We start from the raw sequence: 72,089 nt of genomic DNA on the forward strand, positions 1-72,089 counted from the left end.
CCAGTTCCTCTGCAGTCGTCCAACACCCGTGTAGACATAGAGAATGCATCGAGAATTGGCCCAGGGAAAGGGTCTCTTGTCACTTCTAGATGAACAAGCTGTCATTTGCTGGTAGTGCCAGGGTGATTTTGGAGAGTGATGTCCCTGGGCCCACGCAGAACTCTTAACAACTAGGGTGTGAGATCCACCTGGCTTCCATGTCTCTCATCTTGCTTCCTTATCTAAAGTCCCCTGGAATGAAACCCCAACAGTCTTTAGAATAGAACTGTACACCCCCTCCCCGTGGTATATGTGATATGGAGAATTTGAGGGATGCCTTTGAGTTTGACAGAACCATTTTCAGTTGTTGGTGAGGGTGAGCTTGTCTTAGGGACCTGGGATCCTGGAAAACTCAACAGCCTCCAAAGCCACCCTGAACCAGTGGCTTCAGGTTCTTGTCTTGCGAGTTATAGGAAATTCATAGATCATGGAAGGTGAGTTTTAGAGAAAAGTTTACTATGTATTTCATAAGAGAACAGAAGAGAGTGGAAGCATGAGCTTGTGTGTGTGTGTGTGTGTGTGTGTGTGTGTGTGAGAGAGAGAGAGAGAGAGAGAGAGAGAGCCCACAGTGTCTATACAGCAGGATTGTGTCTCTGGGGACGGAATGCCATGGAGGTGCTCAGCCAGAACTTGGACAGGGCATGGTGGTGGATAAACTCGTCAGTTCAGCTGGCCCATCAGTTCAGCTGGCCCATCAGTTCAGCTGGCCCAACTGAGGAGTGTCCAGCTAGGTGACCTGAGTTTCAGTGATGTCAACAGATACAGCTTCCAGGTAAGAGAAAGAGATGACGGGGAAGCCGAAGCCCAAATTCTTTTCCTGATGTTCCTGGTCTCCAGAAAAGACCTTCTCAGGGCCATGGTTCTAAAGCCCTGCCCTCCCGACCTGTTCCTAGCCCTTGCTCCCATCAGTATTTAAGGCACAAAGAGAACTGGCAGAAATGCAGTGAGCAAAGGCACCTGGTTCAGTACCAAAAAAGATGATGTTGGTAGCATCCAACAACCTCCCCTAAAGGCACATTTTCCTAAAACTCAGCCTAATATTGAACAAGAGCAACGCCGTTCCTCAGTAACAACCCATGTCTCAGTGCCTTCTCGGGAGACCAGGCTATTCTCTTCCTGAGCTAGCCTTTTCTTCTCTCTCCCACTGCCTAGACCCCTACACATATCTGCTCAGATGTTACCTGCCATTCAGTCAGAAAGTCAGCAAGGGAATCAACAAGGCATCAGTATGGTGGGCTTGATGCCTGGCACTGCCATTTATTTGCTGTGTAATCTGAATGGTTATTTAATCGTTCAGGCCCCAACTTGTCTCATCCATAAAATGGGAACAACAAATGTATACATTGAGTTGCTATGATATGTAAATGAGATATTGTATGTCAGGCACCTGAAGCAATGTCTGATGTAATCAAAGGGGAACCTTCCTTATAAGAGAGAACAAGGGACTAAGTAGCTAGCCTTGAAGAAGGAAGAGGGTAGAGATCTGAATGGTACCCTTGAATTGGGTATGGGGATAGTAGAGTAAGCATCATTCAGAGTACAGCAGCGATGATGAACTTGGTGAGGACACACAGACCCCAGTGGTGATGCTGGGCTGCTAATTCTTCAGTGTGACCCTACAATGGAAAGACATGCTAGTCTCAAGGTGTGGATGGGTGTGCAGTACTAACAGGTGTGTGTCTTTCTCTCTGCCTTCCCCCGCCACACTCTTCAGTCTGGACAACTGAAACAAACCATGACTCACCACGGTCCAGGCAGGATCTTCTTGTCTTTCTCCCAGGCTCTTGCCTCTACTTAGTGATTTCTCTCGTTTCTCAGGGAGGCCACGCTTATTCTCCGAGGCCCTTCTCCTCTGAGGCTTTCCAAAGCCCTCACAGCCCATCGCTGCTGCTTTGCCTGACCTTTGTATGGCCTGAAGTGTGACTAGCTTTTCAAAAACATATGAACATAGTTGTTTTCAAACTCACAGAGACCTACCTGCTTCTGTGTTCCTCTTTCTCCAAATGCCAAGGCTAAAGGTGTGTGCTGCCAGACCTGGTGTGTATCACACCCCGGTTTTCTTAGTTTCTTTACCTTAGTCCTGGCCCCACTGCACAGAGGAGTTTGCAGAATTCATTCATCTGATGTACTAGTGATTTTTCTCACTGCCATGACCAAATATGCAACAAGGCTCAGTTCAACGATGGAGGGTACATTTTGGCTCACAGTTTAAGGGAACCTGGTCCATAATGACAAGGAAGACATGATGACAGGGGCTCACAGCTGTGGTGAAGTTGGGGCCCTTCTCACCTTCAAATCTGGGCAAAACAGGAGAGGAGAGCGAATCTTACTTTCTGTTTTTCCCCCTTTGTTGATTCTGTGTCCTGAGTCTGTGGACAATGCCACCCATATTCAGGTGGGGCACACCCTCACAAATGTGCCCAGAGGTGTGTGTTTCCCAGGTTGACTCTAGATCATGTCCAGTTGATGATGAAGACTATGGCAAGAGAAAAACAGTATCAGCAAGAACATTTTTTAAATAAAAATAATAAATGTACTTTCGTGTGGAGAGACACCCCTTTAATTCTAGCCCTAAGTAGGCAGAGGGAGAGAGGTCAGGAATTCAAGGACAGCCTGAGATACACAAGGCCCTCACCAGTAAAGCTAGGCTAGGGTTCTTCCAGATGGCTCTGTTCACCTAACACGGGCCCTCAGAGCCACTTTTGGAAAGAGAGAACATCAACTGTAATCTATTTGGAATAGAGATTTTTAGAATTTTTGTCAACTGCATTTTTGCACATGTCTTCTTTTTTTTGTGCCCTTGATAAACTCTGATAAGAGTACTGGCTACACTGTGTGTCTTGTACATATTTCTGTCTTGCCCATAGGCTACAACCTATTAATGTGTTGCAGTTTCATCTTAGTGACCCTTTATCTCCAGGACCCAACGCTGATCCAGGCACAAAAAGGGTAGCTCCCCAGGAATGAGGGTGGACAAGAATATGAAGTTGGAAGCAGGAACCATCACAAGGAGGAGGTTTAATTGGAGTGTCACCTCCTCACTGGGGTGTGAAATCCTCAGAGGACATCTCTGCTCTCTGTAGGAAAAGGGCAAAGTTGGAGAGAGCAGTTGAGCGCAATGTTGAGTTAAGCGCAGGCACCGATCCCTGACAGGCCCGGCTCATCCAGGGAGAGAGGGCAGTACAGAGGGCACGGGAGGCACATTTGCAAGGTTTCTCAGCCTGAGGCTGCAGGCTAAGATCCACTCGCTCATTAAGATTCAACAGAGGCAGGGTCTCTCTGTCTTGTGGCTGCCTGTTGAGAATAGACAGTACAGGATCACGTCTGGATGCTCCAAAGGACTTGTGAGTTACTTCTCAAACCCTAGGGGAAAACGGTGTGGAACAGCTCCAGTTATTAGAAGTATATTTTATCATCCTGCTTGGGAAGACTGTTTGCAGACAAGAAGGGCTTTCTCTGGGTGCCTCCCACAGGTGGAGAAGGGAGGCTGAATCTGTAGCCCACCCCCTTCCCTATTAATCATCGTCTCATCTTGTCCTGTGCAGATGTCATGAGCCTTTTTCTGTTTGAAGTCTTTATCGGTGTTTATCTTGGAGTCTCTAATAAATCATTTTTCCGGCTGTGTGTGTGTGTGTGTGTGTGTGTGTGTGTGTGTGTGTGTGTGTGAGCCAGGGTGTTAACATGAGCAGGGTGCCACCAGACCTCCCTCGTGGCATTTCTATGGCATGTCAGTGAGACTCCTTCCTCCGCGATGGCAGCCAGAGAACTGAGGTGAGACTGGTAATTTTGAAAGGCTTGCTTAGTGGGAAGGGGGAATTTTTTCCCACTTAATCTAATTATAGTCATTATTCTATCAGAGGCTGCACAGTAAAGCAGAAAGACTGGTTAGAGTAAGTTAGGCCATCTGAGCCTGGTGGCTCAGTCTAGTAAGCTCGGGGACTTGGGGTAGGAGGTGAGGCAGGATAATTACAAATTCAAGGCCTGTCTGGGCAACAGAGTGAGTTGAAAACCAGCCGGGGCCACTTGGTGAGAAACTGACTCAAAAGAAAAAAAAAGAATTAATAAATGTCTGGGACATCCCTAGGTGGTAAAGCATTTGCCTAGCATGAGCAAGGGTCTCAGTTCAATCTACAGTACTACAGAGAAACAGATAAATGAGTGAGTGAGTGAATAAGTAAATGAATGAGTAAATGAATGAATGAATAAGTGAATGAATGAGTGAATGAGTGAATGAATGAGTGAGTGAATGAATGAGTAAATGAATAAGTAAATGAATGAATGAATGAATGAGTGAGTGAATAAATGAATGAATGAGTGAGTAAATCCAGGCTTCTGAAGAGGAGTTTACCTTCCAGTATGGAGTAACCATTAATCTGTCTCTTCTAAGTCTTCCCACCAAGTTGTAGGCAATCCCAGAGACAAATGTAAGCCCCGTCCAGGCTACAAATGTGTTGTTAGTCACGTTGCTTAGCTGTGACCAAATATCTGACTAGAAGCAACCAACATAAGGTGGGGAGAGCTTATTTTGAGGCATATTTTGGAGGGGTACAATCTATCAAGGTCAGACAGGCACAGTAACAGATACAGGAAGTGTGTGGTCACACTACACTGGCAGACAGGAAGTAGAGGTAGATGGATGTAAAGGCCCAGTTGGCTTGCTCCTTTTTATTCAGCCCAGGACCCCAGCCCATGTGGTGCTGTTAACCATTCTCAGGGTGGGTCTTTCCACTTCACTGGTCCCAAGTCTGGTAACTCACTCCCAGATGTGTCTACAGGTTTGTTTCCATGGTGATTCTAAATCTCATCAAGTTGGCAGGGTTAACCATGTTGATAAAGCTTTATGGAAACCCAGCCACTTGTTCTGTGGCTGCTTCATGCTTGGTTTCCTTGGTCCAGAAACAGAGTTCAGTAGTTTCAATAGAGACTATTGGAATTACAAGCAATGCCTGTGATATTTATAATACAACCTTTAGCAGAGCAAAGCTTGCCACCTTTGTTCAAGCAATTTCCTGGGGCTCAGCAGTGGGTGAGGGTGTCCATCTTTGCCCTAGGCTTCCTTTAAAAAGTCTTCAATAACTTTCTGAAGACAAATATGCCAGAGATATTAGTGTCTATGCCCAGATGAATGTCACTCTGTGTGTGTGTGTGTGTGTGTGTGTGTGCGCGCGCGCGCGCATGTGCACATGTGTGAAAAACAGATGTGTGAATCATGTGCAAGGGGAAAGTTTCTCAGTGCACACCTGGTACGTGGACCCTGGCCATCCAGGAAGCAGGCTGTATGTCTTCTTTTTTATGACATGCATGTGTTTCTGAGTCTTCCTGTATTTCTGTGAGCTAACAGGTAATGCCAATAACTAAGTCCTCCCTTCTCATGGGGCCTAGTTTTCCCTGTGGAGTTTATGAAAGTGAAGCCATGTTTCCATAGAGGAAATTAGCAAGGGAAATGCTACTTGTATTTGGGAATCTAGGAAGCCATAATCCTTGGTCCCTTATGCAATGAGAACGTGCAATTACAATTATCCTTTTACAATTATTTTTCACTCTTTATTCTTCCCATTTTTTTGTGTATCATTTCTCTATTTTCTTGCTTATGTTGTTTTGAAGTGCCCCATTTAGCTTTAACTGTCAACTTGACACAGGCTTAAATTGAGGACTTTTCCAAGTCAGACCAACCTGTGGGCATGTCTCTTTGGGGAATTGCCATGTTTGTTAACTAGTGTAGGAGAACCTAGCCCATTTTGAGCAATGCCCTACCCAGGCAGGTGGTCCTGGACTGCATAAGGCTAGGTAAGCATGAGATGCGGAGGGAGCCCGAAGCAGCTTTCCTTCAAGGTTTCTGCTTGGCTTTCCTGCTGAGTTCCTTCCCTGACTTTGCTCAATGATGCTCCATGACCTGGAAGATTAGCCAAGTAAAACCTCCACTACCCAACATAGCTTTTAGTCAGAGTGTTGTGCTATCAGAAAGAAGACTGGAACATCAGTCAGTATACAGGCATCAGTCAATAGCTTTGAAATAAACAAGGAAATCTTGTAGACTGTTTGGGGATGGGAGGCATGTATTCCTAAGTCATAACTCATAGAAGGTATAGGGAAGGTTTGTGTACCTATGAGAGATTTGTCCCTAAGGGACCCACAGAGAATAACCAACTTCCCCATTCAATCCTTTGCTGTATGAGTGCTGCATTGGGCACAGTAGAGAACAGAAATCTTAAGGCCTTCCCATGTTTCCATTGTGGAAACAAATGTTCAAGGAGCAGGCCATAGGGACTGGAAATGGGAGCCTGCAAACGCCAACTCAGGGTTCTCATGCATTCAGGGGTGGGTGGCAAATGGGAACCAGCATGGGCATAAGAGCTGCCCATGCATTCAGGGGTGGGTGGCTCTTCCCCTGTAGTTTTTATTTGGATCACTCTCAGACTTGGGTTGTGAGACCCAAGGGATGGAGAGACACCATGTTTTCAGTCACCCCTGAATGATGGTGGCTCTGATGAGTGGAGATCCTGGGATCTGTGGGAATGGCAAATCTGGTCAGTGGGATGCTGAAACTGAGTGAGCTTCTTAGAGGCAATGAATAGGCACTGTTTTTGAGTAGCTTTCAGATACTCAGGGCACTATCTGATACTGATTTAGTTCCCCCCACCCCCCCCCCCCAGCTTGTAGAGGTCCTTGATGAACCAAAATATACTGGGATGGCAGCCTGGACTCTCAGGATATTCCTCTCTCCCTCCCAGTCAGAATGGAAAAGGGGCAGAATGATGAGATGAAGGGTTTCAGCAAAGAGATGATACCTATTCAAACAGATTAGCTAATTTACAAGAGTCTTTATTTTTGAGCCTATTTCTAAGCAGCTCTAGTGACCCAAGGAACCATCCTCACTGGACAAACTCTGAATTCTTCCATTACCACATAAGTTTGGTATCCCAACATTTATTCTGCTTTCCTATGCTATGCTTTGTCTCCTCCATTCTAGCTGAAACCATCAAGTTCTATCATGGCTATCAGGTCTCTCAGGAGCTTGACCTTAAGCCATCTGAGATCGGAGATTGTTCAGGCTCCCGCATCCCATCATAAATGTTGCCCATAGTTTCCTTTATGAAACTCACTTTTGAACAGCAATTATCATATTCCAAAAGAACATTCTGGAAAGAGGACTGAAAGGAATGGACCAATCCCTGACAACCACACATTAAGATCTTTCCATACATTTTCATTTTTTTCTTTCTTTTTCCTATTGGATATTTTATGTATTTACATTTCAAATGTTACCACCTTTCCTGGTTTCCCCTACAGAACCCTGCTTCTATGAGGGTGTTTCCTCACCAACCCATCCACTCCCACCTCACCACCCTGGCACCCCCATACACTGGGGAATTGAGTCTTCACAGGACCTTCTATTTCACCAAGAATGAAAGTTGTCGAGATATGAAATCACATGAGGATCAAGACTATGGCCATCATTGTCTGACTCCACAGATCAAGTTCTACCTGGGATGTTCAGTTTCCATGGTGTTTAAAACAGGGAAGGAGGGAAAGAGTGAGGTATAGTGATGGATGGACAGAGTCTGGGGGAAAAGGACACATCAGTCCAGTGTCATGCTACCATGCTTGAAGGATATAGAGGAAATAGTGTTGGAGACTCACTTGGGTGCTCAGTTCTGTCTTCCTAGGCTCATAGGTAGAAGGTTGAGGGCTGTGGGTAGAGTGTTCAGAAATGGGTGGTGTCAGGAAAAACTTATGTTCTGTTGAAAATGGAAATAACAGATTTTATGGCATATATATACATATATATGTATATATATATGCATGTTATATGTTCATTTGTGTGTTCATGTATGTGTGTGCTTGTTTAGGCTAGAGGTTGACATTAGGTACTGTGCTGGTTTGGTTTTCACTGTCAACTTGACACACTCTAGAATCACCTGAGAAGCAAGTCTTTATAAGGAATTATCTAGGTCAGGTTGACTTCTAAGCATGGCCTGATTGGTGATTGATGTAGAAGACACAGTCCATTGTGGGTGGCACCGTCCCCTAGGCAGTGAGTGCTGAAACTATAAGAGAGGAGAAAGCTAGCTGGGGGCAAGGAAGCAAGGATGTATTCATTGATCACTTCTGACACGTACATCTTTACTTTGAATTTCCCAAAATAATGAATTATATTTTGTAAGTAGAAGACCCTTTCACCTCTTTGGGTTTTTGTTTGTTTGTTTTTATTTGCTTGTTTTGTTTTGTGTTTGTTATTTTCTGCTCAGGATGAAAACAGTAATAGAAATGAAACTAGGAAAAGCATCTACCTCAGTAGTTCTCTCCTTTAGTTTTTGAGACAGAGTTTCTTACCTGAATCAGCTGAGCTTGGTCTCCACCTCCCCAGAGCAGAGATTACAGGCATGTCCCACTGTGCCCAGATTTCATACAGAGGTTCTGAGGGACTTGAGCTTGCTTTGTCATGCTTCCATAGCAAACTCTTTACTGACTGAGCCATTTCCCCATATCCTGGCAGTTGTTTTTAAAACCTGGAAATTTACTGAGAAAATGGTGTCCTCCCATTCTGACTTCTGAGGCTGAGAGATGGCACAAGCTTGTGCTAGGCCTGGCAGTGGCCGCACCGCCCGACCCAGATGTGGGCGTGAACTCTCAGGCTCTAATGAAGACTTGCTTTCCTGTGTTGCTGCCAGCACCTATGTGCTTCCATTTCCCAATTGAAAACATACTTAATGGCGACAGGTTTTTGGCTCCACCAGGTTGAAGTCATTACCCTGGAAATGCAGAATCCATATCGCAATTGAGGGCTGAGCTGCACTTCCCTGGGAGTGAGCCCTGGCCTTGTCCTCCTCCCACCTCTCCCGGAGGACTGGATCTTCTCATCCGAAATAGTCATCTCTTTATCACACTAGGGCTCTTGTGAGGCCAGTATGTGGGATTTCTGGAATGAAGTCCTCATTGGAAGCAGCAGCTTCCTCCCTTCACCTCCTCCTCTGGGTGTTGTGGAATGTAATTTTCCTTTGGCAAATAGAAACTGCAGAATAATCCTTGCTTCGCTGAAGCTGATCAGGGATGCGTTCTGTCCCTTCTCCATTCAAATTTCCTTATTTTATTTTTATTTAAAAATTTTTTTCAATTTTTCAATTTGTTCTTGTACACACACACACACACACACACACACACACACACACACACACACGCTGTACATATGCACATGGGTTCCCATGAAAGCCGGAAGAGGGAGCTGACCCCAGTGGAGCTGAAGTTACGGGAGGGAGTGAGCTGCCCAATATGGATATACTGAACCAAACGGGCCCTCTGTAAGAGCAGCAGCCACTTTAAACCACAGAGCCCCTCTCTAGCCCACAGAGTCAAGTTTCTTAACTTTTATCTCTGGTTTAGGCTACATGGAGGAGACAGAGTTGTGTCTGAGGGCCTGAAAAAATACAGGTTCCCCAGATTTCAGTTTGCTATCTGGAATGTAGAGCCCAGGATGACATACATGTTGGAGCTGGGGGCTTCTGTGTCCCCGAGTCATCCAAACGCTCAGACTGTAGGTGAGGATACTGAGGGTCAGAGACTGGAGTTGTTACTCAGCATTCCCCAGAGAGCTGTCAGCAGTGTCTGCAGTAGAGTCTCGGGCTCTGTCTCTTCAAGTGTGTCCCTCCCTGGAAACAGTGAGCTCTGGTGTCATCTCTTGCAATGCTTTCCTCTCTGTCTAAGTCTGGGGAAGTGAGACTAAGGTCATATGCTTTCTTGTTTACTTCCTCTTTCTGGATGTTTTTGGTGACAAAGACTATTATGGGATGAGACAGTTCAGACCAGACTTGAGGTCCTGGGTGCAAGGTGATAAATGCAAACTAGGAAATTGGAGTCTAGGCAGATTTCGGTGACTTAGGATTCTGGAGCCAGAGCAGTGAAGATTCGCTTTTCTGACATCTCGGCTCCTCTACAGCTTCATGAGTCTGATGATGTCTTCCTCATGGGTAATTGTCAGGGATGTGTGAGAAACACACTTGGCAGCACTATGCTTGCTCTGTATATGTTAATGTCCTTCCTCCTTTTCTTACTCTCCTACCACTACCTCCTCTTCATTCTTCTTCCCTCCTTCTCTTACTCCTCTTTTTCATTTGCAGATTTGTAATCTCAACTCTATCTACATTGGAGATGCTCAAAACCTTGAGCAGCCAGCCAGGCAAGGACACAGGGGAAAGGGTGTATCTGTTGGATGTCTATTATGGGTCAGGTCACAGGCTCCTGGAACAATCCTGTAAATGACTCCTGAGACACTCTTCACAGAAGAAGGGAGTATAAATTCCTCTTCTGCTAGCTCTTATGTTTGCACAATCGTGTCTGTGCATGGAGTCTATAAGAATGTTAAAGGTAGGCCTTGGATTTAATCTAAATCATACATACATAACCCAAACCATACCCCAGAATGTAGAGATGCAAGAACAGCTGTCCAGTGGTTTCATGCTATCCCTTTGTCTTGGTTTGGATAAACTCAGGCTTCCATACATACCTGGATGCTTCTGCTTTTCCCCTTCCCCTTCCCCTTCCCCTTCCCCTTCCCCTTCCCCTTCCCCTTCCCCTTCCCCTTCCCCTTCCCCTTCCCCTTCCCCTTCCCCTTCCCCTTCCCCTTCCCCTTCCCCTTCCCCTTCCCCTTCCCCTTCTTCTTCTTCCTCTTTCTCCTCCTCTTCCTCTTCTCTTCTTCCTCTCCTCATCTCTTCTCTCCCCTCTCTCTCCCTCTTACCCTCCCCCCCCCTTCTGTGCCACCCATCCTCCAGTTCAGCTCCACACCTGTTGTGGGTCTTCTCATAGGTCCCAGAGAGACATTGGATAAGCAAGTTGGGAGAAGTGTGCAGGGGATAACTTCCGCTTGGCCAGTTTTATGTGAATGCTTATATCCAAAGAACTCTGCTCTGCCTCTCAGCCTTGGCCTGCTGTACAGCAAACAGGATGGGGAGGGAAGGGATAGGAAACAAAACTTGGGTGAACTTGGGAGACTTTTCCTGACAGGAACCAACATCTTACCTTAGATAGATCTCTGATAACAGACCCAAGTGACAGTTTCATCAAAGTCCAAATCTTCGAGCCTCCACAGGTACCTGGCATACATGTGGTACACACGTGGCACACATGTGACATACATATGACTCACTTGTGGCACACAGGTAGCACATGCACATATGTAAATAAATCTTTAAAATAGCAGTATTCATTGAATTTAAAAGGCAAGCAAATATCACTGATATTTTCATATAGAGGAGAATAATAAGTTAGAGTCATGTTGTTTTAGATGGGTTACTCATATATACCTTAGCAACTGTTTTCTTATACCTAATGGCTCATGACTACAGACTTACATGTCAAAGAATTTAGGGTTTGAAACATTCTAAGGACTGAATGTCTGGTTCAATGGTAGAGTGACTCAAGAAGGGATCCTGTCCCCTGGAGTTGGAATAACACATGATCGTGAGCCATGTAACATGGGACGCTGGGAACAGAGCTCAGGTCCTTAGCAAGAGCATCCTATACTTTTAACTCCAGACCTCTCATTGAATGGTTTGACAGCCCTGGTAGGCATGAAATAAAACGTAGTGTGGCAAGTTCAAGCAATTGTGCTTGAGAGATATGCCCTCATGGCGCTGTCCCCTCTTGCTTTGACCTTCATGAGACCTCCTCACAGCATAGCAGTTACCATGGCATCAGCATCCTCCAGAAATGGAATTGCCGATGGCTATCTCCCATTCTGCTGTGTGGAGATGTTGTGCTCTATGGAATCATTAGAGTATTTTTCAGGGATTTTGGTTTCCCTCATACTGAATCTTTCCTATAAATCTCTGTCCATGTTTATGAATTTTTCTTGGCATTTACTTCTAGAAGTAGCACTGCTGGCCAGAAACACGGGGATGTTTGAATGCTCCTGATTGACTTTATAATTTTATTTTCAAAGGCATTGTGTGGGCTCTAGTGTGCTTTGGCATTGAGTGCATGTGTCTCCATACACTCCTTGAAGTTGATATTTTGAGGGAAGACGTATTTTTTTAATTAACTTTTTATTTGACAGGTAAAATAATATATTTCATTATGCCTACACTCATGACTACTGCTTTCTGAAAAACATTGTTAAATTCTAAGTCTTTCCTATGACAGAATGTAAATACACTATTTATTTATTTATTTATTTATTTATTTATTTATATTACCAGCAGATCTTACCCATCATTCATATCAAGTTTTACTTCCACATGACTCTAGCTATTTGCACTTTACATGCTGAAAATACTCCATTCTAACTCTATGCCCTTTTACCAACAACTCAAAATAGCTTTAGAATTTTCCTGTGTCTATTTATTAAGCAGTTCTATAAGTTAGTTCTGTTTTCATTTGTTAGTGTTTTAAAATAGGTTGAAATGGCCCTGTCTGGCCATAACTTTTACCACTCACACCCACTCTTTTGCTAACCTTCTGAGCATGTTTCCTCTACTCCAACCATCTGCATTTTACCCTCTCAGCCCTGACCACTGGGGCTACCAATTTCATTTACAAACCATTATGCAGTGTGTGTGTGTGTGTGTGTGTGTGTGTGTGTGTGTGTGTGTATGTGTGTTTCACTGTTTAACCCCAACCCCATGTGTAGCTGCACCATCATTTTGGACCATCACTGCCTTGGGCTTCCATCATTTTCATCTGAGCAGCCTCACCTGTTTGATAAACTCATTCTATGCGCTAGCTACTGGGTCTATTTGGACTCCCTTCCAGAGAGAGTCTTGCAAAATGGGACCATCTGATGCACGACTTCATACCTATTCACTAAGCAACGACTATGCATTGGGAACTATTCTAATGCTCAGCATATATTCTTTATTAAAGACCATCACCCTCATATGGCCTACATGCTATAGAAGAGACAGTGATTGATGCATCAAATGAACAAATGAGTAATGACTGGTATGAAAAACGATAAGGAGATCAGAAGTGGAGTGTGGTTCAGTTTGATATAGTATACTTAACTTTTAATGAACAGGCAGGACTTGAGCTAAGACTGGCAACAGGTAGGTAAATAACCATGTGATCTCTACAGATCCAGGCAAGACATATTTTGTCATAAAGTGGGGTGTGGTTTAATGATGTAGCAAAGAGGCTGGTGGCTGGATTTGAGCAATATCAGGGAATGATAATTGGAGATAGAAATCTAAGTGGTTAAGAGAGTTCAAGCCACTTAAAGCCATTACACAGAGCATAGACTTCTCTGAGTAACATATGAGGACAGTCAGAGTTTCTCGGACAAAGCAAGGAACTTGATCGAGCTTAGGTTAGAAGGAGATCACTCAGGTTGTTGCAGTGAGCACATTCTCTGGATGTAGAAAGATAAAAGTGATGGAACAGCCACAGGTCTGGTGTGGTGATGATGGGAACTGAGTTGCAGGGGATACTGTCAGGGGCTGGATATACTTGAATTGCCAACTGGATCTGTTGCTGGCCTCTATGTGCTTGAAGCTTACAACGATAATTCTCAATCTTCCTAATGCTAAGACCCTTTAATACATTTCCTCATTTATGGTGAGTCCCAACCATAAAATGATTTCCACTGCTACTTCATAACTGTGACTTTGCTACTGTTATGAATTGTAATGTAAATATTTGATGGGCAGGATATCTCATAGGTGACCCTCGTGAAAGGGTCATTCAACCCCCAAAGGGGTTGGGACCAGCAGGTTGAGAACCACTGCCTGAGAGAAAGAAATAGTTACTCTAAGATGCTTGACACGATGACAGCCTCATTTTGCCAGTGAGGGAGCAAGCTTCAAGGCTGACCATGGATTGAGCTTCCATACCTTGTGTCAGAGATTTCCAGACAGGATTCAAGGGGGGAGATGTTGGGTAGGTGGAGTAGAACAGATTTCAGGACGAAAGACTGAGCTACAAATTGAATGGTGGGGTCCACAGAATGTAGATGGCATCAGAAGCCACCAGAATGTATGGGGCTGCAGGATAGGTAGTAGTTGTGGACAGAGGGCTTGCTTCTCGGCGGATTGCTGTGTTCTGACATCAGCTGGGCTTGGTGTGTGGTGGGCTGCTAATGTTTCTGTTTACACTGAGCCTTTTATTCTTTACATTCCTGTAGCAAGATTTATATGAAAACGTATACGATGTCATGAGGTCAGCCTTTTTCTGAATCTCATGTATGATGTGGAAAACTCGGGGGAAAAGGAGCTGTATTAGGTTATAGTTTATAGAATTGAAAATAAAGTTTGAAGTAGAGACAACATGATTCTTTCTATCTCTGTCATTTCATCACTGTGTTCCCCAGGTGTTAAAATGGGGATGCTAAGATGGAGATGGGGATGCAGGGACAAGACCTCATCTATAACCAATGTTTACAGTTGTATGTGCATACAAATGACCAGCCCTTCATATAGGAGGCCCACCAGTAAAACTCAGGAAAGCCAAGAGATGCAGGAACAGTTGGGGATGGGGTAGAGATCTCAGAGGAAAAATGTTAGAAAGTGCTCATGTATTGGGGGTAGGGCGGTCCATGTGGTCGCCATTATTTGTTTAGATTAAAAAAGAAGTTTTGAAGGCTCTGAAGGGCAGATCTATTGAGAGAAAGGCTTTTTACACATTCCTGGGACATGAGATGTACTTAAGGATTTGATAAAACAAATGGTGTGTGGAGAAGAGCAAGGCAACTTTAAACTCCATGGAACCCAAAAGTTATTCTAGCCGAGCAGTGTTATCATGGCACACTACTGAGTTCTGCTCTTCACCGTCACAGGAAGCCAGGGGTTGTTTTTAATCACAGGGCAAAGGTCCCTTAGAAGAAAATATGTCTTTAGGGTAAGCCAACATTTATTGAGTGCCTACTGTTTATCATGACTGTGTTTATACAACTCTGATTTATAAAGTTATTGAAGCTCCCACAGAGGATAACTGATTCTTTCTCCATTTTCCTATTGATGAAACTTCAAATATCATGAAGACTGGAAATGGGCACCAACCCTTCACACTTCCAAAGACCATCCAAGCTGTGGTCGCTCCCAAGCTTTAGGCAGAATAGTTGAAATGAGTACCAATCTCTTAAGTTAGGTACATTCAATTAGTCTTCTAATCGTAGACATTGATTGACAGAAAGAGAAATCCAAAGTAAAGCTAGCAAAACTTTGACCCATAGCATTTATCCTTTCCTGATGTATCTTAATAATTAGTCAGTTTTACTATGGTAATACTAAAGATGGTATTTATTAAAATCATTTAATTAGATATTCTCAATTAAGTGGGGTGCTTACACTTGTAAACATTTGGAGGCGACTAGGGAAATGATTTTTGTCAACTGTGGGGTAATGGTTTTGTTAAACACCATACATGGATGAGGGGGCCTCCCCTAATAATTTGTATGAAGATTGAATTACCCATCCCAGACTATCACTAATGCTAAGCCTGAGAAACGCTTCCCTAAATGAAGAGTATACATAGAGAAAGACAACCCTGGTAAGCTGACGAATAAGGGAGTGATTTCATCTTTTTGTGTGAGAGAGTTGAGATTTTTTTGAGTGAATATTTGTTTTTCTGTTGTTATTTGGTAGTGCTCTAATACGGGAGTGAACATGAGCCCTTGGAATCTTCTGGATGGAGCAAATGGCCAGGGATCTCCTGCCTAGTGCAGATGTGTATGTGCCTGCTGAATGAGTAGGCTTTGTATATGAAGTTGGTGTGTGTATGTGTGTGTATAAGTGTATGTGTGTATATTTGTGTATGTGCATGTGAGTGTGTGCATGTTTGTATGTGTGCATATGTGTGTGTGTATGTGTGCATGTGAGTGTGTGCATGTGTGTATGTGTGCATGTGTGTGTGCTCAAGCGTGCACACTTGCATGCATGGGCTCATGTCCGCTCTTCCTGATTGTGTTGGGAAGTACAAATTGGGTTTGGGTAAAAGGCTCTCCTGCTCCTTCCAGCCCTAAGCTTTCACTGCTTCCCATTAAGACTGCCTTTGCAACTTGGCCTCTTTTACACTCCTGTCTCGTGCATTCCCTCTTCTAATCTAATACCTCAGAGTCCATATCTAAACATGATCAGTGACAGTTTTTGCTGCGGGGTGAGGCTTTTACTGACAAGGCCAGTGAGTGCTGATTTGAGACCAGCCATTGTGAGTGACTTCAGCTGTCTCTTCAAGTGACACCCGGCTCCTTGAGAAAGGAGCGATGACGAAAGTTCTTTGGACAGAAAACTTTCTCTGACAAGAAGGTGACAGGCCTTTGCACAGCTGGTCTCTGATACGCTTCGGAAGGGTCCCACAGAGTGACTAATTTGAGCCCTGCAGTAGCTGGAAGTGTGAGGCCAGTGCTTTCTTGGAGTTAGAGGAGTCAGTAAGGCAGATTGGCAGATTTTGGCTGGAGGGGCTCATTGTTGGGGGGTGGAGAATGGGCTAGGAAACCCATCTGTTTAGAATGTTGGAAGTATTATTGGGGAATGGATATGTTGTGGGTCTAGAATTCATTCTTAGCCTGGTCTTAGCACTTCAATTTTACTTCAGAAGGCACCTCATGTCTTCTCTTGTTTGGGGGTGGTCAGTGCTGGCTTCCTGACTCCAAGAATTAGCTGATCAGCATTTTCATTCTCTTCATCACAGGCATTGGTTCAGGCATGGCCAGAGAAGCTAGGATGACCCAGTGAGACTAAACTTGGTGGGGTTTGGCACTGGGGAGAGATTGGCTTCCTCTCTGCACTCACCAAATGGCAGATGCACGCCTGCGATTTCCAGAGTCACCACCCAGAACAAGTTAGTTAGAGGAAGAACCGGCTAGGAGGATGGAATGGCTGAGAAACGGAGAGAAGAGACATTCCCAACCCAATGAGATCACCTGAGACTCTCAGCTGGATCTGAAGGACCCTCTATTCTTGACTTTTCCATTACACAAGCCAGTGAGTTCTTGTTTCTCGTGTAGCTAATTTAAATTGGCTTCTCAGCAGAGTGATTCCTCATCAATATGAATAGCTATGAGTTTTGAGGACTTTCAGACATTGCAGTTCTATTTTCTGTTGGGAAATGCCCAAACATCCATCCATCCTTCCTTCCTTCCTTCCTTCCTTCCTTCCTTCCTTCCTTCCTTCCTTCCTCCCTCCCTCCCTCCCTCCCTCCCTCCCTCCCTCCCTCTCTTCCTCTTTTCCTTCCCAGTTCTGTCTCTCTGTCTATTTGTCTGTCTAACTACATTTACAGGACTGGGCAAGTATCTTGTTTGAACACTCTTGAGACAGGGTCTTTCCTTGAACTGCAAGCTTGCTGGTTTGGCTAGGCCAGCCTGTGGGATCTGCCTGTCTCCATCTGCCTATTGCTGGCATTATATGTATGTCAGCCATGTGGCTTTTTTTTTTTTTTTGTCAATGAAGGATTTTTAATAAAGTTCAATAAGAGTGCCTGGCAAATACAGAAGTGAATGCTCACAGTCATCTATAGGATGGAACACAGGGCCCCCAATGGAGGAGCTAGAGAAAGTACCCAAGAAACTGAAGAGGTCTGCGACCCTATAGGGCGAACAACAATCTGAACTATCCAGTACCCCCAGAGCTCATGCCTCTAGCTGCATATGTAGCAGAAGATGGCCTAGTCGGCCATCATTGGGAAGAGAGGACTCTAGGTCTTGCAAACTTTATATGACCCAGGACATGGGAACACCAGGGCCAAGGAGTGGGAGTGGGTGGATAGAAGAGCAGGACGGGGGGAGGGTATAGGGAGCTTTCAGAATAGTATTTGAAGTATAAATAAACAAAATATCTAATAAAATATAATAAAAAACAAAAAGAAAAAAAAAGAAAAGAAAAACGCCATGTGGCTTTTTACAGGGCTTCAGGATATTCAAACTCAGGTCCTTGTGCTTGCAAAGCAAGCTTAATTCTCTGTTGAGCATCTCGGTGGACTTCACTGAGGAATTTAGAGCCTCACTGGATAATGAGTCTTTTCTCTGAATAGTTCTTACCCATCTGTTGCTCGTAAGAAGCTTAATACCTCTGTACCTCAGCTTTCTTGTCTATAAGATGGAGGTAGGGGGTTCTTTTCTAAACCTTGAGTTGACTATAGTGATTAAATGTCCTAATGTCACCCTTGTAATGATGTCTGGAACACAGTAGATACTCAGTGCTTGTCAGCCAACATCATTCATTGTGTCCGGAAAAGAGAAGGGCTGTCTACTTTGGGGCTATGCTCTATGTCATCTTCACTTATAAAGGGCACTTTGGGGCTGGGAAAATGGCTCAGTTAGCACGCTGCTTACCCGACACACATAAGGATCTGGAGTCAGATCCCTAGGACCCACATTTTAAAAGCCAGAACCAAAACCAAAAAAGGCTTAAGATACCAATATAGACTTGCAATTCTCATGCTGGTAAGGCAGAGATGGGAAGATCACAGAAGCTCAATGGCTGGCGAAATCAGTGAGCTTCAGGTCACTGAGAGATGCTGCATCAGCATATACAGGGAATGGGGACAGAGGAGGGAGCCCAACAGTGGCCTCTAGCCTCCATATGTGCACACACACACACACACACAAAGAGTGAGTACTATTAGACCCTAAGTGGTTTATCATATTGATATGAAAATATTGTCCTTAAAATATTAGGTATTTCAGATGTGTAATACCACCCTATTCATTTTGAATAAATGAAATGTTTATGGGGTGACTGCTCAAAGCCAGATGTTGAGTTGGGTACAGATACACGTCAGTGAGAGAAAAGTGGGAGAAGACAAATCAGGGCACAGATAATATTGATAGACTCAGGAGAGTCCAGTATGGAAGAGTGAATGCCATGGGCACTGGGAGGAGGGGGAACACTTGGAAAAGGATTACAGGACACAAAGTCTCAGGAAACAGATGTTGGAAAGATGGAATCTGGACACAGACCTCAGCTGGGAAGAAGGCAAGAGCAAAGCCAGAGAGGGATGAGTCATGCTTCCAATTCTTCCTCCAGGAGCATCTCCGAAGCTCAGTGTCCCAGTGTGGTACTCTAATGTTTTATTCATAGGGGTACACCCAGGAGTAAGGTCAAAGGGTGAGGTCATGGTAGCATTCATTGGGTTTACTGTATATTAAAGATTTATTTTATTAATTTTTAATTAGATGTGTGTGTATGTGCACATAAGGGCAGTGACTATGGAGGCCAGAAGAGGGAGCTGGCTCACCTGGCTCTGGAGTTGCAGGTAGTTATAAGCTGCCCAACTTGGGTTCTGGGAACTAAACTGGGATCCCCTACAAGAGCAGTACATGCTATGAACTGCTGAACCATCTCTCCAGCCCCTGGCTTTTTATATCTTATAATATAGTCAGCTGTTCATTAAGGCATGGGAATGAAGCCTATCAAAGCCAATTTATCCAAAAATATGGACTCAGAAACCTGGCTGCTTGTACTTCTAGCTAGGTGTTCCTTCTCCTTCTCTTGCCCAGCTAGAGTTTCATGATGCAACTTGGGTTGGGTCTAAACTCACCACGTAGTCAAGGCTGACCTTAAACTCCTGAACCTCATTACCCTCCCTGTGGGGGCTTACAGTTATGGACCATTATACACAGATATTTCTTTAATTTGTACATATTACTCTTTTTTAACCTTCTCTTTCCTGTTCTTTTTTTCTCACCTCTGCTTTCTCGTTCACCTATGTATTCTCCACCATCATTTTTTTCCCTAGGGATGTGAGACCAGCTTTATTTGAGTATCGTCTACCATTAGCAACCATCCTCCATACCCAAGAGGTCCCATTATTTTGTCTCCTTTGAATAGAGTATCCCATTAATTCCTGGTATATCTGTTATCTCTGTACATTACAAGCAAGATCTCATTAGTCATGTTAGGGAGGTAATGACAGGAGAGGCAGGAGGAAGGGTGGGGACTGCTGGAAGACCAGGGACTCCAGAGCAGTCTAGGTAGTGAAGTCCTGGAGCATGTTTGGAAATTCTGAGAAGACTAAGGGACACATAATGGCCCCACAGGGAAGACATTAAAACTGACCAGGTCAGTTTGATTCTATGTTCTCAGTGACTGAGTTGTTTGAATGGTTTGGAGCAGAGCACCATGTCTTGTTTCCTATTTAGGAGGCCAAGCAATCATCTGATTGGGTTCATCTCCACATTGAGGGGTCACTGGTAACAGAGACGGGAAAGATAGAAAAGAAGAGAGAACAGGGGATTCTGTGATGAAGAGAGACCTCACCCAAATCCCCTGTGCTGTGGGAACTCTTCCTGTCCTTTTGTCTCTCCATATGGTTGAAAGGTGCAGGATTAGAATCCTATAACGACCACTACAAACGATCCCCAAGATGATGACTGAGAACAGGAAGAATTTAGTCATGTGTGGGTCTGGAGCTCAGAAGGTTTGAATTAAGGTGTCAGCAGAGGTCACATTCTCTCTAGAGACTCTGGGGGAATATCCTTCCTCAACTCTCCTCATTTGTGACCGCATCAGACGTTCCTGGGCTTGAGGTCACATTTCTCCAGCCTCCACCTCTGTCTTCTCATGACCTTCTCCCTACATCTCTGTTCTCACATCTCACTCTGCCTTCTCTTGCCAGCAACACCCAACACCGAAGTTAGGACTCACCCCAAATCCAAGATGATCTCATCTGGAGATTCTTAAGTGGTTACATCTGCGAGGACCCTTCTCTCTCAACCTAAGTCTTAGTCACAATTTCCAAGGCTCAGGTCCCAGCCATATCTTTTAAAGATCACTGTTTAATTTATCACAGCAGACCAAGGGTTTGTAGAAGGGCAGGGAATGTGCAGCGTGTATCTTTGCACAGCATTTAGATGGCGACTGAGTCTTATACAAAAGATTATATGACACCTGAGACTTGCTGCACCAAGGTCCAAGTGTGGGAAGGAAGTGGGTGGAGAATAAATGGAGGAAGATTGCCCTGAGTCACCCTGGGCTGGCAGGGTAGGTGGGAATGAGTTTGGTACGTACTATGCTGTATTTTTGTTGGTTGGTTTGTTTGTTTGATGATTTATTTATTTATGTGTGTCCACGTGTGAAGGCATGCCATCGGGTTTCAGAGGACAACTTGCAGGTGTTGTTTCTTTCCTTCTCCCATGTGGGGTCTGGATATTGAACTCAGGTCATCAGGCTTCATGGCAGGTGGTTTTCCCCACTGAACCATCCTGCTGGCCGCCTGTGCTTTGGTGATGTGGGTAGGGATGATCCACTCTGTGCTCTCACGTGTGGGTGTGTTGCAAATTTCTGAAAATTAAAAGACGTCAAAAGAATACAACTGAGGCTACTCCACTCCCCAGGGTAAACCACTCATTCCTTCCCTTTTTTATTTCGAGTGAGTACCCACAATATGATTGGGGTTTGCCATTCTCTTCGCCCATGGAGTCCGGGGAAACCCCACAGCTCTGTTTGTTTTTGATCTGTGCCAGGTCACACTGTATATGACATGCCAAGCCAGCCTAAAGATTTACTTTGTGTGGAGACACACGTGTCCCTGACAAGATTTTTGTCTCAGGACAAATGTTCTCTCGTGCGGGGAGAGTGGGAGATTCATGTCACCGTGTCCAAACCCTAGGCGCTTGAAACCTGACTAACCAGAATCTTGTTGGAAGAAAACAGTTTGTTTTTCTTAATCATCCTAATGTCACTTCCAAGTAGGCATGGATGACAGCTATTCCCTCCCGATTCCATAAACTAACTGTCATAGGGAAAGATGGGCCTATTTAACCACAGGAAGATGTTAGAACAGCTTAATTGTGTTGCTTCCACGGCAGATGGCTGTTATCAGTGGAGGAGGGGACTGCAGAACCCAAAGAAAACACCAAATGCAGACAAAGACATATAGGCAACTGTATTTTTGTATTGTACTGTAATGTGTGTGTGTGCATACGTGTGTGTGTGTGTGTATGTGTGTGTGTGTGTGTGTGCGCGCGCGCATTCATGAGCACGCATGTGTGTCTGTGTGCATGTATACTTACTTTATTCCCCCTTATGTTTAGTTCCATCCTGAAGCATATGGTAAAAATGATGTCAGCAGGAAGGTTCGCTGCGTTATTTAAAGTCCTATGGACACCACTCCAGCTATGTTGTTGACAGTTAAAAATGACATATCTATTATTCATGTGGTCCCCTATGACATAGGAGAGGTAGCTTGAACTTGGCTGGAGATGAACAAACAGGAAAGTAATGGGGTTTGTGAAGTGAACCTGGATTTAAATGTGTCCTGGGCCACTTCAGGCATCCTTGCTACAATTTCCCTGGGGTTAAGGAGCAGCCAAGTTCACACAGAAGCCCCACTCCGTGAAGGTGCCTGGTCTGTCTGCCAATTACCTTGGCTTCTTTCCCATCATCTTTATTAGGAGTCTATATTGTCTGGGCCTCAAACCACAGTGGTGCCAATGGCTAATCTTGTACCTGAGGCCAACTGTGTCTCCATCCCCTGTAAGGGCCACTTTTCTCTTTAAGTGGATGCCATCATTTCTAACACTCAAAAGGCTGTTGAGAATTCAATGATGGAATGCCTATGATTTGTTCTATTTAAATCACTCAACAAGTCAGTTATGAGCTCTGTAGAGAGTAAAAAGATTCACTGGCCTCCAACCCCAAAGCCCTAAAACAAGTCCTACCTGACCTGGAGCAGGGGAAGGAAGATGCAGTTTTTTTTTCTGTGTTGGGACCCAATGCTTGAGGCTCAGTCACATATGTTTTCTCTAGCAGACTGAGGAGCCAAAATTTGAACACAGCTCTGATCACATCTAGGGTTGAGCCTCCTTAGGCAAAAAGTCAATGTGGGGTTTCCCCCTTTCTTGAAACTCTTTTGCAGTGAAGAACTCCTGACCTTCCTGGGCCCTCAGCCTCATGGAGATGGATGTCCTCTAGTTTAGCTATGGATAAGAACAGAGGCTGCCATCCGTAGCTATGTCCAGGCCTTGGATGTTTCTTTAGTCATTTGAAGAGTGCCACTTAGCAGTGCTTCCCCCCCCTCAGCCCCCGAGGCTTAGCTTCCACCTGGATATGAAACGATGTGAGTGAAGTGTCTATGGTCCTGAGGCATAAGTCAGCCCAGAGAAATAAACCTCAGGCATAGAGGTGCAATTCCTCATGATTTGGTGATCCTAGAGAGCTGTGAGCAGAGCATCCAGAGCGCCAGTTCATGATTCCTGTGGGAGGCCAGGGCACTGAGCCGAATTGCCAGGCTCTTGGCTAAGGTGGGCGTCTTAGTTAGGGTTTTGCTGCTGTGGAGCAGACACCAACAACATGGCTGGCACTGATGTCCTCTCTGACTCTGTGCTGCCTACCTTTAGAGGTGAGTGAGCCATATCCAAGAACGAAGCATACGATGCCAGTTCAAGACAAGCACTGGCTTTGCGTCGGGATGCCCTTCCCAACTGAGGGTTTCATTCCTCACGGTCCTCATCATCCAGCTTCATTCACCTGAACTCTTGGATTCCTCTCCAGGCAGCTTGAAGCTTAATGGCCTTTATTTGTGGAGTCCCTCAAAAAAAAAAAAAAGGCTCAGTTGTAAATTTCACATCTCAGAAACAGAGGTATAAATGCCAATCTGCATGACTGCATAATATTTATTATTTTAATTAAAGAAAATGGATAGTGACATTTATTAGGTCACAAGTTACTTAATGGCAACAAATGACCAGAAAAAAAAATTTACTGTTTTATGAGCCAACCTCAGAATGTCCCTCTGAGATTATCTTCTTTGGCTTCAGACTAGGGAGTTGCTAGTGATCCAGGCACACTTTGGGAAGGCTGGTTTTGTAAGATACTGTGTGGGGGAGCGGTAGCTTCACATAGGAAAGTGCAGAGCTCATTGCTCAGATTAGCTACTTCTCCTTTCTCTGTCCCTAGGCCCTGAGGGACAACTGCTAGAATTCTAGGTCTGTGTGTGTATGCGTGTATGTGTGTGTGTGCATATATGAATATATGTGTGTATATCTCTGTTGCAAATATGTGTATGTATATATGTATGAGAGTATGTATGTGTATGTAACATGTGCTCACAGGTGTACATGCATATGTATGGAGGTCAGAGGTCATTGTTGAGTATCTTGTGCAATGGTTTTACAACTTTTTTTTTTTTTTTTGATACAGGGTACCTTACTGAACCCAGAATTCACCAACCCAGCTAGTCTGGCTGCCCTGAAAACTCTAGGAATCCTCCTGTCTTGCCTGCCCAGTATTAGGGTTCTAGGCATATGCCAGAGTGTCTGTCACTTAATGTGTGCTCTGGAGATCTGAACTCAGACCCTCCTGTTGCGTTCAAGCACTTTTGTTACCTGAGCCATCTCCACAGCCCTTTGGTGGCTGATGTATTTGTATATTTGCATTATTAAGCTGGAAGGATTAGGGTTCCTTACTTTGGTTTGTAACTGTTCCATCTTTCTTTTGAAATGACACTAACAATAGGTTTTCCTATTAGAAATATGATTCATATCTTCACACTAGAGAAGACAGAGGAACCAAGATTTATTACCTGGGTTCTTTGTGTTAGACCCGTGTAGGTCTTATGTGCATTCTACACCCAACCCTTAAAAACATGATCTATTAATTTCTTACCCGACAGTGAGGGGACTGAATGCAGCTCAGGTCCTCTGGGCTGGAATAGTGAAGACTGTCAGATTCCTTGCACCCAGCTTGCAAACCTGGGTATCTCCTGCTTCGTGTCCTGGCTCTGGTCTGTGGTTTCTGTTTCTCCTTACAGAGAAAGACTCGTCCAAAGTGCAGGGCCAGGTAGTGTAACAGGCTCTGAGAAAGCCTGTCTTGTCTGGATACATCACTGAGACTTTCCCATCTGTGTGACATCGTTATGACCTCTATGGTTATAGAGATGTTTACAGGGCAAAAAACAAAAACAAAACAAAAACAAATTGGGGAAAAGGGCCTTTAAAATGATTTTTAATTAAGAATATCATAGTAACTGTTGAGAATAGTACAGATTTCATGCCAACCTCTGATAGGATCTCAGGCCTCATATGGGATGTGGTGAATTGGGGCAAATAGCTTCATTACACTACAAATATAAACGATAAAAATTATAACAATATAAAAATTAATACTATCAATTTCAGGCCTTTTCTCATCTTTTTGTATTTTTGTTTTACTTTTAATAGTATAATATAATTACAATATTTCTCCCTTCCTTTCCTTGCTCAAAACCTTCCCATACACCCCTCCTTACTTTTTTTTTTTAATTCATAGCCTCCTTTTCCATTAATTGTAGTTACTTAGAAAAATAAGGCTATTGCTTTTGAAAGGTTGAAGCAGATGAAGATGTGTCAGGCGCTCGACACAGCACTTGCTGCAGGTCGAACACCTCCATATGAGTTCACTTTGATGTGAACTCAGACCAGCGTCTGTCTGATGATGCCAAGTGACAGGGGATGTGAGGTACCAATGTCCAATGGGCATGTCCATGATATCACAGCGGGATTCTGTACCATCAGGATGAAGAGAGGGCTCAGTGGATGCATCTCAAATGCAGCACATTAAGCAAACAGTATTGATGAGTTTGTGTCCATAGAAAGTTTCAAGGAAAGTGCAGTGAAGGTGTACATTAGGGGCTAGGGTAGTTAGGAGAGTGTGGAGGCTGCAGAGGAAGGCCGCAGGGTAAGAGCACCTACACAAAGATCTGAGTTCAAATCCTAGGTCCTACATAAGGAGCCAGGGCATAGCTTGTGCAGCCAAAACTGCAGCACTGGGGGTTGGTGGCCACCAGACTAGCTCTAAACTCCAGGAGAGACTCTGTCTCAGAGGAATCAGGTAGAGAGTGAAGTAGCAGGATGCCAGCTGTCCTTTTCTGACTTCTCTCTGTGTGTCCATGCCCATGCACATCCTATACCCAGCGCACACATACACGACTAAATATTTTAAAAAGCAGTCAGAGGAATGATTGTCCTTAAAGAGGAAGGAGGAGAGCAACTCATAGCTAGGGGTAAGTCATAGAATAAGACATCAGAGGGCTAGGAATAAATTGTTGACCTTCTTGAATCAGGTAGGAAGACGGCAGGCCATCAGCAAACATTCCTTAAGATGGCTGGATGACTCAGCTGTGGCTCTGTGTGTTTGCTGGGCTTTAATCAAGACAGTTTACAATAGAACAGAGTGGCGGCTGCTCTCTACTCTTTGTCGTGGTCTCAGAGGGTCTCACTCTGAGTGTCTTGCCTTTGTAAACCCCTTTCCAGCAGAAGCCTCCTGCAAAGGCCACGCCCACCACGCTGAAAAAAATCCTCCTTTGTCAGCTTTCTGTCCACCCGCTGGGTAATCTCAGAGACAGGACTGTAAAATCTGACTTGACTCTCCCTTCAACAAATTCTACCCAGAGCTTGTAGGCTTGCCCCTCAGGCAGGATGCACGGGGGCCTCCAAGCCCTTGGTTGATTAAAGGTTACATCTTGCGGAGCTTGCAAAGTCCGGGTGATTGCAGTGGCTGGAGGGAAACCCAGTGGAAATGCTCACATTCTGAACCAAATAGTTGAAAGGTTCCAAACTGCGTATAGGTTGATCCAGAGATGCTGGAAGAAAGCACATTAATAGCCAGAGAGACCTTGCTCTAATGAAATTTGGCTCACTTAAAGGAAAGATTTGCGGACATTAAACGAAGTCGGTGGAAACATCTATAACCTTGGTCTCCCAGTTTCTTAGAGTTTGAGCACCTAGTATGTACTTGACATGACTCTTGTACAGGTATTATCCCATGTTCCAGCCTCCGGCTAATTCAGTTATAAAGATACTATCATTCCATCTTCTGGAGGAGGAAACTGGTGAGCCTTAGGGAATTGAAATGTTGTTCAAGGACTTGTAACTATTAGGTAACCCAGGACAGTAGAGTTTTAGATATACCGATTTAATGGCTATCCAGGTTTTCTTTCTTTCCTGTTGCAGCGACCAAAAGCTAACTGGGGAGGAAAGCCTGTTTGGCTTACAGGTTACAATCTAAGCTCAGGGGGATGGAGGCAGGAATCTGGAGGCAGAAACTGAGATCATGAAAGACTGCTGCTTACTGCCTTGCTTCCAGGTCCAAAGCAGAAAACTTTCTTAAACAGCCCCAGTCTACCCCGCTTAGGAATGGTACCACCTGCAGTGGGCTGGGCCCTCCCACATCAATTAGCAATCAAGAAAACGTGTGCAGACACACAGAAGCACCAGTTTGACACAGGTGGTTCCTCAATTGAGATTTCCTCCATCCAAGTGTGTCAACGTAACAACTGAAGCTAACCATGACAGTGGCCATGGTCCAGCTACTAAGGTATAAGATACAGAGAAGATCATATTTGAGGAACTGATAAAATGGGTCCTGGTATTATCTCAGCAGAGTATCAGGGAGAAGACTCACAGGTGAGCTGAGATCAGTGAGAATCGAAGGACTGAGAGAAGGCAGTACCAACATGTCTACTGTCAGGTCTCTTAGACTCTTTGAAGGGATCTTATTCACTTGTATTGTGAGTTCATAGTTTAGAGGCCCGTTCTGGCTTCTTAGATGGACTGTGAGTTTCCCGGAGTGACTCACAGTTTAGGCTCGACTGTCAGACGCAGCCATTACCACAGTTCAGTGATCACCGAAAAGTGTCATGCACTTGCACTGAGGTCATCTCGGTGACCCCTGATCTGCCCATCAGTGGAAGCCTTTGAGACATGGGAGGACAGGTTTTTTTTTGTTTCGTTTGTTTTTTTCTCAACTGATGGACAGTTGACAATGTCACTCTGTCCACCCGTGGCTTTCATCCCGGCTCATCGGTTCACACATGCCCTGCAGACCCATTGAGTAATGACCATCCATCTTAGTGGTTCCGGGGAAAGATCGTGCAGTGCCATACTAGGGCTCCCTGCCTGGTCTTTGGGCTGTTCTGCTTGCCCAATTAAACACCTGTCCTTCCCCTGACTGCACCGTCAGTGGCTCCTTGTTCTTCCATCACCTGTTAGGGAGCATTAGAGGCAGCTCAGTTTTATGCAGATAAATAAGAGTTTAGTGGTAATGTGCCTTGTGACCTTTGAAGTGACAAGATCACATTAATTTTTAGGGATCCCACCTTCGTGGCTGTCGCTGTGAGCGTGTACCTGGCTGAGAGCGAAGACCCTGCTTTTGAGAGGACCATGGCAGTTTAACGTGCTGTTTGGAAATGTAAGAAGCTTCCCTCTTTGATTTTTTTTTCTCCACCAGCCTGACGGTTTTTCAAACATATTCACTGTCAGCCCTAACAACCTGTCAACAAATGCCATTACGTGGAAATTGCCAAGACTCATTTTGAGGATTGTGAAAAGTGACAGACATGCCACACGGATAAGTTTCTCAAAAAGCCAGGGTTGAAACTTTTGAAAGATACTCTAGCCCATCCGAAGGGGGTGGAAAAAAAGAAAAAAGAACAGTCAGATCTCTAGGAAAACAAAACCAAAACAATCCACAAGCACACACCTGTCAAATCAGATATCTGTTTCTTTCCTGGTCAAATTAAGGTGTATGGAAAGAATGAGACGCCAGCGACACAAGCCACTGAGATTCGAGGCTAGGCCAGTCCTTGCTCTTATCTGGAAAACTAAGGAAAGAACAGGAAAACATTTTTCCTTCCTCTAGAGAGTGCAAAGGAAGCCCAGTTCACTTCTGGTTGAATGTTTTGGGGGATGGAAACAGGGGAGAAAGAGTCATTTAGATGAAGCAGCATGGAGCCAACAGTGATTGTGACACATTAGAAAATGAGGGCTTGTCTGACATGGATCTAGGACAGATCTCAGAGGGAAAAGAGGGAGAACACAGCAGTAAGGTTTGGGATGTGGGAGACCGGAACTTGCCCCTGACTCTGCTCTGACAGCATCACCTGGGAAGTTTGCAGCAACTGCTTCTGCTGCTTTATCTGGGCACAGAGAACACTTGCCCTGGTGTGGTCCTGAAGGGTAGGTGAACGGCTCTTACCTGAAGACTTAAGTAGAAATCTGAGACTCAAGATGACTTGGCAGGAGAATGCTGCTGAACCCAGAGATGTTTTATCGCAATTTTAGATGGACTTTATAACTGAGTTTCTCTTTATCCAAATACAACTTGTGTGGAATATTTTAAGGGACATAGGAGACTAAAGGCTTCCCCAGTCCTGCCCTGAATAATGGCAGTGGGGAAGAGAGGTGACAGAGATGAGAGAGGAGGTTTCCTGTACGTAGAGCCTCCAGGACACACAGCACCTGCCATTTGCTTGGCTATTACACGGATGGCTTATGGCTTGTCATGCTTTCCTTGGAGTTTGCCCAGAGTATTGTGAGTAACCTCTCCTGCATGTCACTTCTCCTAGGTGCCCTGAATATCTCCAGGGGACGTTCATGCAGGAGTGTTGATGGTATTTGCTCAGTGGTCTAGTTCTATTCATGTTCTTCTAAAAGTTTCAGCTACTCTACCTTTTGGGCTTCTGGGTCGGTTCCTGCATTGTCCTATTTTATCAGGAACCCTACTGTGCCAGATGGAATAGAATCCCCACCCAGATTTAGCTAGTTTATAGAAATGACAGAACTCTTTGCAATGTGCCATGCATTATAAAACCTAGCATCCCAGTAGGGCTTGGCCTCATCGGATTATTATATGCTACCATTTTGTCCTTCCCTTGGATGAATAAACTGAGGTCTGGTGTACTAATAGCCCATGCTCTCAAGGTTATAAATAGAATGGGAGAGAGACTGTCTCACCTTCCTCCAAGTCCAGGCCTAGAGACCAGTTTTCCAAGGTCCGAGATTTTCACAAAGTCTAATGCTTAGACTCCAAGACTCCTTCCTGCTGCTTCCTGTGAAGTTTTTTCCCATTTAAACTTTTGCACTGCTCTTCATCCTTGCTGCCCTTGGGAACAGAGGCTGTACCTCGATTTGGCTGGAACTCCCATTAACTCTAATGGGCATGCAGCAATCTCCCCCAGCGCGCTGTGATGAGATTATTTCCCATCCAATTGTTTTAATGTTGTGGATGTTGAGTCTTCAAACATGTAACCTTTGGTTTCATTATAAGGCTCAGAACAGACGGGATGCACGGAGAAGATAAACTAGGAGAAAGGTGCCAAGAAAAGATGCATGGCTGCAGCTTCACGGAAGAACAGTGTACAGATGATAGAAAAACAAGGGCATCCGAGAAGGGGAGGGATCTTTTTGTCTTAACTATGGATGTGAAATGGATATTGTCAGAATGCATAGCCCGAAGGTGTTAGAAGGAAGAGGCTCTACAGTGCATATGATCAGACATTGCAGTGGGATAAACCCTGTTTATGGCTTCATTATTTTAAAGGAAATGTAATGATATTCCCAACTCTGTCGGGGTTTCATCTGGGCAGGCCCTTTACTCTTGGATCCTCATGATGATCTTGTGTAATTCAAAAGGTCAGGGACATGGCTCGGATGCCCTTCTTAGAATCCCACCCCATATATGCTACATGTAAGTTTGTGACTTAGAGGATGGCAAACTCATATAACATGGAACTACTGATCTGTATGATGTGTGTGTATGTCCATGTCTAAATGTGTGTGTGTGTGTGTGTGTGTGTGCGCGCGCGCGCACATTCACATCTCCCTGTCAAGAGCTTAGTGTTAGAGTCAGATTGTTTCTCATCTTCAACTTTCCCTGTTAGTAGATGAATAGGTAAAGGCTCAGTGGTACAGTTTGGACCACTCTCTGTCACACAGGTCTGCACATCACCACTATCATGAGAGACAGAGGGACTGACCATGCTGTTCTGAGGTGGCTGGACCTCAACCAGTGGGTTCATTCTCATGGACACTGCATCTTTGCTGCTGCGTGGTATTTCTAAGGAGATCTCCTACCAGTGGTGAATTCCAGAGAGCTATGAACATCCAGAGAACCCCCTGGTACTGTAAGCATGCAGCTTACTGCCGGCCAGAGAGCAGATCTGAAGGAAATGCAAATCTGTAGGACCCATGTCAGCTGCAGAGAATGCTCATCTCATAGCTGATGGCTGACAGCCACCAACCCTTTCCTGCCTCAAGGGTGAAGAAGTGGTGTTTGAATGTCTGGGATCCTCAGAAGTATTTGTTTGTGGTTTTAAAATCTTAATTTCTGATTACAAACATCACCCACCTTCTTGTTAAAAAGGAGGGACAAATGAATAAAAATAACAAACTTTCTCCATAGCCCGATGCCCAAGAATGTTTTGAACTATATATTCCAGCCAGGTTTGTGTATGTATGAAAACATATTATATGCTTCAATTTTAACTTCTACCAAATTGTCTCATAATATTAGGTACTATTTTGTAAATACTTTTTTTCAACAATATACAAAAACATCTTTGTATGTCAGAATTTCAAAGCTATCTCACTTACAAAAGGCCACATGAGTTTGACTACATGGAAACAACCTATATTTTGAAAGTTTAAAATGAGGAATTATCAACAAAGTTGAAGGGAACATACTTGAATCCGTGTGTGAATGTTTCTCTAGATTCTAGCGCTTCTCAACCTTCCTAATGCTGTGGCCCTTTAATACAGTTCCTCATGCTGTGGTAACCCTGCAACCATAAGATTATTTTGTTGCTCCTTCATAACTGTAATTTGGCTACTGTTATGAATTCTAATGTAAACACTTGATATGCAGCCATGCAACTCACAGGTCAAGAACCATTGAGTCTAGACCACATTTCTTTCTTTTTTTTTTTTTTTTGTGAACCAAAAGAAAATAAGTAGGCTAAATGTGGTGGTTCAATCCTTTAACCCTAACACTCAGTAGGGAGAGGCAGGTGGATCTCTGTAAGTTAAAGGCCAGGCCAATCTAGTCTACATAGCAAGTCTCAGGCCATCAAGGGCTACATAGTAACACTCTATCTCAAAAACAAACAAACAAAACGAACTGAAGATTCTTAGATGAAGAAAACTGTCCTTTGGAAGAGACATGCCACTGAGAAATGCACCAGCATTCCCAAACTTCCCTGTGTCCTTAGACCCCAGCCATGAGTAGGTTTTGTTCATCTGTGAAGACTAGTCCACTGTCAAAGGAGGGGTGTGTGGTCTTGCAGTTGCTTTAATGTGAAACCCTGGTAATTGAGAAGGTTAAGAAACATCTCATAGTTATTAATTCCCTTTTTTTTTCTGGCCACAGAGGTAGTAGATAGTTTAAAGATGGGAGTTTCTGAATCCGTCTCTCCAGAAAGCCAGCCCTAAACCACTCTCTTCTAGGTGGCAGCATTTCTGAGAGGTTTCCCTGCAGCCCCAAGGAAGGTCAGCCTCTCTCCAGCCCTGGTAGCCTTGTGCTTTTCTTCCCTCACTGGGAATTCCTGAGCCCCAAAACACAGCTGTATCACTTTCTCAGTTCTTTAACACCCTTACTTTTGCCAAGCTAGGAGGTTTTGGGTATAGTTCCTGCCCCTCCCACTGTCTCAGGATCCTGAACTGGTCCCCAAACAACCTCACGTTTCCACTTTTAGCTTTTCTCATCCAACCCTTCCCCAACCATATCCTTAGACTAGATGTGTAGTTTGGGCAAACCTCACCCTAAGGTTACACATTTTCTAGTAGCAAGACATAGCCCCAGTATAGTCTATTCCACCTATAGCCAACCTTGATGGGACTCAGTATTCTCAATGCAAGAAGGCTCTTTAGAATTTCAAAGAAGTAGGCATCTTCCAAAATCCCTTGCCACCTGCCCTTTTGGATTCTATTGATGATGCCAAATATGAAGCTCAATTTGAACACAGTCTAGCTCCCCTTTTCTTTTTGTTCAATGGGAGTGACCAGGACGGAGGAACTTCCTTTAACCAGTGCTCCGTTAAGCTATGCTGATACAACCTCAGCAGGACCTACCAGTAAGAACCAGTCTAACAAATCCACATTCCATTGGACCATGTGGTCCTGTGCTATGGATTTACAACTCAGCTGGGTATTTGCTTATCGCTATGTACAAATGGGTAGCACCAAGAGCGATATCTCTTCTTTTCATCAGGATGGTTTTTCTCTGATTCAGATGTGATAAACTTACTGTTGTTTTTGTTATTTGAGACAGTGTCTTACTATGTAGGCAAGGCTGGCATAGAACGCATGGCAATCCTCCTGCCTCAGCCTGCTGTGTGCTTATGTCATATGTATGAGCCACTGCACCAAGCTTAAAGATCATTGGCTTGAGCAGTTATGTTTTCAGATTAGCTTAGTGCTGACTATGGCCAGTATGGATAAGAAAATAGAAACTTAGAGAGGGTAGTGCCTGGCTTGAGGCAGCACCACTAGTGTTCAAGACCCAGTTCACTCATCCTAGATTTGTATTCTTTTCACTGTTTAGCTAGGAGCAACTGCACGTTTTGTCTGACTGTGAACTTTGTCTTTGTCCTGTTGTTGACTGGCAGGAGATGCTCCAAAGCATTGACTGTAATGTTGCATTCAGTTACTTGAACTTTGCCTAGTCAGTTCCCTGAAGCTATAAGACACCATGGTCAAAAGCAATGTAAAGGAGAAAAGGGTTTATCTTAGTTTACAGTTGCAGAGAGGGTACTGTCCATCATGGTGGGGAATACATGACAGTGAGGAAGCAGAGAAATCACATTGTAGCCACATACAGGAAGGAGAGTGTAGGAGAGGGGAGAGGGGCAAGCTATAAAATCTCATAGCCTGTCTCTCTCAAGGCATACTTCCTCCAGCAAGGCTCCATTCCATAAGGGTTCTGTAACCTCCCTAAACAGCACCACCATCTGGAGACCAAGTGTGTAAACACATGAGCTGAAGGGGTGGAGGGCTCATTTCCCTTTCAAACCACCAATGCTGCTCTATCTTAGAAGCAGCAAAGACTTGGAAAAGAAAAGAAAAGAAAAGAAAAAAAAATCACAAGGTCATCTCTCTGAGTTCTCATTGTCTATTCCAGGATGTGACGGTTGACTTAGCTTGTATTTTCTTTCCCAAAAAGGACTGGAAAGAAGTTGAGGGTGCTGAACGAGGTAAGGCTATGTCACCCATCTTCAGGAGCTTTCATTAAGAGGGTTGTGTGTGTGTGTGGGGGGGGGATAACCAAATAAATAGGTAAGTCTGCAAAGTCAGCAATTGTGATCAAGTATGTTTTCAATAGAGTATTGAAAAACAATTGACTGTGATCAGACCTGTATTCTGTGGGATAGTCAGAGTGGAGTGACATTGAAGCCAACATCACAGGAGGAGTGATTGATCAATTGTAAGCCACAGTGAGAAAAAGCACTCCATCCATTGGAAAGAGCATTGCAGAGGTACAGAGGTGAAGACCCTGCCTCCAGGAAGTGTGTTCTAAAAACACAACCTGAGAATGTAGATCACGTGCATGTGAATGTAGTATATACCACTTAGCACACCATCGTGGGCATTCAATTGTCTTGCAACAAACACTACAGGTGGCACTTACTGTAAACTACCAGGTATGTGTTCCTAAGGTGTGTGTGTGTGTGTGTGTGTGTGTGTGTGTGTGTGTGTGGTGTGTTGATGGGGGAGTGGCAAGTGCCAAGAACATCACCAGTGTGTAGATTCAGGAAAAGCTTAGGTCAGCCTCAGAGCACCACAGCCTCTCCCCATCCGCCCCGGGCTGTGGCAGACAGCATTAAGTCTATTATACTGCTGCCCTGCCAGCAGTAAATCACAGCTAGTTATCGCTAAATTCTGGAATTTGCTTCTCAGAGAAAAATAATTAACACTGGCAGGAGTTTGATTGCATTAATTTACAGAGAGCAACACCCGAATGATAAATCTGTAGTGGGAGAACTGCCCATATGTTACAGATTGACTTAACATGGTTGAGGCATTAAACAAAAGGAGTTTGAGAAGCAGATACCTGTATCAGCTTTATTGGCATCGAACTCTGTGGTTTCCACTGGGGCTGACACACTTAATTAAATATGCTCTGGTCTAATTAGGGTGCACATCAAATATACAAATACAGGCTTTTAAAAATATTTGCTGATTAGAATTCGGATTCCTGTTTTGTGCATAGTTCTGGTATTATCCACAGCAGAATTTTCTCCTTGAGACATGGACTCTTTGCACAGCTCCACAGTCCGGAAGGAGTGCATATCGTATCTCACTGTATAAAACCTATTTGTAGTCTGAGGAAACAATATATAGACCTAGATTAATTGTTCAGTATTAATAAAGGGAGTGGAGGTTAGGAAATAGAAATATCTGTTAAAGTGGTAAGGCATGTGATGTTTTTATAATAAAATATCTTAAATTATAAGCAACATAGTAATGTTTAATGATAGCTATAATATAACTTGAACTTTTCATAGATGTACTGTAGTTACCTAATTTTCCACCTCCCCCCCTTCCTCCAACCATTCTCATGAATCTAAACCCCTTGCTCCCTCTCAAATTCATGGCTTCTTTTCATTAAATTATTTTTCTATATTTATAAAAATAATGCACATATAAATGCAGCCCGCTGAGCCCATTGAATGTTCCTTGTAGTATATGTTTTTAGGGCCGACCACTTGGCTTTGGATAACCAGCTAGGGGCTTAACCATGGGCAAGGTTGAGGCTCCTCCTCTTGGGAATCATTAACTGCTTGTAGTTTTTCTAGAGGTAGGGGCTTATGGGATCTCTCCTATCCCTGTTGTCATATCAATTGGTGGTGTCACTGTTCAGGTTATATAGTTGAGGATTCACGGGTGCAGCTTCCCTGTCAATTAGAGAAGACACTGTTTTGAAGCAGACAACCTGGTCCTCTGGCTCATACAGTCTTTCCATTTCCTCTTCTCATATGGTTCCTGAGCCTTGGGTATAAGGGTTTTGTTATAGATGTATTAACATCCCTATGATTAGTAATTCTCTGCATTCTGACCAGTTGTGATTGATATATATTAATATATACATATACGCACACACACATATATATATATACACACACAGAGATATTGTATACACACACATACACACACACACACACACACACACACACACACACACACACACACACATATTCACACAGACACCTAACTTGGATCATTAGTTTTTTCATCCTTTGAGCCATCTCAAAGGTCCTGATTGAGTCATTTTGTAACTCAGAACAATTCATCTCAGTCCTGTCTTGCTCTTATTTGAGGACTGAGAATAATGATGGGTATGTTCCCAGGGTATAGAGGAGTGATTGAGAACTGTATAAAAGCATCCTCTAGAGTTCTGACTCACTGTACTCGTTTAATGAAAATATAGTCTTGAAGCTGGTTGGTTCGGGTTTAATAGCTGGATTGAAGACCTGAGCATCAGAAATCCAGATTCTGGCAGTATTAGAAGATCTATCTATCTATCTATCTATCTATCTATCTATCTATCTATCTATCTATGTCTTAGGAACTCTCAAAGGCATGGAGCAATAGTCCTCAGACAGTGGTCCTTGGACCAACAGTGTCCTGTAACCAATAGTGTAAGCCTGAGACTTTCTTGGGACTAATTCCAGTTTGCTGGAGTCAGGAGTTCTGGGAGTGGGATCGTATTATCTGTGTCTCCAGGGGCCTTGAGTGCTTCTTTATACAAGCTTAAGTTAGAGTATTTTAACATAAAATGCTCTCTCGTCCTAGTCCCTGATGTCCTGGATGCTTAACTCTAGGGCTTGGAGAATTGGTGCGCGCGCGCGTGTGTATGTGTGTGTGTGTGTGTGTGTGTGTGTGTAGGCATTCCTAATTTAATTTAAGTATGAGAGGATCAACCTGAATAGAATGACTTGAAAGTGTTTGGGAATATTAATATGTTCTCAATAAAATAAAATAAAATAAAATAAAATAAAATAAAATAAAATAAAATAAAATAAAACCAAGAGAGAAAAGTAAATCCGGATGTAACTTACATTTTCTGCGTGTTTCCATAAACAGAACAGTACAGGTGAATGAACACACTGTTGAATCTTGGTGTAGACACCTCTTTAGAAATCTCAGATTTTAAAGGTATGGTCTTTTCTTCCCAGGATGTATATAGTCGAGCAAGAGGTGGAGTTAAAACCCAAGTGGAATGACAAGAAGAATTAGCTGCCCAGAAGGCATTGGCAAAGCATTGGTTGTTAATATGAACTGAGTTTGATTTCTCATCCTACAGTTGAGAAAACTTACTAAAGAGGAAAGAAGGCTCAGTAGAGTGTGCAAGTGTCTCTCTCTCTCTCTCTCTCTGTCTCTCTCTCTCCCTCTCTCTCTCTGTCTCTCTCTGTCTCTCTCTGTCTCTCTCTGTCTCTGTCTCTCTCTCTCTCTCTGTGTATGTGTGTGTGTCTGTGGTCTCTGTGTGTGTAGAGGGTCACAAAGTTTTTATTTGGTTCTTAGAATCTTGAGCTCTGAGGTCAATTTGATAATCAACTAAAGTGTTAGCAGAGAGGTGGAGTTTTGGTCCCTAAGGGGACTTCATGGAAGAAAGAGACAAAGCTGAGGATATGACTTAGGGCAAGGTTTACAAAGGGAGGAGGAGTATGGGTGGTGTAGCAGGTTCTTTTCTGTTGCTGTGATAAAACTAAACATAACCAAGAGCAATCTATGGAAGGACGTTTATTCAGGTTTATGATTTGTGTTGAGCAGGATTCAGTGGTTGACATGATAGGTCAGCAATTACTGCTCTGTGTGTAATGACATGTCTACATTCACACCACTAGCTCTGACTCTTTGGGGAAATGCCCTCCATGTTCAATATGGAGTGGAAGACAAGGAAGTTGGGAATTACATGGAGAAAGAATGGGAAGGGAGGCTCATCTTGCTACACATCTCCCTAATGACTTGCTAGGGTCATGGGCTGTCTTAGTTTCCTTTCTTAGTGCTGTGATTAAATAGCTTGTCAAAGCAATTATATATATATATATATATATATATATATATATACCATACAAAGTATTAGGTCTCACTGTGGCATTTTTAAACAAAGTATGTTTTAGTGGATTCTCCTCTCACTGACTTCCCCCATACCGCTGTAACAAGGCAATTTACAGAGAAAGGGGATATTCAGCTCACAATTCCAGGTTACACGCCATCCTTACAGGAACATTAAAGAGAGAAAGACTTGAATCAGTCAGTCACATTCACACCCACAGTCAAAATCAGAGAGCAATGAGTTAAGGTATGCATACCCATGCTCACATAGCTTTCTCTACACTTACTCAGTCCAAAAGGCACAAGCCAACAGGATGGTGCCGCTCACAGTGGACAGCGGATGGGTCCTTCAATGTAAAATAACACAAAGAAGGAAACCCTCACAGACATTTCCCCAAGTGAATCTAGGCGATGTCGGGTTGACAATGAAGACTATCCAGCACATGGGGCTACTCCACCACAGAGGAAGACTTGCATCCAATCAGAGTGTTTAATGATCTTTTCCTTGTTGCCCTCTGCTTGCCTCTACTGTAGGCTCAGAATGTATTTGTTCAAGGTTTCAAGGCTCATTAGACAGGCCAAATGTGGCCCTCTCCAAGGAGCAAGCAGTTGCTTTGTGAATGATGAACTGAGGAACCCTGATACTTTTTGCCCTGGCCGTAGGCATCACAGTCTACTAATTTTCAACTAATTGGAGGATTTTCTTTCTCTCCGAGTTTGCTGACCTTTATGCCAGCATTTACTGATGACCTGCAATGATTAACCTAGATTAACTCACCCACTCACAGAATAGGGGAGGGGAGGGGAATGAGAACAAATAACTGGACACTGACTGTTGAGGACCTCAAGTGGGGGCTGTTTCTAAAGCTCTGCCAGTGGGGGGTGATGCAGAACAATGCATGCAGAAATGCTTAGGGCATTAAAAGTCCCATGAAAATCTTTACCACTTTTTTGCTCTTCCTGTAAAAATAGAAAAAAAGATCACTTTTATTCTTGGTGTTTTTCTCAAGCTTCTTTCTTGAGGTCTTGGCTTCTGTGCTCCTTCTTTAGAGATGTTTTTCTTGACTGTCCAATCTGCAGGGTTTTCTCTCCATGCTCATCCGCCTAAACCATCTACTGGTGTTTTATTCTTTTAAAAGTTATTATAATTTTAGTATTTACTTATTGTGTATGTGTGCATGAGAGTGTGTGTGCATGCATGCATGTTTGTGTGCATGTGTGTGTGTGTATGGGTGCACATGTGTGGGTCCTCTCCTTACACAGATTGGGCCTCAGGAATGAACTCAGATTATCAGGTCTGGTGGAAGGGCCTCCTCCACCCACTGAGTCACGTCACCAGCTCCACTGCTCCAGCTCGTGCCACACATCAGCAGTGGGAGTGTTGTCATACTGCTCAGAGAGTATTTGGGATGAAGATCATGTAGCAACAACTCGACTGGGAGATGAAAAATCTCTGCGTCAATGCGTCTGTGTCCTGGTTTCATATTTTATTCATGTGAAAACCACTCATGAAGAAATGAGGAAAACGAAGGGACAGGGGAGGTGGCTCTGTGGTTATGAGAGCATTGCTCTTCCAGAATCCATGCCTGGAGAGTGGCTCACAATCACCAGTGACTTAGCTCTAACTCCAGGGGATCTAACTTGATCTTCTGGATTCCACAGATGTGTGTGTACATGCACCCAGGCACATACTTAGACATGTAATTACAAACAAAATAATCTTTTCTAAAAGGAGGGAAATGATAGATGCAAGTCACGACAGCCACAAGGTAAGCTCTTTACAAGTCTTAGCTATAACTATTTTTTAAATACTTATTTTATTATTTATTTAGATGTATGTGTGTATCTGATTCTATGTGCATACATGCAATGCCCAGAGGCCTGAAGGGGGCTTGGATCTCCTGGAGCTGGAGTTACAGACAGTTGAGAGCCGTCTGATGTGGGTGCTGGGAACTGAACATGAGTTCTCTGCAAGAGCATGCAAGCACTCTTAATCACTGAGTCATCTCTCTAGCCGCTTGCTATAATATTTTAAAAAGAGGACTACTTATGAATTCCCCTATTCATCTAGTGATAATGTACTGGCGACACTCTCCTAGGGAGTCTGTCCTCTCATCCACCTTGCCTGTGCTGGGTCTGGACCTGCTTGCCTGGATCAATGGCAACTTTAGATTTCTATTGCAATGCTTGGTGGGCTCTTAGTGCCCTCTTCACCTGATAAGAGCTGCCAGCTGAGAAGGACAACCAGGTCTTCATGTAAGAGAAATGTTATCTTCACTGGAACTGACTGTGACCTGTGACCTGCCGAGACTGATACCTCAAAGTTCAGGTGAGGATGAAGGCTAAGGAGAGGCTTTAACCCTTTGGACTGAGAGACCCCTGTTTTATGATTCCGATCAAGCCGAGAGATGCACTTATTGAGTGCCTATGGTATACCTCACCAGACACTTACATGTTCTAATTAAAATGTGTGTGCTTTTTTTTTTTTTTACATTTAACTTCTCTCTCTTTCTCTTTCTCTCTGTGTGTATGTGTGTGTGTGTGTGTGTGTGTGTGTGTGTGTGTGTGTGTGTGTATACATGTGGAGACCAGAGGACAGTTATCAGGAAAATTAGTTTTCTGTTTGCACCATGTAGATTCTGGGGTTGGAATTCAGGTTGCCAGACTTGACAGCAAAAACCTTTATCCCTTAGCTATCTTGTTGACCCTGATATTCTCATTTTTCTTTTTAATTTCAGACTTTTCAATTATATTCTTCTGAAATCAAGTAGACATCAATTTTCTTTGAGATCTCACATCTGGCTTTTGGGGGTGCACGGAGCTTATCCCTCGCCCTCCTCGATGCTGGTTGTCTTTGGATTTGTTTCCATCTTGTTTTCACCTGTCAAATGGTTTTGTGGGGTTTAAGCTCCTAGCTCCTCACTGAAAGTAACTAGAGAGAGAGGTATGCCGGGAGCCTTGCCAAATCTCGAGCAGTGTGAGCCCATAGAGGGTGCCCTAACGAATCAGAGGTTCCCAGCCTTAATTTCATAAATATGTTTGGAGTTTGTGTAACTGTCTCATGTTGATCAAGATGCACAAGAAATTATCCTACCGACAGGAACTAATATACCCAGATGTTCTCGGCGATTCACTGCTTTTGAGAAAATTAAGAGTTTGAGAGGCAAAAATATACTTTTTCTAGAATAGATGTTCAGAGCCATTTCTGTCTCAGTTTACTTTCCGGAACTTTGTAGAAAATTATGTCTAGAAGCTTTGTTCAAACATACCACTACACCACTGATGGAAGGACTCCAGCCTGCTGGTGGGTTTGTGGTGGTTTGAATGAGAATGGTCCCCACAGGCTTGCTAAGTTGCATGCTGTTTGGTCTCCAGCTAATGCACTGTTTGGGAAGGATTAGGAGGTGTGGCCTTGTTGGAGGAGGTGTGGCCCTGTTGGGGGAGGTGTGGCCCTGTTGGAGGAGGTGTGGCCCTGTTGGGGGAGGTGTGGCCTTGTTGGAGGAGGTGTGGCCTTGTTGGAGGAGGTGTGGCCTTGTTGGAGGAGGTGTGTCACCAGAGTTGCGTTTTTAGTTTTCAAAAGCTCAAATCAGGCCCATTCTTCTACTCTTCTATTTTCTCTGTCTCTTTCTGTCTCTCCATCTCTGTCTCTGTCTCTCTCTGTCTCTCTGTCTCTCTGTTTCCCTCTCTCTCTGCTGTCTGTAGGCATATCTCCCAGATATTTCTCCAGCACCATGCTTGCCTGCCTACACACTGCCATGCTCCTTGGTGTGATGATAATGGACAAACCCTCTGAAACTATAAGCAAAGTCCCCATTCAGTGATTTCTTCTTTAAACTGCTTTTGCTGGGGTGTCTCTTCACAGCAACAGAACATGAAGACAGGAACCATTCTTGATATGTTCCTTTTCTTTACTCAGCACACACACTCTGTCTCCACTCCCACTCCCCATTCAGCGCCAGGATGTGTCCTGTTGAGTCTCTTCATCCATTCTTATTCAAACCACCACACATGCATACCTAAGAGCCTGGACAGTACCTTTCTGGAAGACCATTCACAGTTTTCTGAACAACTGACCAAAAGCTGCCTGCACAGTGGATGGGCTTGCTACATGGATGGTATTTTTATCTCATTTAAAATGTCATTTTACAGCAGGAAAGGTGGCTTGGTGGATAGGATCACTTGCTGCTTTTTCGCAGGACCCCAGTTCAGCTCCTAGCATCCACACTGTGGCTTACAACTGTCTGTAACTTCAGTTTTATGGAGGAGCTGATACCGTTTTCTGGCTTCTGTGGGTACTATACATGTGTGTGGTACAATACATACATATAATCCAAACATTCGTGCACACACACAAATAAAATAAAATCAATTTTAAATGACTTTTAGATATGGAGTTTTAAAGAAAAACATATCCTAAATTATTTCAATCCGAATCAATGCAAAAATTGACCCTAGGTCCTAGTGGTCAGTCATTCTAATCCATCATTTCTTTTTGTTCCCTGGTGTGAACTCCAAAAGTAGGAAATGAAAGCACTTAATTGGTCACCTAAGATAGCAGACAGATGTCACCTTTTGGTGGATTTCTTATTTTCCCTACAGTGGGCTGTTTACAAAGAACATTTGCAGTCCTTCAGGAGGAATTTGAGGACTGTGAGTTCTGGGTTTATGCATTCATTGAGTTCAGTTCAGCCATTCAGTGCAGGTGAGTTCTGCCAGTTGGGAGTCAGTGTGGTGAGTGCAGTGCAGTGGAGTTGAGTTCCTGAGTTCCTAAAGTTCAGTACAGGTCAGCGGAAGCAGTTGAAGAGAGAAAATAAGACGGAGTCAGACCATTAGAGCAAACTGCCAGAGTTAGTTTGAAGCCACTCAAAGCAATTCCATGAGAAGCCAAGAGAAGCCAGATTGAATCAGTCAGCTTGGAGGGGAGTTTGAGCCAGAATGGCTGAGTTGAACCAGCCAGCCAGAGTTCAGAAAGAGGTAGAAAGAGTGAGTTTATACAGCAGTAAGCCTCTGAGGCGACAATTACACCTGGAAAATAAAAGCTATTTTTACTATAGTAAAATTGTACCCAGTATCTATTATTCATCTATCCTATTCTTTGGGTAATTGAGTCTTTATTTTCTCTGATAATCTCTTTGTTTGTTCTAAATTTATAGTTTCCATAGAAACTTTAAAATTTTTTTCATGACTTTTGTCTCTCCCTCATCTCTGGCTGCAGATGATGGCTTGGACACACTGTTCTGAACCAATCCTTGTGTTTTTCAAGTTTTAAGTCAGAAAGAGGATATGTCTTCTTCTCCAAAGAAACCATGGGGATTGACATGAAAAATAATTTAAAAAGCACACAAAATCCAGGTGTGGTAGTGCAGGCCTGCAAGTTCAGTTCCTTGGAAAGCAGAGACAGGAGGACCACAAGTTCAAGGCCTCCTAGAGCGATAGAGTGAGTTCAAGACCAGCTTGAGTGACTTCGTGTCATTCTGTGTAGAAATGAGAAGTGGGAGGTAGAGGCTTCGATTGTTTTTTAAAGCCCCTTAATAATGGTTCTCAAATACTTTGATCCCCCTTCTAGCCCACCATCCAAAGGTAAGGGAGAAAAGATTATAAACAGGATGAGGGGATGTGACCTGTTTAGGAGTAGTTCCTTGGGGCGATTCCAATCTCTGTTAGGAAACCAGCAGTCCAGTTCAGTAGTGTCAGGATATCAAACATGAGTCAGCAGTGGTGGCACAATCTAACAGAAACCACCAGGCCTCCTCCAAATCAGCACGAGTCAGCTGGAACTACCAGGACCAGCTGGGATGCCAGGAGAAGTTCTCTGCCATTCCTCTCTCAACGAAATGAAGATCAGCAAAGGTGAAGACCAACTAAACATTGCAAGGTTAGCTATGCAAGGATGCCATCACTGTCTGTTGAATCTTATTTATATTCTCTTCAAACATCATGTGCCTTCCCTTGGGTCTTGCCTTAGCAAAGCAACACTCGAATCTACATAACCTAACATATCCAGAAACTTCCACTTCAGAGAGGAGTGTTATGTATGTAGCTCAGTGGCAGAAGGCTTCCCTAGAACGTGTGAATCCATGACTTCAATCCCCATGTATCACAAAAAACAAGACCAAAACCTCCCAATAACTCCATTGCTTAGAATGTGGTAAAAGGCACTTTCTAGAGTTGAGGAGACAGCAGGAGTGTCTGAATTCAATCCCCAGCTTTTCTTTTCACCAGCAGTGTGACTCTGCCTGTTTCTTCTTTCACTAAATGATGCTTTTCAAAAAATCCTCTCCTTTAATGTCTATGAAGTACATAGACCAATGGTGTGTTCGCAGTTGGCACTATGTAAATGTTTATTACTGTCAACAGCAATAGCAGTAGATGGGGTAGAATTGTGGCAATATTATTTGATGTGGAAAGTCTCACCAACCACTGAGAAAATCTGATAGCGTTGGTTCCGTAGTTCAAGCAAACTGCTGTGGTCTGCTGCAGATCTGTTCTTGCCAGAGCTGTTCCTACCCTTTATTGAAGTATGTGTGGCCATAAACTCTCTTAACTGATGTGTTTCAGTCAGGCTTTAAACTCAATGTCAAGAATCCACTAACTATTCATGGAGTGCTCAACACATTTAGCATAAGCAAGCCAATCATAAAAGCCATATAATGCAGGCTTCCCATTAGCTGTTCTGATGTTTACATGTTGACCTTTTTGCTTTAGATTTTAAATTTTAACCATCGTTATTACACAAACTGTGGTGGAAGACCTGGTGAACTCATCAGAACAGTTTTCCTCCTTTCTTCCCCAGACAAACATGGGATGGAAGGATGTGTCCTTTCTTCCTACAGTTCTGTATTTACTACATAGGCACCAATAGCTGATGGAGGGTTGAAATGCACTGCCGACACGTTATCGTTATCCCGACACAATCCGTCTTTAAAAACCAACTGGGAAAACCCAGTTCTTCCATGATACATGCCATAGTTTTCAACATCAGAAGATGACAGTTTTTGTTTCTCTTCTAATGAATATTTGAGTTCGTGCTCTTATTTGTATTTATTTTGGATTCACAGATGGTCATCATGTTTATTGGTTTCTTCTGGAGGGGGTGTTTTATGTTTTGCTACAGTGCACCCTTAGGGAACTAGAGAGGCTGATGTGGAAAGCTTGGTTTTGCAGAGATGGCCCCAGAGGGTACAAGTGCTTAAGGCTCAAGCCTGATGATCTGAATTCCGATACTCAGAACCTCAGAACTGTACAAAAGACAGACACATCAGCACAAGCACCCAGAATTGACATGCATCAACAGGAAGTGGGAGGTGCGGGATTGCCATAATAACTGTATTAAATTCATCAAATAATTTCTCAGGACTTGGATTGCTAATGATATTAATTTAGCTGTTCACAAGTGCAGGATATTTTTCCATTTATAAACTTTTAGATCCTTTGATGATTCTTACTAGATCCCTCCCACAGCCTTAACATTTAAATGGTCTCATTCCTTTCTAGTGACAAAATGCTGTCACCCCTTTCCTCTCCCATTGTCTAGTCGGACAGCACTGATGTGTGGAATTATTTTCATTTTGAAACCATATTCAGACACCATGCCAAGATAACCTTTAAAATCATAGAATTTTTATTTTTTGCATTAATTTATGGATTTTTATATAGAAAAATTTTCATTTCTAATGTCTAACTTTGCTTCTTACCTTGTTTTATAAACTCAGACCTCTAGGAAAAACAATAGTATGGTACAGAAGGCAGGCTTGTCTTCTTTCTTTCTTTCTTTCTTTCTTTCTTTTTTTTCTTTAAAAATTTTTTTCAAATTTTTATTAGATATTTTCTTCATTTACATTTCAAATGCTATCCCAAAAGTCCCCTATACCCTTCCCCTGCCCTGCTCCCCTACCCACCCACTCCTACTTCTTGGCCCTGGCACTTGTCTTCTTTCTTAACTACTCTTAACTTTACAATCTTTTTATCTTCATCTTTGTCTCCATCTCTTCCTCCTCCTCCTCCTCCTGCTCCTCCTTCTCTTAACTGTCATTATTATTTTGCAGTATCAGGGGTTGAACCAGGACTTTCTGTATGTTAGGCATATGCTCTACTACCAAGCTATTATCTGTAATCCCTTTTTTTATTCTGACTTTAAAATCACTGTTTTTAGTATTTCTGATCTCATTTTGAATTTACAGCAAGATTTTAGAAATTGCTTTGTATCAAGTGAAATATTTTCTTCTTGGGCTGGGGTGTAGCTCAGGTGGTAGAGTTTTCTCTGTCACAAACAAGACCCTGAGTTCAATCCTCAGCACCCTCTTCCCAAGGAACTTTTTCTTACAACTCTCTGGTGTGAATTGAAAGTGATTTTTGAAAGATATTTCATCTAAGATGACTGCTTTCTGCTATGTAAGCATTCTTGCATTTATGGGATAAAAACCTTCTGGTCACCCCTCATTGCTGTCCCATGGATCTATGAAAGCATAAAAGACTAGACATCTCTGCACTTGCGCAGTCAAGAGTGCTGTCATATCAATGGCATGATTCTTAGTAATATTCTGCTATCTTAGTAGACAGGATCCTAGCATAATCAATATCAGAGAGGCTTCATCCAGCCACTGATAGGAGCAGATGCAGTGACCCACAGCCAAACATTCGGCAGAGCTCAGGGAATCCTGAGGAAGAAGGAGAGAAAGGATTGTAGGAACCAGAGAGGTCAAAGAAACCACAAGAAAATGGCCCACAGAATCAACTCACCAGGGCTCACTGGGGCTCATGAATATCTAACTGACAGTCATGGAGCCTATACAGATCCAACCTCGGTCCTCTGGATATATGTTGTGATTGTATAGCTTGGTGTTCCCATGGGACTACTAACAGTGGAAGCCAGAGCTGTCTCTAATGCTTTTGCCTACTTTTGGGACCCCCTTTGTTCCTACTGGGTTACCTTGACCAGCCTTATTAAGAGAGTGTGTGCCTAGTCTTATTGTAACTTGGGGCATGTTTGGTTGATATCCCTGGGATACCTGCTCTTTTCTGAAGGGAAACTGAGGAGGAGTAGGTCTGTGGGAGAGGTTTAGGGAGAGACTGGGAGAACAGGAGTAAGGAATAATTGCAGCCAGGATGTAATATATGAGATGATGATGATGAGAGTTGACCATTGAGGTTTTTTTGATTTTCTCTTTAAATTTTCTTTTGTCTTTGTTTTATTCTCTCTCTCTCTCTCTCTCTCTCTCTCTCTCTCTCTCTCTCTCTCTCTCTCTCTCTCTCTGTGTTGGAGTGTACATGTGCTGTACCATATATGTTGAGGTCAGAGGAAAACTTGCAGGAGTCCATTCTTGTCTCCCACTACATGAGTTTTGAAGACTGATTTAATGTCAGCCTTAGCAATAAGTGTTTTATCTCATATGCCATATCATTAGCCCTTGATTCTCCTTTTAAATCTGAACCTCATGGGGGAATTCTGAGACCATCTAATAGAATATTTTTAAGGCCCCTGTGCCTCTATTTTTATGAGGTTAAAATCAAGCAGGGGATAAGATAGGGTTGGCCCAATCCCCTCTTTTATAAAGTTCTCCACCAGATTTTTACACAATGGTTGTCTTATTTAGGGTTAGTATTGCTATGAAGAAAAACTATGACCAAAGAAACTTGAGAGAAAAGAGGATTCATTCAAATCATACTTCCACATCACAGTTCATCATCAAAAAGGCCAGGACAGGAACTCAAGCATGGTAAAGACCTGGAGGCCAGAGCTGATGCAGAGGCCATGGAGGCTGCTTACTGACATGCTCCTTGTGGTTTGCTCAGCCTGCTTTCTTATAGAACTCAGGACCACCAACCCACATTGGGCTGGGCCCTCTCCTATCAATCATCAGTTAAGAAAATATCCTACCAGCATGTGTACAGCCTGATCTTATAGGGGACTTTTCTCAACTGAGGCTCCCTACTTGGATGAGAAGTTGATATAAAAACAGCCAGTACAACCTTTGTACCAATCCATCATTTTCCTAAAGGGTTCAGAGTAGGGGTACTCTATGTCTATTATTTATTAATTTGTTCATTTAAAAATATCTGGACAACTGGGAGATGGCTTATTGGACCCATGTTCTGTTCCATGTGCCCATGTAACTATCTGTAACAACTATCTGTAACTTCAGCTACAGGAGACCTGATACCTTCTTCTGACCTGCACAGGTACCTACACACAGGTGTGTATATGCACACAAACACCACAAGGATACATATATGAAAATAAAATCTTTAAATATGTATTTGGATTTCTTAGAAAATTAATCTTTATCTCTTTCTGTCGATCTCTTCCTTTTCCCCTCTTACTGATTTAAATTTCCCACAAGTAAGAATTCATTTACTAAAGGAAGACAAGTACTTATTTTTTTTCTTCTTTATTTGCTCATTTTCAGAATTGTGAGCTATTTCACAGGATATATTATATGTGACCAATATTTTAATTGTCATTGTAATCCAGAAATATATGACTTATGTGTTTCAGCCAAGGTCCAAGGGTTCAGTTGCCCCTTCATTAGCCAACAGCAGCTCCTTCAGGTGTCTGCTGGGGCTTTCTGTGGCTCCAGGGACCTTGGTGAAGCTTACCTTTCCACACATCTAAATGCCACAGGCTGCATTTCTTGATACAGTCTGAAGGCACCCTTTCTCAAGTGCCCAAGTCTCTTTTCAAAGAGAGAAGTGTCAGAAACTAGAGTCTGGTCATTGTGGGGAGTTTCTTCTATTGGGTTGTCATTGAGTGCCCGTGTTTGGTGAACAGCTTTTGGCAATTTTTTGAGGGGGGGATGGGGAGGTTCTATTGATAATAGATCTATTGAAAACTGATGTACTGGGGGCCAGTGAGATGGTACAGTGAGTAGAGGTGCTTGCCACCAAACCTGAGGACCTGAGTTCCATCCCTGGGACCTACATGGTTGAAGGAGAGAACTGACTCCTGAAAGTTGTCTTCTGATCTCCACATGCACAGCGCAGCTGAAGTATGACTCTGTGTGTGTGTGTGTGTGTGTGTGTGTGTGTGCCCCTGCTTCAGCCACAGTTTGTGTATGGAGGTCAGAGGACACACACACACACACACACACACACACACACACACGAGTTCTGCTCTGCTCTAGACATCTCTTTAGCCTTCTGCTAGACACAACTCTCTCTGAGACAACTCTCTCTGCTAGTAAAAATTCTAAAAGCTCTCTGGATAGCTCATGGGTTTTCTGACCAAAGTTAGAAAAGCTGCTATAAAAAAAAAATCTTGGATCTTCCAACCAAGTCAGAAATCCTAACAGAAAAATTCTAAAAGTTCTAAAAGAGCTGCATTCATTCTCCACGGATTTTCTACTAAAATCAGAAAACCTGTTAGAAAACAATTCTTAAAAAGCTGCAGTCGTTCTCCAGAGCTCTTCCGACAGTTCAGCACTCACAAGAGAAAAAGATCCAAAGTAGAACTGCCATCACTTTCTGCTCGCTTATCTCATGCAGGCCAAAAGACCAAGTTTTTTATTTACATAATAATTCAGTTATTTATTCCTTGTTCCCTCTTGTTTATCCTATGAATCACCATCCCTTGACCCCCCACTCTTTGATTCTTAGGCAAGCACATTTTTTAACATTGCAAAAGAATTCAGAGATCTGCCTATCATAAGCACAGATGATAAAGTATCTTAGTGGGACCCCCCCTCCCTGAAATTGCATTTCTAATACATCTGGGGGCCTAAATTTACTCTGTCCCAGGCTGACCTTGAACTCAGGAGTCTGTCTGCCTTTGTAAGCATAAACAAACAAGCAAACAAAAAGCTAGCTGGGTTCGATCTCCAGGGGTCCCACTCCTCAAGTCTCTTTATCGCCTTCCTTAGTATCTTTCTGACAAGTTGACACAGCTGCCTCTGTTCCTTTAGATCTGTGAAGCTCCTTACATAATTCACATTGCATCTTTATATATATATATTCTTTTCTTTTGGGGGGGGGTTCGAGACAGGGTTTCTCTGTATAGCCCTGACTGTCCTGGAACTCACTCTGTAGACCAGGCTGGCCTCAAACTCAGAAATCCACCTGCCTCTGCCTCCCACGTGCTGGGATTAAAGGCGTGCGCATCTTTATATTTTGCATAGTTGAGAAATTATATATTTTTGAACTCATGGTTTTAAGAGTTCTTTTCCTCAGCCTTAAGGGCTGCTGAGACATGAGCCACACCTATGACTCTGCTGTCTCTGATTGTCATGGAGTCATTAACGTTAACAGGGAGAACATTCCTCGGGGAATGTGAAAATGTGTACAGTATTATACAGATAAGCCTTATGCCCATAGCAGCCATCGACACTCTTGGAGGCCCATGCCCTGTTGGCCCTGACCCAGGGGCAGGAGCCATGCCATTCTACCACTACCAAGACCATGCTGGACTCAGTGAATAATTGAGAGTATCACCCCCAGGAATGTACAACCTCTACCAGGCTCTGCTTCCTGATAGACCACTTACAGGAGTCTCTGCAACCTTCACAGGCAGCAGAAGGATGAGCCATAACAAGTGAGAAGGCAGCTCAGTGCAACATGACTCAGTAGCCAGTGCTGGTTCTAACTTAGGGAGTCTGACCCCAGGTGTCCTACGTTATGCATATTTAATCACAGTGCAAACTAGTGAAAATGATTCTTGTGATCATTGACTTAATCCCACACCCACAAGCTTTTTGTGGAACAACATAATCTAAATACAGACCGGACTACATTGAAACTCTTTATTAAGTACATGTGATACCTTCCTTAAAGATAGGTTCTATAGATTGACTGAGAAAACCAAGCTTACAAGAAGGGTCCAGAGGAGGGTCCCGTCTGGGGAGTCTCTGGCTGCACAGATTGTGCCAAGGTCACCGGGCTAGAGAGCAAGTCTGCTCTAGCCTTCTAGACAGAAAACAGGTTTTGTGTTCCTTTTCTTGAAGGAATAACCCTGTCTGGTTAGGATCCCAGGTTTCCCTAGAGCACACAGACCCCCGTGCCCCTATAACTGCTCATTTCTTTACAACAAGCCTGATCATGTTCCTGCTTTCTCGACTAAACACAAGCAGTTTGCTATATCTGCAAAGATTCTGTACACTTTCTCCAGTTTGCTCATATGGTGCCATTTCAGAGAAGGCTTTTTCAGCTCTTCCATCTGAAGCAACACAGACTCCAGCTGCCCTCTGCCCTGTATGTGTGTGGTTATCCTCTTCCTCCTCCTCCTCCTCTTCCCCTTTTCCTTTTCTCCTCTTCCTCCCTTCCTTTCTCTTCCTCCTCCTCCCCTCCTCCCCCTTCTCCTCCTCTCCTCCCCTCCTCCTCTCTTCTTCCTCTTCCTTCTCTTCCTCCTCCTCCCTCCTCCTCTTCTTTCCCTCTTCCTCCTCCTCTCTCCTTCTCTCCTCTCCCCCTCCTCCTCTCCTCTTCCTCTTACTTTTCTTCTTCTTCTTCTTCCTCCTCCTTCTCTTCTCCTCCTGCTCCTCCTCCTTCTTCACAGCACTTACATTTGACATTGGATAAATGTAACTTTGTATTGTAGAAATGTAACTTCTTGTAAGTGGCTATATCCCCGGACTCCTAGAACTCTGTGGGGTTAGAGCAGCTGTAGAGTGAGTATTGATGGCTGAGAGTGAACTTGAAGGATGTTTGCATCCACTGAGTGCCTGCATTTGAACATCAGGCACCAAGGAAACCCTGTAGCCACAGGTATCCTCATTGAGCAGAAGCCTGGCACATGAGCACAGTGGTCCATTCCTCATTGTTCCTTTCCTTGCACGATCTTGTCTGTCACACATGAACTGTCCGGGGCAGTGAGTGTGTGTCCTTTGCACAGATGAGGATGCTCGGCCCAAGCAACTGAATGCTCTCCAACACTTACCTGAGGCAGCTTCAGGCTGGCTGCTGTGGGCTTCCAGAACAGCTGGCCTAGAGAGGCTTCCCTCTCCACTACAGAGTAAGCAGAGAAGTAAGGATTAAACAGAAGGATCAGTTGCCTCAGAGCATCCATCCCACAGTGGACTAAGTTTTCCGAGGCTTGATGTTAAACCAAATGCAAAGGCCAGATTCAAGCAGAGGTTGGGAGAAAAAGAAAAGCAAAACTCACATCTCAAGGAATTTTATGTGCATTTGCATGTCTGTGTGTGCATGTGTGTGCACCCATGTGTGTGGAGGCCAGAGATCAACCTCAGATATCTCTCTTTAGATGCCAACCACCTTGTTTTATGAGGCAGGGTCTCTCATCAGGTTGGAACTGAGTAGGCTACGCTCCCTGGCAATGAGTCCCGCCCATCCCCTTGTCTTCTTCACCTGTCTGGTTTGGGTTACAAGCGTGCATCATCATGGCTGGCTCTTTAATTCATTGCTACGGATTGAACTCAGGTCCTCAGGCTTGCAGAGGAACCACTTTACCAACCAAGATATCTCCCAGACCCTATATATGTATAAAAAACATCATTGTCAGAGAGAGGGCAAATAGGCCTACAACAGGCACCAGGCAGCCCGTCAAAGTTCCCTGTAAAGCACTTTCTTTACCAAGGCACATACTGCCCCCGTGCCACACGGCCATTGGCTATAACGAGTAATGATCTGGGCTCCTTATCTTTAAAGCCAGTTAAAGTCAAAATTAGGCAGCGTAAGAGCATCTGTAAGTTAGCTAGCATCTCTCTGGATTGCGGCTCTTTGGCCCATGGGAGAAGAATCTATTGAGAGGAAGAGGGTGAGTTGTTTAGCGCCCATAGCAAGGGCTCCTGACAGCCTTCTGTCGTCAGGCGGATGTGCCCAGCTAGTGCTGTCCATGCGCCTCCTTTGTTCTAAGCTCCAGGACTGTTACCGGCTCCCTTGCCAATGAAAGATGCAGAAAACCGCAACACAACGGAACTCTAGCCTGTGTCTTAAAACACACCATAATTGCTTGGAGAACAAAAGTAGAAATCGGTCAAGTCGGCAGACGGACGTTGATTGTTAAATTGTCAAATGGCTGGTTTTTACAGCATCCTTGGGGAAAAGTCTACCTTTCCCTCCGCAGATTTTTGAAACAAAGATCCCAGCTTGCTTGAGTGCTGTGGTTTACGATGTACTTACAAGGTTCATTCCTTCAGCACTTGGAACCAGAGAGTTGGTCTCTGCCTCCCCAAGCCCCGCCCCCCTCCCCGGAGATATCTTTAGCTTCCGATTTATGTTCCTTTAAATAAAATATCGAAAGACACTTTTTCCTGAATTATTTCTTATTGAACGCACCCCTTAAGTCCCCCTTTCTTTAAATGAAAGGACTAAAACCCACCACTGTATTCTGACAATGGTTTTACGGCGACCCATAACGATACATTCTGTTCTCATTGTAATTGCCCCGGGTTGAACTACGCTTATTTTAGTGGAAAGCGTTCATTATTTTATCAACAACTGGCAGACCCCGCTGGTATTTACTGACTTTTCTTTAACCAAAACAACGATCTTATCTTCCATTCCTGCCTCAGCTGCTCAATCTTGCCTAAGAAATTTGGGAGCCCCCTTTGAATGGAACCCAGCACAAAGCCTTTAAGCACTCTAAGCAATAGAGTTGTAGCGAATGATAGACAAAAAAAGCCCTCCGAAGAATTGGTGCTTAATTACAACTTAATTAGCATAATTATGCATGCTAATGGCATCTCAAATGAATAGCAGTTGTCAGGAGGTTGGGACCATCTGTAAGAATGTCGGATTAATACATCATTTTTTATTTCTAACCACGCTGTAACTCTTTCCCCGAAAGTGATTTCCATTAATCAAGTTCATTTTTATTATATAGAAAATTTGGCATTTTTCATTATGGGCCATTATCTGTTTCCCCACGCAGCCCTAATACAATACTAATGAGCCCCCGAGTGGCGGGCCGTGTCGACAATGGGGGTTCAGGTGTATTACTGTAATTGTTACAAACAGCACAGGCTACCTCTAGAGTAGCTGAGTCTCGTCTCTCAACACCCACCTTGCCACTGGGATCCCCCAGGGTCTAGTACAATTTTCGGAGTTCTATCAAAAATAACATACATGTTTGTGGTTGCAAAGAAGCGCTGTAAAGAGAAAGAGGCCCGTGGTTACCTGCAACAGAGGCCTCTGTCTGAGAAGCCCTTCTGTGGAAATGGAAGGAGTCTTCGGTGGGCAAGAGGAAGGCTGTGCTTCCACTCAGCCCAGCTGGGCCCAGGGTGGGGGAAGGAGCCTGCACTGCCAAGCCTGGAGGTCTGGTCCTCTTCTGCAGAACCAAACAGGCCAATCACTCATTGCTAAGCATGGTCATAAAACCGCAGGGGTGCCTCGCATCTTCATGGCACTTAGCCCCCAAGACACACCCCAAATGGCAATCTCAAAATCCACATCTGGATCCCTCCTGCCTATGCCACAAAGAGGGGATCTGCACTGCTGCTGTGTGCTCTAGCTTAGTGGTTACAAACTCTGGCTTAGAGCATTGGGGGTTGGAGGGGGGCAGGAGTGTGTGCTGGGGTGTAGGGTGGAGTTGTTCGTAGGCCTTCCTCCTTCTCATCAGACCCACTACCCTACATAATTGAGTCAGGACTTCCCATCCCTCCCCCCCCCCAGGAGGAGATGCATCTGTTGCTACATTTACACTCAGATTAACGCCAGAGTTGGTGTCCAGGGTCTCTTTAGAGAGCAGGAGTGTCCTTCAGCCTTTTCTATCCACTCCCAAGCTCCAGGGAGCATCCGAGCTGCTCAGAGCAAGAAAGGCCACAGCTGTGTGTCCAGCCCTGATTGCTGCCTTACCAAGAGCTCTGCTTTGGCAGGAACAATGACAGACCCCTCCCTCTGAAACAGCACCAGTTACAAGGGCTGGTGGGGGTGGGGTGGGGTGGGTGAGCCTTTCCAGGGGAGGGGTGCAGTGAGAGTGAGGAGTTTTTTTTTTTTTTTTTTTGCAGTTGTGGCTAGGGAAGACTGGTGGGGTTGGGGGTGCAAGCAGGTTTCATAGCCTTGGCAGGGTGGGAGGCATTGGGGCCTGGGCTGGTCTTGCCTCTTTCATGTGGAATCTACTTTGAAGGCTACTACTGATCCAAGACACAGGCTGACTACATGGTATTCTTGTACGAAGACAAGAGTGTTTTATTTATCTGAAATTTAGATTTGGCCTGGCATCCTTTCGATGATTCTTTGTGCGTTAGTAACCTTGTTCTGGAGACAGATAGCTAAGCCTTGAATCCGGTCCCTGTCTCTCTATCAGCTGTGTGTGACTCTACCCATTACAAAACTCCGTGGTTTCGGACAGTGCTACTTTGGCAGGTTATCAGCAGGCAAATGCCTAGGACGATATCACATAGTGAGCACTGGTAGGGTGATTGTTTTTTTAACAGCTCTATTCCATTTCTGAGTTTATTGTATTTGAAGTTCCCGCCTGCTTGCGTCACATAAACACTGGGCTGGTTCTAAGTCAAATGCTTTTGCAGGCTCTTGAGAGTACCTGGTCAGGAGAACAAGGACAGGAGTCAGGTGTTCTTTGCAGTGTTTGTGTGACCAATAAGGGCTGCTATGCTATCGAGTGGCAGATCAGAGGTAGCCAGACACCAGGGTTCCTAACAGGGGTGGATTTTACAGCTCTAGGCTCTTGCCTGCTCTCCCTTCTCAACAGCAGGACGGCACAAGTGCTGGCCCCATGCCTGCTTCACTGAGCTATTCCCACGGTCCTTGCCTCAATCATTGTGGAACAGGACTGCTCTCATGAGGCAGGTAGAGTTGCTTTGTGACAGCCAGGCAAAGTGACACCCAGCCTTACCTGAAAATGGAGGCCTACATCCACAGGCATGCTCTGTCTCCCACACATCGACCTATATGAGAGAATGCCTCAGAAATACCAGCCCTGGGGATACACCTGGAGGACTCCAGGTGAGCCCACTGCTGCGATGTCTGCACCCCGGTGTTTACCGCAGCCCCATTTATAACAGACAGGATATAGAAGCTGCTCACATGGCTTTCAGCAGGTAGGGAAAAGGGGCGGACTCAGAGAGCATCCTATTAAGAAAAATAAGACAGACTGAGAAAGCTAGGCTATCAGTGCTACTTCGTGAACATGAAGTCAGTGAAGTTGTCCATGACAGGCTTCCAACTGGCAGTTAAAGGGACTAGAGCTAAATCTCTGTTTCCATGAACTGGGTAATGCCAGGCAGGTCCAGGCCTCAGAAACTGCCCTGTCACCTGGCCTGAGGCAAGGATAATTGGTCAGCAGCAGTTTCCAGACTTCCTAAGCTACTTCCTCAGCAACAGTTTCCAGACCTCTCCAGCAAATTTCCAGCCCCTACACTCCAGAAATGAAATGTCATTAGAGATGGACCCAACAGATTAACATAGCGGTCACCTACCCCAGAATTCCTTAATGTACTTTAAATCAGGCCTGCAAGCTCACTTGTTTGACTCTCTATCTTGGTAAAGGGAGACCCCAGCATGCTGGACATCTGTAGAATAAAATGCCCTTTGCTTTTACATACTATTTGAGTCTAGGATATCATTCAGCAGATCATGGATTCTTTTAAGACTTAGAAAGGCAAACATCACATTTCTTTCCCATGTGGAATCTAGATCGTACACAGCTCCTGCCCCATGCACACGTAGGAGTCTTTTTTTTCCTCTTGCTGTATGTGATAAAATATCCTGACAAAATCAACCCAGGGGGAAAGAGTTTCTTTTTGTCTCCAAGTTTAAATATGTCAGGAAAATCAAGGCAGCAGGAGCCTGAGCAGCTAATCAGGAAGCAGAGAGCAATGGACATGTAGTGCTTCACCTCTCTTTCTCCATTTATAAAGCCTAGGGAATGGTGCTGCCCATAGTGGGAGGGTCGTCCCACCTCAAAGCAATCCCCAGAGAATTCCCAATAATTTCCCTAGAGGCCCAGCTCCCAACTGAATCGAGATTCTGTCAAATTGACACTATCAGACTGCATATATATTTATACACCTATGACATGAAAGTAGAAAGGACATATTTATGGAAGAGGGTCACAGTGAATGAACCAAAGTATGTGCCGTATCTGAGCAAAAGCATTACAGCGAACCCATGGCTTTCTATAAGGAACATGAAACAATCAGATTTTTTAAAAAACAAGTTTTAAACTCCAGCTTCAGTTTTCCTGTCCATTGATTGTAAAATGGCATAGCAATTCTAGCCTGTACAAAAGGCACACAATCAAGATGTTTTGTTTACAAGATATAATCCTAGATTGGGCAAATTTGTTACTTGCTGTTTCTCCTGGCCATGTGCTCACAGTCCATCTCCTGTCATTGTGGCTTCCTTCCCTCCTCACCCCTGCCCATCCCCTTGTCTCTATCTGGGACTCCCAGCCAGCCTAAGTAACTGAAAACCCTATTTCTATCTATTGCCTAATCACGGGCTTTAGTCTTTTATTGACCAATTAACGTGGGGAGCAAGGTTACATAGCATCAGTTGGCGCATGTGAGGATCTCCTCATGTAGGGCAATCAGATCTTGGGGGACAGAATTCAGCATTTGAATACAAGCAGCATCAGGCCAACCCCCCACATTTGATGCTTACTATGGCAGTTCTGCGCTATATGGGACATGACCTGGTAGACTCTGGATAGTCTCCAGAACTCAGGCACCCAGAAAGCTCATGGTGTGGCTGCCTCTGCTGTGCTTTCTGATCCCTGTGGACTCTCGGCTCCTGGGAGGAAGGCCTTCACTAGTCAGAGCTCCTTGCTCTCCTGGCTCATACCAAGCTGCTGCTGGGAGATACCCTGGGTCCTTCATAGCACCACACAGCCTGGCTGCTGAGAGCCTCAGTTGAGAGCACAGGGTCTCTTTAGAAGGTCATTCGTAGGCTGCTTTTGTTGTGTCTGCAGTGGTCTGCTCTGTGCTAGGGAAACATGCACATGCATGTGCACACACATGCACATGCACACAGTTACTTGTTGGTCAATTTCAGATTCAGATCTGTTCCTTTTTACCTTTTAAAAAGTTACATTTACTCTGTGTGTGTGTGTGTGTGTGTGCAACACACATTTGGGCATCCATGTGGACATGTTTAGAGATGGATGCCAGCTTGTTATTATGTGTGTGTGGGTCAGAGGACAACTTGCAAGAGTCAGTTCTCTCTTTCTAACACATGGGTCCTGGAGACGAATTTAGATCATCAGGCTTAATGGTAAACACCTTTGCCTGCTGAGCCATCTCCCTGGCTCCCGTGTCTGTTCTTTGGGTCTTCAAGGTCAACCTGAAGAACATGGATGTGAACTGAAGGTGCCTTCTTTGTTCACAGCCCAAATTAAGAGCCCCTCTGTGTTGCTGTTGCTGTTGGTGTCCGGGGGTTAAACTCACAACAATCATGGTGAAACCTTGGAGCCTTTCCAGAACACGGCTTAGGTTTCAGAAAGCCTTTCAGCAGACATCCAGTGAGACCTTCTCTCTGCCAAGTTGGGGGGGGGGGGTGAAGGCTCTTCTGCTGGGACCATGAGGGTGAAGGAGAGCTTCCTGTTGGTCCTCAGACCCAAGATGCTTTTAACACACACACACACACACACACACACACACACACACACACACACACAAATGGCAGACTGGCCTACAGGTCTCTCTGTGTCACTTTCTGGCCAGCAGCAGCAGCAGCAGCAGCAGCAGCAACACTACAGAGTGTGAATGGCTCCTGTGTGGTTCCACCTCCCACAGGTTTGAGTTCATCCTTCCAGACACTGATGTTTCCACACCTGTGGAAATCCTTGCTCCTGCATCCTCCAGCTCCAGCCCAGGCCGGATGCTGTGTTCAGTCATTCAGATAGTTACTCACCACCTGCAGCATGGTGGATTCTCTCTTCTGTACCCCCCCCTGCCCACCCCTCCTCCCCTCCTCCAACCCATCCCTCATCCCCCCAGTCCCCCAGTGCTCTGTGACCCTGTTGCCAAGGTCAGGGTCGGGGTTTCTCTGTAGATTCATTGCTAGTATTCTCACACTAAAGAGCACTTTTTTAAGAAGTGGAAAGAAATAGAGGAAGGAGAGAACCAGGGAAGGAGAGAAGGAAGAAAAGGAGGGAGGGAGGGAGGGAGAGAGGGAGGGAGGGAGGGAGAGAGGGAGGGAGGGATGGAGAGAGGGAGGGAGAGAGGGAGGGAGGGAGGGAGAGAGGGAGGGAGGGAGGGAGGGAGGGAGGGAGGGAGGGAGAGAGGGATGGAGAGAGGGAGGGAGGGAGGGAGGGAGGGAGAGAGGGAGGGAGGGAGGGAGAGAGGGAGGGAGGGAGGGAGGGAGGGAGAGAGGGAAGGAAGGAAAGAGAGAAAGAGAGGGAGAAGGAAGGGAAGAGGAATAAGGAAGGGAGGGTGGGAGGGAAGAAGGGGGAGTGAGAGGAAGAAAGTGGGGAATGAAGGACAGGATGGAAGGGAGAGAGCTGTTCTCAGCCCTGGGGGAGGTGGTGGAGGTGGCTGAGCAGAGGCTCTATTCATTGAAGCCCCTATAGAGTAATCAAGTCTTTTCATTGCAAAGAGTGTTGTTGCCTGGGAATTAATATTAGATCTGTTGAAATGAGCCTAATGAAGATGACTTTTGGGGGGCTCTGTTTTTTGCTGTATTTGCATAAAGTCGTTCGCTCAGTTTGACACATGCCAACTTAAAAATGTGAATTCTTTTCCCTTAAAGTTGTTGGTGCCCTGTTACCCAGTAGAAAGGGTGATTGTGGGAGGGAATCACAGCCATGAAGGCCAACTTCTGATTGTCCGAAACAGTGTCTGGGAGGTTTGATGCTTTGAGGCAGGGTCTCATGTAACCCAAACTGGCCATGTACCCCAGGCTGGTCTCACACTTGAGATGTAGCTGAGGATGACCTTGAACTTCTGGTCCTCCTGTCTCTACCTCTGATGCGCTGGGATCACAGGTGCACCGCCATGCCCAGTATATATCTTGCTGGGGATAGAACCCAGGCCTTCATGTCTGCTAGACACGTGTTCTACCCACTGGGCCATACCTCAGCCGGGGAGGTTGGTTTTGAAACTGGTTATCTAGGGAAGTATGTGGGTATTACCAAAGACTTGAGTAGAGAAGGGCGAGGTAACACAGAAATACCCATCTATGAGTGCCTTGGGAGCTTTCCCCGGGACAGACCTGCACAGTAGAAATGGCTTTTACATACCTTCAGCTTATTTCTTTATCAAAAAACAAAAACAAAAACAAAAACAAAAAACAAACAAAAAATAAAACCAAAATCAAAAAATCCCCCCAAAACCCAAAACACCAAATTGTTCTGGGTACTTGTAAGACATGCTGGGTTTCATTGTAGGATTGTCATACTTCTTCAGTGCCAACTCATGTTGTTCTCATGCTCTCATGCTTCTCCCCTGTCCACCCCACTCCCTCTCCTGCCCCAGGCAATCCCACCACTGACTCCCAGTTACCTGTTCTCTACTCCCTTCTCCACTTCCCACCTTCTTGGAGATCGTTTTTATTTCCCCTCATGATTCTTGTTCTAGTTTCATGAACACACACACACACGCACACACACAGAGTTTTAAACTTAATTTCTTCCCATAAAAGAAAACATACAGTCCTTGTCTTTCTCAGGCAGCCTTATTTAGCTTTACTGTAATGATCTCCACCTGCAGCCATTTCCTTGTGAATGCCAGCAACTCATTTTTCTTCTGGGCTGTATACAACTCCATTGTGTTTTGTTTATGTACCAGGTTTTTTTTTTTTTTTTTTTTTTTTTTTGTTATCATCTCATCTGTTGATGGACATCTCAGCTGCATTTATCTCCTGGCAGGTATTAATTGAGCATCTATTCCTTCTTGTATTCTAAATCTAATTCAGAGAGACCATCTCTCAAAAAACAAGGGGCAGTGGTGAAGGTGGATCAGTGTGGTTAAGAGCACTAGCTGTTCTTGCAGAGGACCAGGCTTTGGGTCTCAGTACCCGCGGGATAGTTCACAACTGTCTCTAGTTCTAGGGAATCTGGTGCCTTCTTCTGGCCTGAGCAAGAACTGCATGCATATGGTGTGCATACATACATGCAGGCAAATACTCAGATTAATAAAAATAATAAAGGTTATCATTAACAACAACAACAACAACAACAAAAAAAACCCCAAAAACCCTAAGGTGGAGAGCACCTGAAGAATGATGCCCAGTACTGTTCTCTGGGCTGCACTTACAAGCACACATGCACACATGCACAATTACCTGCTGAAATGGATCAGAAAGAAAACCGTATGTCTCACTGCCAAACTTGGTTCATAGGAGTACAACCTCACCTACCCTCTGGCTTAGAAGATGACATACATTTGGTTGGCCTATACTAACAGACTGACAGCAAGACAGACTTCAATCCACGTACTCCTGATTTGCCTGCATTTTTGAGCAATAAATTGCTAGTCGGTAAACCTCCTGTAGCTTCCGTTGTAAATGCCAGCGAGGGCCTCCACATTCCATATAGATTTAATCACACATTTACTGTTCGTGTAATTTTGAATTAATTACATGCCAAGCAGATTTATGTTCTATATACTTAATAAACCTCACAAGCGTCCTTTTAGCAATCAGCTGGTATTTAGGCCTTGCTCTGTTTTTTTAAAAACAATGCTTCACGCGGCTGGCTCTTACCGTTCTCTCCATATGCTCAGGTGTTGGTAAAATTAGAGACGCCAGATGTCGATAGGTGAGTAACAACAGGATGGCTGCTGGATAGCAGGCTTTGGGTATGGGGTGAAGAAGTGGGTGAGCTTAGGATCAAGACGCCCCCAAAGCCAGATCTTCTGCCTTGCCAGTAGCTTGGCTTGTGGCCATTTGTCTGAGATGATGGTGTGGTTGGAATAGAACTTACACTCTGCCAGCACCCACAGTTTGTACTTTGTCCTTCCTGCTCCCAGGTGGTTGGTATCCTGAGAGTCATACTGTTTTACCTGAAGGTTCTGCTCCCTGTTTCTTTCTCAGGGCGACCTTTTCTCCATCTTCTGTGGGAAGCTGGATTTTATCATTCATTCATTCATTCATTCATTCATTCATTCATTCATCCATCCATTCATCCAGTCTTTTTGCTAGGCAAGTGCTCTAGCTCTAAGCTAGTGTCCCCAGCTCTCTCTCTCTACTGTTTATTGGAAGGCAGAGGTTCATTAAGTTGTTCAGGCTGGCTTTGAACTCACTCTGTAGGTCAGGCAGACTTTGAACTCAAAATCTTCCTGTCTCTGCTTACTGAGTTATTAGGATGATAGACCTGTAACCATGGGGTCTTGCTTTGGAGTCTTCTGACTGAGAATATATTCCAAGACTGGCATTCTCAGTTAAATCAAATGTCCGTACCTATTTTTCAGTGCTTTTAACTACAAGCCTCTCGGATGGCCACCTGGGTTTTCTAGGCAGGGGACAGGTCCAGAAGAGCTTAGGCACTTGCTGGGGTGACTTGCAGGGAGGAGCTGAGGTTGAGACTGGGCCAGATGGCTCTTGCTTACGGTGCCCCGTGAAGCACTGTCTCTGTGGCAGAACACAGTGGTCACCCTCTACCCCCACCCCACGGCCCCTGCCTTATCTGTGGCTTCACTTTCTGTGGCTTCAATTACCCGTGGGCAACCACAGTCTGAAAATGTTAAATGGAAAATTCCAGAAATAAACAATTCATAACTTTTAAATTGTGTGCTGTTCTGAATGCTGTGATGAAATCTCACACCATCCCACGTCATCCCACTCAGGATTGAATTCGTTCTTTGTCTGGTACGGCTGTGATATATGGATCTTAGACATACAAGGAAAGAAAGTCCGTGGTGACGTAACTTAAAAAATGCAATAGAGATGACCTATTTTAGGATTAGTCACTGTGGCTAATCTCTGTGCTTAAGTTGTAGATAGAACTTTATCTTAGATATTATTTATAGAAAGGCTCCCCTCCCTGTGTGTGTGTGTGTGTGTGTGTGTGTGTGTGTGTGTGTGTGAGTGTGTTTGCATGGCTTGCTTTCAGGCATCCACTGGCCACCTTCACACATAGTCCCGGAGGATAACTGGGTCTTTTTGTGTTTGTTTTTCTTAACGAAATCTTTACACGGAGTGGTGTTTTTCATTATAACTTGGATCTTCTAACAAATTGCCAGAGAGTAAACAACCGGCCCCGATTTCTTACAGTTGGAGAAGCCAGAAGCCCTAGGTCAGAATGCCACAGATGGATTGTGGTAAGGGCTGTCTTTCTGCACCCACTCCTTATGGGTGTGCAGAGACGAGGCATGTTCTCCTCGTCGTGCCATGGACCCATTTCTATCCTTAGGACTCATCCAAGCCTGGCCACTTTCAATTGACCTCATTTCTAGAAGGCGTATCGTGGAGGGTTGGGAGTCAGATGAATTTGATGGAGGGATAAGACATAATTCTGGCTTTCTTCAGCTCCTGCGGTAGTTGCTAGCTCACAATGGCAGAAACCCAAGGAGAGTGCCTCTGAGCTGTATCTCTGTAGGGCCAGCAAGCATCCTGGTTTCACACAGCTGAGCATCTGCGTAGGAGGAGGACACACCTAAGACTTCCCTTACCTCCTGAATGTAGCAGAAGTGGCTGGAAGAGGCTTTTCTGTGTTTCCTAAGCCGAGACAGAAGCTGAGTAACCAGGGGCAGCTGAGGTGGGTTGGGGTGATAGAAATGGCAAGCAGCTCTCAGGGTGGGACAGTGGCTCGAGTTCCCTCTCTGCAGGGCAGTTTCTTGTGAGAGGTCACCAGAGCCCTTCTTCCAGCTCAGGATAAAGGATGCTCTTTACAGCCTGAACCAGTGTGGTTTAGCAGGCCTGCTGTGCCTACCTGTGTACCACTCGTGGCCTCCTGCAGACAGTTCGACACAGTGGGGGTCCTTCATTCCACTACCTCTGAGAGTTTCAGATGGTCAACTTGAAACAGAGTCATTCTATATATTAGGGGGACATCCTTCCTACTTTATCCCAAGACTTAACCAAGTCTGTGGAATGAGGCAGACACATAATATAAGACCTGTCACTATTGCTGGATAACTGTCTAGGGATATGAGTGAAACAAAGGTAGTTCCAGAATTGTAAGGTCAATTATCATTTATTAATGGTGGTTATGGGCCATGGCAGAGTCATTTATACATTACATTTCCTTTTCAGTCTAGAAGGTTCCTATTTATATTTTTAAAGACAAGAGACAGCTTGCATAGGATGGGGCTTTTGGAGCTCAGCTGGTAAGGTTGGGTACCTGTTTTCAAGATTCTATTTGCAGTCTTATTTACCCTGACTTTATACTGTAAGCTCCTTGTTCTCCAAGTGCTCATGACCTCCAGGCTGTGCATGTGGCTGTGACGTGCATTCCATCTACACATGTAAGAGCGAGCATCCTAATGACAGCATGCGTAGGTTCATGGACATGGGCATCAATATACCCAGGGTGACAGGCGGAACAGGATGAGCTGACTTTGCGGGGACATTTTCCTTTCTTTCTTTCTTTTTTTTTTTTTTTTATGTCTTGAGACAGAGTCTTATGAAGCCCTGGCCAGCCTTCCAATCCCTATGTGGCCAACAGTGACCTTGAACTCCTGGTCATCCTGCCTTCCCATGTGCTAGAATTTCATTTTGGCAGCGTGGTGTGTCCTCATATACATATATTTGTGTGCATGTAGAAGCCAGATGTCAAATTCAAATGTCTTCCTTTATTGATTTACACCTTATTTTTTTTGAGGCAGGGTCTTCCATTGAACCTGTTTAGGCTAGACTGGCTGACACATGTCCTAGGGATCTGCCTGTCTCTGCTCTACCCCAGTATGGGCATCAGAGATGTACTCTGTCCCCCTTCTGCCAGCACTTGAGTTATAGACACACCTGCCACCTTCTGCTTTTTACATCTCTGCTGAGGATTTGAACTCAGATCCTCCTGCTTGTGCAGAAGGCACTTCTTGACAGAGCTTCCTCCCCAGCCTGAGGCTTTTTGCAATAGGGTCTTAGTTATAATTATTGGTGGGCTGCCATGAAATATGTACACCAGGCTGAGTGTGAAGTTGTAGCTCTCCTCTTGCCACTACCTCTCAAGTGCAGGACTTACAGGCATGTGGTACCACGCCTAGCCTCCTGAGGCATTCTAATCTCAACTAGACTTTTAAAAAACTAGTCCCATAATGGAAAGAGAGAGTAAGATCGCAAAAAATAAGGAAAACTTGGTAACGGCCATTTATATTTTTATCCAAGGATGGCTGAGGCTAGATTGGTTTTTACATTCTTTTTTTTTTTTTTTTTAACCTCTGAGTTTCAGGCATAACTCAAGGATCCCGGGAGTTTTCTCAGTTTTTGTTTTCAGATTTAAAGATTTCACTGTATTTATTCATTTCAGTGTGTAAGGGGGCAGGGGTTGGTATTGTGTGTGTAAGCACAATGCCCAAGATGGCCAGAAGAGGGCGTTAGGGTTCCTGGTGCTGGAGTTAACAAGTGGCTGTGAGCCATCCAGTGTAGGTGGGGACCTTCAGGTTCAGGTCTCCAGCAGGGGCAGTAACCAGTCTTAACAATACTGCCATCTCTCCAGCCTTGTTTTCAAAATTTAAGTCTTTCTTTATTCCCCTTTCTTACCATCATATATGCATTACAAAATCATCAAGTTTCATTACGACATCTTTTTTTGTTTTTGTTTTTTCGAGGCAGGGTTTCTCTGTGTAGCCCTGGCTGTCCTGGAACTCACTCTGTTGACCATTTTGATATATGTATACAATGTACTTTTGAGCACTCCCGCCCCCCCCCCCCCATTACCTTCTCTAGTTAGTCTCCTCTCCCCCTCCCACTGGTCCCTTTCCTCTTCCTGAATAGCCTTGCTTCCACTTTCATCTAAAATCCTCCCTTTTGTACTTACCATGATTCAGCAGAACGGGCTCTGGCCAGTCTTGGCTTGTGCTCTCTCTTCTTGGCACAGGCCTCCTAAACAGCAGGACTTCTGTTTCTCCCAGCTCTTTCTGGATCTCAGAGTGCATGCGCGCGTGAGCTTAGGTTCTGAGTCAGATTCTCACCTCCAGGGTCCCTCAAACCCGAGGCAGCAACACCAGACATCTAGGGCTGGTGTGTGTGTGTGTGTGTGTGTGTGTGTGTGTGTGTGTGTGTGTTGCTGAACCAGAGATCTAGGAGGGTGGCTGTAATGCCTAGCAGTGCGTCTTGTTTTTCCTTTTACAAAATTAAAACATACAGGAGCTGAGCCGCCCCTCTACCCCTGTGAGAAGTAATTCACTACACCAGCCGCTTTTGCGACTCCACTCCCTTCCTTGGGCGCCTGTCATCCTGAGGTTTGGAGGTGCCCCCTCCCCAACCCCCACCGCTAGTGTTTGAAACACTCATTGGTCAATCCATTGGGCCAGCACTGGCTCTAACTCCCCAGACCTGCCTCTCAGTGCCCCCAGTGACCTTCTGGTGACAGGTCTCCATCGCTCCCTTCCCGGTTTGAGTTTCTGTTAGTTTTTCTCGTGGCGCATCTGATTGGCACCACAGGCTCTCTGGATAGAACTCTGATGTGTTTTTCTTTGGAAGCTGGCCCTGGCATCACAGAACCTCAACATATCCGGCCGTTGTGGAGGGGTGGGGGTGGGGGGGTCATGATCTGGCGGGGGTGGGGTGGGAGAACAGGTAAACAGTATGTTGCAGGGGGTTGATGCATGTTGGAACTCCCCTTTGCCAGCGGTTCTGCGGAAACCCCGGGGTTGTCGGAACTTATCTTTTTTTGTAGCTATCTCTTCTGGAAACCCTCCAGCAGGCCGTATCTAGAAGACTCTTTTTCTCTCCTAGAAAAAAGAAATACCATGACCGAGAAAAGGACAGAAACCTCCTAGCACATTTCCCCATCATCCCACTTTTAAACTTCCCAGCCCACTCGGCCTTGCCCTGGAATTTTAGGCCCCAATTAAACCTTTTGTGCCTCTTTACATAATGGCTGGGTCCCTCTGAAGAGGAATGGGTGGAGAGACAATTTTATGCATTGTGCTTGTGTTCTGTGATTGGGTCAACAGTCCATCCCCTGGAATAAAAAGAATAGCTTAGGGATGAGAACAAAACCATCATTTAAAAATACCCACAGCCATCTCACCCACCACAGAGGAGGTGACATTTGGGTATTCTGACTCTTCTGGTATCCCCTCCAGTTAGAGGAAGCAGACCCTCCCCCACCTCCCAGCTCAGTTCTAGCTGAACTTCCCCCACAGGTCACACATAGCTAAAGCCACAGTGAATGAACTTTACAGATGAAGTAGAAAACTTAACCCTGACCGCCATGGCTTCTGTGCCCCAGGGTCTGCCTGGTCTATGTTTTAGGATAGGGTCAGAAGACAGGGGAGGGGCCCTTCCACAGAGGTGCCCTGCCTGGGGAAAGCCATGAGCCCAGCAAGGAATAAGAAATTATCATTCTTCTGATCTTGATGTCTGTGGGACGACTTGAAACGATTGAAAAATCAAATCGGAAGTAGTGCAAGGATTTTTTCCCTGGGGAACCTGAGGTCAGCAAATATGTTCTGGGCTTTGGGTTGTATTTTGGAGGCTATAGAATGTGGTAGGTACTGCCCCTGTGTCTCCTCTCCAAGGGGCAAGATGAGACAGTCTCCAGCACAGTGCACTTAAGTCTAACTGAAAGCTATGTGCAGTGCTGTGGGGTATCAGAGATGGACAGAGGACTCATCAATCCAACCCATAAAATACCTACTATGTGTTGTCAGGCTAGCTCCTGGGGAGTGGTGAGAGGAAAGAGGAAGGTTTCTGCTGTCATATAGCTTGCAGCCGGGTGGCCATATTTGGGGAAAAACCAACCAAAGACCTAAAGGAACTAACACTGTTGGGTCTTTTTGGTTTTTGTTTTTGGAAAGAGGGTTCTCACATAAGTCTAGCCTGGTCTGGATCCCCTGCAGAATAGATGCACCTACCTCCTCAAAACACCAAGGCCTGGGAGTTAAAATCATTCAGGCTCTGCCTCTAAGATAGCAAAATTAGATGCTGTCATATGGTTACAAGTTGCAGACACTTGCTTGTGGGGCTAAATGAGTGAGGGGATTGCAGAGTGGGGCCTAAGTCATGACCCAGGAGGTCAGCTTCTGGCCTGGATGTGTGGTTCCCCCTCACTCGGCAGGAACACCTTTCTCTGAGTATAGGAATGACTCCCACGTTTTAATGTGAAAAGGTCCTTTAGTCAACTCCAATGGAAACAGAAATGTTCTCGCAAATGTGCAAAATTGGTTTTGAAAAGAATCTGCTTCTCCCGTGCTCCTTGCTCTTCTCTTGGTGGAAAAAAAAAATCTGAGCACGATACAGTTTATAAAGTATTCTCTCACACGTATATTCTTTGAAAAGCAAACATCTTTAAAAAATCAAGGACAGATGTTCTCGAGCCCTTAGGTTGGAGAGGAATGCAAAGTTAGGTAGATACGATAGAGCAATCCCCTCGGGGTCCTATTCTGGCTTGGCACCTGGCTTCAAAGAAGGTATGAGCTGATTTCCTAGGGTCTATAGTAGGGCACTAAGGGTGCCAACCTTCACTGGAAACCCTATCTCAGAATCACACTGGGGAGCCTCCGAGAAGGCTTAGTTGGTGAAGTGCTTGCCGTACAACTTGAGAAACCGTGCTCCGTCCTCTATGGGTAACCATCCGAGCTCTGGAAAGAGTGACAGACCCTTGGGACTTGGTAGTAAGCTAGCCTAGGATTACCTGGCTAACTCCTGGCCAGTGAAGAAACTTATCTCAAATGACAAAGTGGATGGCTCCTGGTGAGTGACACCAGAAGTTGTGCTCTGGGGGACACACACACGCCCCCCTACTTACCCATACAGAAACCTCCCCTGGGTGCATGCTTAGGGCTCTTGGGCTAAAAGAACTCCATTCTATTACCTAAATGCTCTGTCTTTTGGTGAGGCTGGGGGCGGAGGGATGGGGGGGTGCACATCATTTGCATCCTGCTGTGTGACTCTGCTCTACGAGAAACCAGAGTTTGTGATTTGTCCCCATCTTCTGCCTTAAAAACCAGAACACAAATGTGTGGCTTAAGGGTTTAGTCTCCTGGCTCAACAATGACCCCTGTTACCCTGGAGGCCAGCAAGGACTCTGTTGTCTTCAGTCCTGAAAGGGGATCCTTTGATTAAATGGCTGAGCCCAGGAGTGACCTCTGGGTGTCAGTCTTAATTCTTTGGTGTCGCCTCCATTACTTAGTATGGTCATGAAGGAGATTCCTTAAGATTTAAGGTTTTTTTTTGGTGGGGGGAGGGGGGTGCTGGGTGTTCCTGTGGCTTGTCAGTTCTTAGCTTTGATGCCTTGTCCTCCACCAAGGGACAAGAGGCACCCCATGGAGTAATTATTTCTCTTCTTTACCACCAGGCCCTTGACTTGCTCCTGGTCCTCCTCCCCTGTGGCTGTGGTGCTCCTTCTCACAGTGGGTCTGTTGCTCTCTGACCTCCCCCACTTGGAGAATGAGGCACTCATGGGCCAGGGCTGACATGATTGTGTTTGATGCAGGGCCATTCCCTAGTCAGAGCTGATCCTTTTTGGAAACTCCTCCCTCCTCCCCGTCCCTCACACATCTCAGGCCACTCATATCTATTTGTAGTTGGGCGAAAACATCTGCCCTTGGCTTGTGACCTGTTTGGTTCTAGGATGGCTATAGGATTTCAGTCAGACACTGCTGCTCTTCCTTTGGGGATCTGGAATCTCCAGCCCCTCCCTGGCCATTTCCACCAGAATGGAGATTGCTCTCTGAGGTTTTATTGAGCAAAGCACCTGACTGGAATAGGCTAATGTGATGGGCAGCTGTATCTACCTCAAGATGGCTCTGAGGAGAACCATCTGGACGAGAGCCCATCAGATGTGGCTAACTTCGATCCAGAGTGAGATAAGCTTAGAACCAAGGCTGATGTTCTGGGCCCCACACCACCAGGCACTGTGAATCTTAGGTCTGGGGACAGGGGCATGGCTCTCTTAGAGTTGTCTTTTAGTTTGTTTCTTTGATGAGATCTCCCTTCTCTTTGGCACGTGAGGAGAACCATCAACTGTGTCACCAGCATCCAGATTTGACGCTTCATTTATACTGGCAGCATCTCCTGACCCCAGACCTGTGTGTTTTCTCCTGGCCTCAGTGTCATTTCTGAGAAAAAGAAATGGGCATCAAATATCACTTATTTGTGATAGGCTGAATAGTCCTCTCTGAATAAGCCTCTACCCCATCCCCTAGAGCCCTCAAATGTTCATTTATTTGGAAAAAATGAATCTTTGTAGAGTGATTAAGGGTTTTAAGATAGAACGTAATTAATTATTTAGGATTATTGGTGGGCCGATGGGGTTCAAAGGGACCTTATAAAAGAAGTCAGCAAAGGGGATTCCTCAAGGCTCAGGGAGGAGAAGGGAGTGTGAAGACGGGCAAGAGATTCTTAGGAGATTAGGGTGATGTTGCAACAATGTGCCAGGCATGCCAGAAGCCACCAAAAGTACAAAAAGAGAAAGAACTGTTTTTCTTTGGAGCCTCCAAAAAGACCCCAGAAACACTAAGGATAGATCTCTGGTTTTTAGGAATCTCACACATTTCTCTTTGAAGCTACTCTCTTTTTGGTAATTTGCCACAGGTACTGGAAATGAATACATGCTGCCATGGCGTTATCAAGAGGATCAGTCAATTTATGTCATGTTGCAGAGTTTGTTTGTTATCAAATTAAGTTCTCAGTAAGTATTAGCAAATAGTGTCATTTTATTTTGAAGCTAGGGAAAGTGTTGGCAGAGGATGACCGAATGGTCGGGGGCCAGAATGGGTGACCTGCCAGGGTCACTGTGATTTGCAAGCTGGACTTCTATCTTCTCCTTTGGCTGAAGGGATTGAATAAGTCCTGCCCTGCCTGGCTGCCCAGAGTTAAGGGATCAAATGAGTTAATGAACATGACAGTGCTTTTGCACAGCAGCCATGTAAACGGCTAAGCTGTAGTCACAAAAGCTGGCACCAAATTGAGGTAGCCTAGGAGAGGGCCAGCCTGCAGCTTTGTTACTGGGGTGAGGTCATCTCTCTGGGCTTTTGTTCTTGCCTCTCTGAGCCCATTTGCTGTCCCCGCAACCTGGCCCCTTCAGCCCTGCCTGGAACCCCACACACAAAGCTCCAAAGGTCCCAGCAGTCCCCGAGCCTCCCCTAGGGCACATTTCCTTTTGTCTCTATTTTTAAGAGTTATAAACAATAGATAGATAGATAGATAGATAGATAGATAGATAGATAGATAGAAAGTAGTGTTTAATAATGATGCCTCTCAGGGCTAAAGTAAATACATCATCTTCCCTTGGCTTCACTGAAAGTGCCACATGCTTCCGATGAGTATCTTTTAGCCCAGAGACCCAGAGTCAGGGTGTCAACTTAGAGAATAACAAGTCAACCCTTGCCAAACGCTTGCCTGTGGTGAAGTCATCTGTGAAGATACCCAGCTTCCCCCAGAGAGCTACTGGTACAGCCTCAGGGGGCCCAGGAAGGCGCTCAGGAAGGAAGTGTGTGTGTGTGTGTGTGTGTGGGGGGGGGAATCATGCTGACATGTTGACTTGCTTTGTTTCCTGGCGTTTTCTCCTTGTTACTGTATGTGTTTATTTTGATGGGTGAATGTATACGTGGGGTATGTCTTGTGTATATTCACGCATAACTTTGGGTTCTTGTTTCACACTCTGGTGATATTCCCTGGGAGCTGCCTTCCTTTTCTCCTTCTCCTTCTTCTCTTTCTCCTTCTCCTTCTTCTCCTCCTCCTTCTTCCTCTTCTCCCTCCTCCTCCTTCCTCCTCCTCCCTCCTCTTCTCCCTCCTCCTCCCCTCCTCCTCTTCCTCCTCCTTCTTCCACTTCTCTCTCCTCCTCCTCTTCCTCTTCTCCTCTTCCTCCTCCTCCTTCCTCTTCTCCCTCCTCCTCCTTCTTCTTTCTTCTTCTTCTTCTTCTTCTTCTTCTTCTTCTTCTTCTTCTTCTTCTTCTTCTTCTTCTTCTTCTTCTTCATCAACCAGTGTGTGTGTGTGTGTGTGTGTGTGTGTGTATGTGTGTGTTCATGCTTATTTATTCTGTTGTTTCTGGAAGTCAGGGATTGATGTTAAGTATCTTCCTCTGTTACTAATCTCCACCAACATATATCGTATTATTTATGTGTAAGTGGGTCCGTGTGTCTGTGTGTGTGTGTCCCCGTGTGTGTCTGTGTCCGTGTGTGTGTGTCCATGTGTGTCCGTGTATGTCCGTTTGTGTGTGTATGTGTGTGTCCGTGTGTGTGTATGTGTGTGTGTTTGTGTGTGTGTGTGTGTGTCTGTGTGTGTGTGCCATGTGAGTTCAGGTATCCACAGAAGCCACAAGAGAGCATTGGATTCCCTGGAGCTGGAGTTACCTGAGATGCCTGATGTGGGTGCTAGGAACTGAACTCAGGTTCTCTGTAAGAACAACGATTAAGTAAATGTTTTAAAGTGCAGA

The sequence above is a fragment of the Mus caroli genome, unplaced genomic scaffold (genome assembly GCF_978045245.1).
Source record: "Mus caroli unplaced genomic scaffold, Mus_caroli_1 scaffold_10, whole genome shotgun sequence".
Taxonomy (NCBI): Eukaryota; Metazoa; Chordata; class Mammalia; order Rodentia; family Muridae; genus Mus; species Mus caroli.